The sequence below is a fragment of the Phacochoerus africanus genome, chromosome 2 (genome assembly GCF_016906955.1).
Source record: "Phacochoerus africanus isolate WHEZ1 chromosome 2, ROS_Pafr_v1, whole genome shotgun sequence".
In the NCBI taxonomy this organism is placed as follows: Eukaryota; Metazoa; Chordata; class Mammalia; order Artiodactyla; family Suidae; genus Phacochoerus; species Phacochoerus africanus.
The window spans coordinates 16,514,060-16,586,148 of record NC_062545.1 but is presented as its reverse complement, the minus strand read 5'-3'; the positions used below and the strand labels follow the sequence as shown (position 1 = coordinate 16,586,148).

Below are 72,089 nucleotides of genomic sequence, written 5' to 3'. Positions count from 1 at the left end.
TAATAAAAGAGTAAAATCAAGTGTGTCTGGGAGGAAAAAAGTACTATGGAGAAAATTAAAACAGAAAGGGGGCATTGAGAAACAAACATTGCATAATTGCTCTTTTAAAACCTGCATAATGTGTATTATCTTTGATTTCAAAACCAAAAATATTCTATACATAAATTTTACTTTAAGAACATACCATGTGAAAAAGAGTAGATACATATGTGTAGCTGAATCACTTTGCTGTACACCTGAAACTAACACAACATTGTAAATTAACTATATTTCAGTTTTTTAAAAAAGAATATACTTCATAACTTGGAACAACATTATGTTTGTACTTCAGACTTTCACTGAATAGTGATTTCCTATTAGTGCCTCAAAAAGCTGCTTTGTGGCTCAAGAAAAAATTTGGAGTCTGTTATCCTGGTTTGATGCCTGGTTTTGCCACTTACTGCTGGCTTTGTGTTTGGGGGCTAATTACAATTTCTCAGCATCTGTGAGCTTGTTTTCTTCTCTGTAAAATAAGTATGGTGTCTGTAAGGTTGCTGTGGTGGTAAATTACACATTTTGTAATTATCTGATACATAGAAGGGGCTCAGTAAATTACAACTTTTTTGTTGCTTATCTGAAGTTTTGTTGTAAAACAAATGTAGTGAAGTTGATGGTCTTTCCAAAAAGCTCTCCTAGCACTGTGTGGGACTTTGTTTAGTATACATTTTATTTGAACAGTTTAACATTCTTCTTTGATAGAATAATGTTAAGACTCAGTTGTAGTTTAGAGTCATTAGTACTTTCTGGGGCATTTGTACATGTTGTCTAATGGATTATACTATCAGGAGTAAACCTAGTCTTCTTATTGTGAAAAAGCATTGTGACATATCTTGTTGATGAGCTGGGGCATTTTGACAAGTAGATATAAATATCATATAAGATCGCAGCTCTTGGAAATATTTGTAAAACATTTAGTGCAGTATAAGTATTCAACAAATGTTCATTTTGTCATTAATTGTTATGCCTTTATTGTTTGAAGAGGGATAATGCAAAAATTTACAAAGTGTTAAAGAAGTCTTTTACAAAGATAAAATAATGCAAGTTGTGGATAAGATTTTTGAAGAAAAGAGTGGAATAGTCAATCAAATAGCAATATTTGTTTTTCATTTTTAGCCTGGGGAAGCACTAGACTGAGTTTCTCAAGATCAGACAATGTCTTATTTTCCTTTCAGTCTTGACTTTCCCATATCTTCAGTGTCTGGCCTGTCCTTCAGAGTTCAGGAAGTACTGTGTGTTCCATGCAGAATGATTTAGTGATAGTTTTCCTATGTATCACAGTGGCAGTAAGCACCTTCTGAGTTTGACAGTACTTGCACTGGACTTAAGTCTTTGAATCTCTAGTTTAAAGCCCAGACTAAGATATCCTGCATAGTTTTCTGAATGCCATTTTTTTTTAATTTAGCCAAAAGTTTGAAAAAAAATCCTAGAAATTGAAAGAAATCAATTGTTTGCAGCTGGATTAGTATTCAATAACCTATTCCTTTCATGAATGAACAATCATGAAGTCATTAATAGAAACCGCCCCCCAAAAAAACCTATTCCTATAGTAGGAAAATAATTCATACATAATTATATGCTTGTAACTAACCTTTAAAAGACAAGTTTCTGTCTTATCTCTTTAAGGCAATTTCAGTGAAACTACAGATTTATACTTACTTTATAAGTTAAATGGCTCAGTCACTTTCTTACATTCCTGTGATGTGGGGAATATTGGTGTTTCCACAGAAAACAGTAAACATCCCACCCCACCCTACTCTACTTTTAACAGTAACCATTTTTCAGGTGTTTAAAGCTGTTCTGTGGCAGGATAGTCCCTGCCTAATGAATAATAATGTTAATTCTCCTAAAACTGAAGACTTCCTTCAAGTTCTAAGATCTTTAGTCATTTGCTCAAAATATTTCTTGGCTTACATGACACAAATTGCTTAATATTCAAATTTGATGTGATACAGTACTGTTTTAGAAATGAGGTAGAAATACATCCAATTGAATTTTTTTATACTCTTGTGGGTTTTTGTTTGCTTGCTTGTTTTGAACTGTAACAGCCTGCAGTGTATCAGTTTGAGTGGCTTAAGAAAGAAAGTCTGATTTATCTACTAACAGGTACAATACAGACAAGGGCATTTTAAGAATTTGTAGTATTTTAATTACCTTGTTAAAGAAAATGGCATTCTTGTTTCATTTAAGGAGAAAAAGAAAAACAATCCTGGTATAAGCCTCAGAACCCAAATAATAAAGTAGAGATTGAAGTGGCCCTGCAGAGAGAGACAGGAAAAGCAAGGGTTAAAAAAAAAAAAAGTAGAATTTAAAAGACTGGTAGAAATGTATGAATGTTGATTGTTTTTAATAAAATGATTCAAAAGAATTAATCTGTTGAAAAAAATGTGTGATCCCTACAACCAGCCCCTGCCCAACCTTGCCACAATAGTCAAAAGCAATGCCACATTCCTAGTTGCATTGCAAAGACCTCAGAGTTTCTGGAGGGTGATTCTGACCGTTTAACTTGCCTGTTTGGTTAGTGCAGAAGACAGGTTCTGGGAGAATAACAGATGATAGTGAATTATTGAGGGAAAAAACACACAAAAGTAAATTTTAATTAGTAAATTCTACTTATTCTTTGGTATTAACTTTTGTCTGAATTATTAAATAGTACTCTTATTTTGAGTTTTAGCCTAAAGTTTTACTCTAACATATATATTAAAGACGACTTATTTTAATCTATAATGTCTAGGTGTTAACTTTTTTAGTGTTAGCAAAATTGACACATCATGAATTTGCTTCCTGTTAGTTTACCAGGCAGGCCAAAGATATATTATAGCTTGTTTCATTAGTATAGGGCCAATGGCAGTTCAATGGAATGACTTTTCCATTCCGTATCAATGAGAGAAAATACTTGTCAGTACAAATGAAAACCCCAAATCAGTGATTCCACCTTGCGGAACACAGTTCTCACATGAGGCAAGTTTTGTTTAGTAAGAGAAATCCATAAAAAATGATCATTCTGATATGAACTGGGAAGATGAGTAGAAGGGAATTTACCTAGTTTTTAAAATAAATTTTATTTTGGGAGTTCCCGTCGTGGCGCAGTGGTTAACAAATCCGATTAGGAACCATGAGGTTTCAGGTTCGATCCCTGCTCTTGCTCAGTGGGTTAATGATCCGGCATTGCCGTGAGCTGTGGTGTACGTCACAGACGGGGCTCGGATCCCGAGTTGCTGTGGCTCTGATGTAGGCTGGCAGCTACAGCTCCGATTAGACGCCTAGCCTGGGAACCTCCATATGCCGCAGGAGCGGCCCAAGAAATGGCCAAAAGAAAAAGACTAAAAATAAAAATAAATTTTATTTTGCTAAATTTCCTAAGGTTCATTACTTGATTACTTGGGGGGGGGGGGGTCCTAAATTTTTTAAATCTTTTTTAAGATAAAATAGCATATAGAGGTTCGAATCACAGCTGCAGCTGCAGCCTACGCTACAGCCATAGCACCTTCGGGGTCCAAGTCACGTCTGCAGCCTACACCACAGCTCACGGCAACCCTGTCTCCTTAACCCTCTGAGCAAGGCCAGGGATAGATCATGAATCCTCATAGATCCTAGTTGGATGCTGAGCCACAACAGGAACTACTTTGAAAGTTTCTTATGTTAATTCATTGAGTGACTGTTGTAGAATATTTTGCTCTCCTGAATAGTATTAATTACTGTTTGTATAAATATTTCAACATAATAATAATAGTTTTCTTTACTCATCATTCAGTAGACTTCAGAAATCTTCCTTGCCTTATGGTAGTACAGATAACTTATTACTGAAGTATAAATCCAATTGATCTAGTTACTGTTGAAAGTTTTTTTTAATTGCCTGCATTTTAATAAGTATGTTTAGAGCATTTTGTAGTGTATATGTGAATCTCTAATCCTAGAGGTAATAAATACTCTTTAAACAAGTGCATTTTTTGTTACAGTCTGTAAAATGAAGCCAGAAGCACAAAGAGTGATGGAAATTCAGCCCTTAGTCATCAAATAAATGACATACTATTGTTGCAAAAAGACTTGTGAGGTACATACATATTGGTCTTCTCAGTCTTGTGGTTATAGCTGAATAATTTTGCTGCTAACAAAGTCAGCATGTGTGTATGTAAATGTGTACACAGAAAAGTTTCATCTTTGTTTTCATCAAATCCTGTTTTTTGAAAACAACATATTTTCAAGTCCTTTTAGATGTATCACTTAATGATAGTAATAATCAGGTCAGCAAATTAATTTTCTCTTTTGTCGCAGCAGTTTGTCTTATGTAGCAAATAAACCAATGATTAGTTGTATGAAAAATTAAGAAATAAAAATAAAGAAGAAACCTCCCTTTATGGTATAAAGATAGGTACTTGGCCACTATACTATATTCCTGACATTCTATGGGACTATTCTGTCTTTTATTGTTTCCTTTTGTACAGACATTTTCTGATCATAGGTTTTTATTGATGCTAAGTTATCACTAGAAAATAGTTACAGAAAAGATAGCAATATAAGCAGGCAAATTTGCTTTTTAAAAGGAATCAGAGCAGAGAGTATGTTCCATTTTAATCCACTGAGCACAAATTGTGGTATAATTGCTTGGTTAATTTTTAAAAGGCTATTTATTAATTACCTGATAAACATGGGCATCTTTTCTTTGGAACTTGAGCAGATGTATGTAAGCACCACAGTTACATAATTAATAGAATTGAAGAGAAAAAGTACTCAAGAAGATACCTAAGGGATCACTGTCAAATAAAAGTTGGTGGAAATACAAATACTGTATATTCGCATCGAGAGTAACTTGCTGTTTGCCTTGTGACCAGCGTATGCCTGAACGGCACGTAAGTATTGTTTGCCACTTTATGATGATTTTCTAAGGAAAAGGAAAAATAAACATGTGGAAATGAGAGTTTCAAATTTTTTTTCCATTTCCTCATAGCCAATTCTGCTTTTTTAGTTATGAAAATGTATTGACATGTATTGGTTGGTCCTGCTTTTTCTTTTTTCCTTTTCTTTTTTTCCCCTCCTTTTCCTTTTTTGAGATTTTTCAGGTTGAGTGAGACATCCTCATTCTCTTCATGAGATTTTCCCCACAGGAACAACGGCATGAATATTATAGGATGACCGTTCAGAGCCATTGTTGTAACTCTGTGAGTGGAAGAAGTGCTCTTTTGAGGAAGGCAACTGGTTCATGGGAAAATTGAACTGGTGATCTTAGCCAGACCAAGCTACAGGATCATTACTTCAGCTTCTGTAGGATATCACATGATCAAAAGAATAGAAAAGAAACGCCATAGAATTTGTTTCATATGCCATCTGTGACACACCTGTGCAAAATAGCTGGCTAACACAAGAAATCTTGCCTTACTCATTCTTTCACTATGCCTCATGTCTACATTCTTTTTTAGTCATCCTAAGTTGCCTATCCACTAGTTTTGAATTAGTTTTGAGTTCCTGCTGTGTGCCAGGTACTTTGCTAGGTGATGGAATTGGAAAGATGAGTGAGATACTGCTCTTAACCCTCTAGGAACAGGTATACCGACTAGTATTCTACTCTGTAGCGAATGCAGTGACAGGCTTAGACATAAAACACTTTAGGAATCTACAGGAGCGAGTGTCTGACTCAGGGAAGAAGGGATATAAAAGGGAATTCTTCATAGGGAAGGTGACACAATCTGTGTGTCAGAAAGGCAAGGAAAAGAAGGACAAGTTGGGAGAAACGAGGCCATTTCAGTCAGAGAGGACAGCATGCATAAAGGAAAGAGCATATAGATATCTTGTACTCTCCGTAAAGATTTGACTTCATCCTGTAAATTATGAAATATTTAAATTAACATTCTAGAAAGACTTCTCTGGCTGCGGTGTAGAGAATACTTAGAAAAAAGCCAGGCTTGGCAGGAAGAGTGGCTAGCCTTATAACCATGTATTTGAAAATTGATAAAGACCTGAGTTAACGCTGTGATTAAGGAAGAGAGTAGGTGATGAATTGGAGAATACTGAGTGTGCAGTAGAATAAGGTAAGGATCACACATGCCCTGGCTTGAGGTCCAGGGTGCATGGTGTGGTGCCTGCCATTCACCAATACAGAAACATACCAGGGACAGTAAGTAGCAGGGGAAGAAGATGTTTGAGTTCCCTTTGTTGGTTTTAAGGTTCCTAAGGAGAGAGAAAGAGGTAGAAGATATCACTTTATATTGGGGGCAACATCTTCTTTGATTAAATGACATTTGAGCAGATATCTGAGTGAAGTAGTAAAGAGAAAGAGCTTTCCAAATGTAGAGGCCTTTAGGTGGGAGCATGCTTGCTGTGCTCCAAGCACAAGAAGACCAGACAAGAGACAGGGAGAAGATAGATGAGATCCGAGTGTGTGTCTGTGTGTGTGCGCATGCATGCATGTGCACGCTTTTCATGTAGTATTGCAGGGTGGTGGGGGTAGATGGAAGCTCCTGGGCCAGGGATTAAATCCAAGCTGCAGCTGGAACCTATGCTACAGCTGCAGCAACACCAGATCCGTAACCCACTGTGCCACAGCAGGAACTCCTCATGTAGCATCTTTTGATTGTAGTAAGGATTTTAATAGTCAGGATGAGATTAGACACCACTGAAGGGTTTTAAGATGCGAGCTATTTGCTTTTTTCCCCCCTCACTTCTTAGAATATGATTTAATTGTTAGTGATTATGTGTGTATAATTCTATATTATCTTCATGTGTCTAGATTTGTGTAACCATCACCATAAGGATATAGAATTAGTACTGTTTCATCACCACAGAGACACTCCTTTGTATCATCCAACCTTAAGCCCTGGCAGCCACTGATCTGTTCTGTATCACTGAAATTTTGTCCCTTAGAAATTTTTTTTTATATGAGTGGAATCGTACGCTATGCTATCTTTTGAAGTTGCTTTTTTCATTCAGCATTATGCCTCTGAGATCCCTCCAAGTTGTTTCATGGATTGGTAGTTTGTTACATTTTAATACTTAGAAGTATACCATTGTATGGATGTACCACAGTTTGTTCAGCCATTGACTGAAGGACTTTGTGTTTCTAGTTTGGGACTATAAAAATAAAGCTGCTCTGAACAGTTCTGCACAGGTTGTGATGTGAAACTATGTTTTCACCTTTCTAGGATAAATCCCCAGTAGTGCAGTTGCTGGATTTTATGATAACTATGTTTAACTTTATAAGAAACTGCCACTTTTCCCGAGTGGCTGAACCATTTTGTATTCCCACCAGCAATATGTGAGAGACCTAGTTTCTCTGCATCCTTGTCAGCATGTAGTATTATCAGTGTATTTTTATTTCAGCCATTCTAATAGGTATATGGTAACATCTCATTGTAGCATTAATTTGCGTTTCCCTAATGACTAATGATGTTGAGTATATTTTCATATCTATGTATTTGCTATCTATACATCCTCTGTGGTGAAGTTTTCAAGTCTTTTGTTCATGTGCTAATGGGATTGTTCATTTTCTTCTTGTTGAGTTTAATAAGTTCTTCGTATATTCTAGGTTTGAACCCTTTGTCAAGTTGTGTGCTTTGCAAATATTTCCCACTCGTCTGTGGCTTATCTTTTCACCCTTTTAATGAGGACTTTTACAGACCAAAAAAAAAATATATATATATATATGAAATCTAATTTTTCTATTTTTTCTTTTATGGATTGTGCCTTTTTGTGGTCAAGTCTAAATATTCTTTGCTTAACCTTAGGTCGCAAAGATTTTCTCCTGTTTTCTTCTACAGGTTTTCTAAAAAGCTTTATTTACATTTTGCCTGTGTAGTTCTGTGATCTGTTTTGACTTAATTTTCATTTAAAGGTGTGAAGTTTAGATTAAGGTTCATTTCTTATGTGTGGAATATCCAGCTGTTCCAGTACCACTTATTGGAAAAATTTATCTTTACTCCATTGAATTGCTTTTGCACCTTTGTCAAAAATCAGATGGCTCTGCTGTGAGGGCCTGTTTCTAGAGTCTGATCCATTGTGTTTATCCCTATACTGGTACCACACTGTCGTGATAACTGTAGCTATATAATCAGTCTTAAGACCAGGTAGTGAAATTTCCCCAAGTTAGTTCTTCTTTTTCATAATTGTTTTAACTATTCTGTTTCCTATAAAATTTAGAATCTATAAAAAAAATCATGCTGGGATTTTGGTAGGAAGTACCTTAAACCCATAGATCAACTTAGGGAAAATTAACGTTTTTATTTTAAGTTTCAATCCATGAACACAGTTTCTCTCTCTTTATATTTAGGTTGTCTTTGATTTCTTTCATCAGTATTTTGTAGCTTTTAACATAAAAATTCTGTACATGTTTTCTTAGATTTATACTTAGTTGCATTTTGGGTGGATCAGTTGTAAATGATGCTCTATGTTTTAAATTTTGGTTTCCAGTTCATTGCTAGTTTATAGCAGTATGGTTGATGTCTGTGAGTTGACCCTGTATCCTGAGACCCTGCTAAATTACTAAGTTGTAGTAGTTTTTTGGTGGATTCTCTGGGTTTTCTGATGGGTCTGTGAATAGAGACAGTTTTATTTCTTGCTTTCCAATCCGCATGCCTTTTATTTCCTTTTCTTGCCTTACTGCTCTAGTTAGTAGTTCATGTGGTGTGTAATAGGAGTGGTGAGATCAGGTTTTATTCCTGATCTTAGGGGAACGCATCAAGTCGGTCACTATTAAGTACATGTTAGCTCTAGGTTTTTTGTAGGTACTATTTATCAAATGGAGAAAGTTTCTTTTCTCTTCCTAGTTTAAGAGTTTTTATCATGACTGAGTATTGGATTTTGTCAGTTTTTTATGTCGATTGATATGATCATATGGCTTTTTTCTGTTAGCTGATAGTACAGCTGATAGTACCTTTCCTTTTTAAAGATTCACTGTGGCAGTTCTATGTGGAATAAACTATAAGAGCAGGGCAAAAATGTCACCAAGGAAGCCATATTGGAAATAGTTGCAGTTATCCAAATGAGAGATGATAGTGGCTTAGACCAGGGTAACAACAGGAAAGGGTGTGAAGAAGTCAGAATTTGAATATGTTACAAACCCTGGATAGGCAGGAATTTTTGATGAATTGGATATGAGGCATAAAAGAGAAGTCAAAGATGACTCTCTTGATTTTTGGTCCAAACTATTGAAAATATGGAGTCGCTGTTAACTGAGTTGCGGAAGACAGTGAAGTAACAAATTTGAGCTGAGCAATCAAGAGTTTGTTTTCTGGATGGAGTTCCCATTGTGGCTCAGCGGAAACAGATCTGACCAGTATCCATGAGGACGCAGGTTCGATACCTGACCTCACCCAGTGGATTAAGGATGTGGCATTGTTGTGAGCTGTGGTATAGGTCACAGACACAGCTTGGATCTGGCGTTGCTGTGGTTGTGGAGTAGGCCAGCGGCTGCAGCTCAGAGTCAATCCCTAGCCTAGGAACCTACATATGCCGCGGGTGCGGCCCTAAAAAAAAAGTTTGTTTTTTGGATGTATTAACTTCGTAAGGCCTACTAGACATTTAACACATTTAACATTTAACTGGACATGTCAGGTAAGTGATTTGATACACAAAATGGAACTTAAAGATTCAGGCTAGAAATAGAAACTAGAGAGCCATCAGTTGAGTTGAAGTATAAGAAATTAGTCATATTTATTGAAAATTATACCTGTAACATTTTCTTTTTAATACACTATTGTTTTAAGATTTATTAACAAAAAGCAAGATTCTCCTAATATGTGAAGTATTTTGTGAAAATTTGGATTAGTTCTGTTTGTGGACACTGTTGTTTATCACACATTAAGTGCACCAGAAATTATGTGATTGGGAGAAAATTTGGGGGATGTGTATTGTAATATATATTTAATCATACTTATTTGGTAGGTATGCCTATAATAGTAGTATAGACACACGGACAATTTTTCGAGCTTTATCCTAAACCTTTGTAAATGAAGTAGCTTTAATGCATATTGTGAAGAGGGCTTAATACTTGTTATTAAGTGCCTGAAAGGCTTTCTGTGACAACATTTCCTTGGTAGATAAATAGACAGCCAGAGAGATCAAAAACAAAAATTAAAAACGGGAATGCAAAATAGCTAGCAAGGAGAGACTTAGATTTTTGACTTAGAGGCGGAATTAAATTAGTGAAGGAAAAATGTGAACCTCAGTTTACAGACTTAGTAAAAAGACAGTTCTATTCAAATAAGTTTTCTTCATATTAAGGTATTCTGTTTTTTAAGTGGCATTTTCTGTTGTAACTGATTGACTCTAGTGATATTTTCTTATTTATAATTGGAACATCTCTAGCATTTTGTTTTACTTCCTTTATCGCAGGATTTACCATATTGTATTCTGTTTACTTTTCAGTTTCTCTCACTAAATGTAAAGTTTTTAATAGCATTAGTACAATGTCTTGGCACTCAAGCTCTGTAAATATTTGTGAATGAATGAGTGAAGACACACATACTACTAAAGTTTAAAGTTGGTAGACTTGCTTGCTTTTGAAAGTAAATGAGTTTAGATTCCAGAATATAGGTTATGGCCAAATATCTTGCTTTTGAAAGTAAATGAGTTTAGATTCCAGAGTGTAGGTTATGGCCAAATATCTTTTCTTTTTTTAATGGCCATATCCAAGGCATATGGAAGTTCCCAAGCCAGGGATTGAATCCAGGCCACAGCTGTGACCTACACCACAGCTCTGGCAACACCAGATACCTTTAACCCTCTGCACCAGGCCTGGGATCAAATCCACGGCAACCTGTGCCCCTGCAGTCAAATTCTTAGCCTCCTGCATCACAGTGGGAACTCCTCAGATATCTTTTCAGAGTAGTACCCTGATGCTTTCAAACAAATTTACACCCCTGAAGAATACACCTGTACATAGCAACATTACCAACTCAGGGTCACACATTTTGCCTTTTGTTATTTGTTGTTTTTCATAGTGGTAGTAGTGGCTATATGCAGAATCATCCAGTTCAGATTTAAGCACCAGGAGAAGCTATTTTAAAAGCCGTAGTATTTTCCTTCCAGATCTCTAGTATGTTTATGTGTCTGTTTATACCTGTATATGTTGTGTTTATCTGTGACATGTTAGTAAAAGTTTATAGGAAGAATAGCTTTCCTCTAGTATTTTCGACACCAACATAGAAAGAATGTAAATTGTTGAGTGCTTCATTTTAGGCATCGTGGGGAATAAGGCAGAGAGGACTATATAAAATAATCCTTGCAGTGTATAGTCTGCTGAGTCTGATACAGAGATACCTACCTCTGATTATTGGAAGCATTAAATGAATGAATACATTTTAAGTCATTTGGCCCACTGCTTAGCACATAAATAAATGCTTAATAAAAGTTATTTCTGGAAAACTTCCTGTTATGAAATTATTTTAAAAATAAGAAACCTAAAACTATATTGTTATACCTCTTTTCGTTTGGCTTTCTTGATCCCATTCTTTCCTGCATTTTATCTAACTTCTCTGACTCTGGGTCTTTAAGTCTCCTCTCTTCCTGCCCAACCTCTTTTCCATTATTCCCTAGGTCTGGGTCATCACTTTCTACTGAAACTCAGTGCACTATAATTCTACAAAACCTCTTACCTCTCCAGGGAAGAAAAATGACATGATCCAGCTATGTTTCAGGACCTAGAAAGCTTGTTACCACTGTGAAATATAGCCTAGGAAGGCCTAAGAGTGGAATGAGCCATCATGTAAGAGATTGTTGTGTTACTGGGATTATAGGTATATTAGGGTGAGAGGCAGTGAGTTGGTCTTGGATGAGATGACTTTAGGTTACTAGCATGGCACCATCAGGCTGTTAGTTTATCTGTTCCAGTCCCACCTACCCATCCTACCCACTCATTCCTCAGTCTCTGAATTCCGTTGCTATTAGTCTAAGAACTTTTCCTTAAGAAAAGTAATTTCGGTTTGGTCCTCATCAACACTAGAGATTGGAATGTGTGGGGAACAGTTCCTTGTCTTCTACCCACATTTCTGTTGTCCTTCTCTTTCGGACCCTTTCCTCCAATGAGAAAGACTGCTTAGAAAAACATTTGCCACCATTACTGCTACCACCCACCCCACCTCTGGGATATTTGTAGATAAATTTTTTAATTTTTTTATAAAGAGGGCAATTTGGCAGAGCTCTTTGAAGAAAAATAAAACTTTATGAAGCATTCATGATTAAAATATTAATGAGTAAACACTAATCAGTATTCTACATAAGACAGGGTTTTTTTGAAACTTAATCCTCAAATCTGTTTCTTTATAGATTTTGTAGAGGGTTTTAATGTTACTTATATATCCTCTGTAATTTTATTTTTTTCCATAGCGTCAGATCCATAGGTCTCTTTAATGGTTATATGATTTATAACCTTCTGAAATAGAGGACATTATCCTCATTCCAACTCTGCCTGTTCTGAAAGACAAACAGTGTTTTGTTTGAGAGCTTTAGAATGAGAATCAGAAGTCACAGGTTCTAGTCTATGGTAAATTCTTGTGTGAGATGTTTTGTGTTTTTTTACCATTGACTCTGTGGAATCTGAAATTGTGCCTGGCATGTAGTAGGTGCTTAGCAAATATTTTTTGAATGAATCATTGTTTATTCTACTTTAGCACTCCTTTCCTGATTCATTACTTGGACTTCGTTACTACCTAGTAAATAAGTTTCTGATATTTTTTGATATAATAGGAGTATCTAGGTTCTGATTGGGTGAGTTACTAATATTAAGCTTACTTTATAATGTGTGTTTTTGTTGCTTAGTGGAATTTTCAGCCTTATTTTCTGGTATTTACCAACAATGATCTTCTAACTCTTGTTTTTTTGAGTCTGTTTCTTTATTAAATACATTCTGTGTGCCTGTATATAGGCAGTGTCCTATATGGAGGCATGTCACCTGTGTCCCTAGGGATCTTATACCTTAGATGAAGAGACACAGAAGTGGAACCGTAAGATGTTGGATCATGATGCATTTACCCACCGGTACATTAGGAGTTCTAGGAATAGAGAGATCCATGTGGACTGAAGCAGTAGGAAAAGACTTCAGAAAGGAGAGAGAATTGGTTTTAAAGAGGTAGTTAAGATTTTGGTAAGCATGCAGGTGGGGAAATGATTCCTGATCTAGAGCAGTAGCATAGTCAGAACGAAAGCAGGGTTGGACACGTTCAGACAAAGCCTGACTGGATTTCTCTGAGTATGGGGACTTGTGGGAAGTAAAAGTAGGTGGATTTAGTAGAGTTTTACTCTAAGCTCCATTACCCTGAAGTGGGTCTAAGGATAGAATTTAGAGGAGACCCTGCATTTAGACGAGGAAAAAGAAAGCCCCACATCTTTATATTTTCGCTAACAATAACCTATAACTGAAATTAGGCATTTCCTTCCATTATGGATTTAAGCAGAAAAGCACAGCAGTGTTAGCAATACCTGTGACTTTATTACTAATAGAAAAAGCACAGATATTTTCATATTACTTTACAGCTGTAGCTCTGAAGGTAGTTTATGCAGATCAGCCCTGCTGGATTTTATTGTGTCAAGTGTTAATAAAGAAGCATGTATATAAATGTATCATAAATATGGGTTCTAAAAAACACTTGTTTGCTGTGTTTTTTCAGTATAATTGGTTTTCTTTGTAAGGTATTTTAATTCACTCATGTAAAACTATTCTTTTTTAAAAGTAGTTAACTATATTTCAGTAAAATTGGCTTTCTTTGTAATCCTATGTACTATGTTTTATATATTTAAAATCATTCTGAGAGGGAATATGGAGCTTTATCCAGACTGTCATGGATCCATGACACCAGTCCTAGTGGAACCAAAGTGGAGAAGGCCTTGAAAACCACACTGAGTTTTAGTTGAAGTGTTAAACAGGAGGAACCTAATAAGTTTTTCATTTGTTTGTGTTGTTTTGCTTATAGAATATATATGTTAATTGAGAAATTTTTAATTTTTTGTTAAGTTTAAGAAGAAGAGAACCTCTTAGGTTACAACTTATAAACTGAGGTTCAAAAGGTAACAAAAATCCATTGCAATCCCACAATCACTGTCTTTACCTTTTTATTATATATCTGTTCCAGTTTATTAAGCTCTTGTACAAAGGAATAAAATATTTAAAGTGGTTATATAGGAGCCTTTTTAAATCTACTGTACTATACATGATAGGTCAAGTGGGAAGACTTAAATGGCAGGGAGGTAAGCTATGTGTCTGGTCATTTGTAGTTGGATGATTGGGACAGTATAGTAGCCATAGGGGTGGAGTAGAATTGGCAGTTGTGGTATTTGGAAAGGAGAATCTGTGGGACTTGGTAGTAAACATGGAGGTTGAAATGCTTGGAGTGGCGTAAGAGAATAGGGTGCTTAAATTAGGATTCTCTCAGTAAAGTACCAGCCCACAATACCTTATCTGAAACCTTGGGGCCAGCTGTTTCAGAATTTAAAATTTTTTGAATTTTGGAAAGGTAACGTGTATATTGTATATTATATAACATCCCCAGCAAGGTTTGAGGCATCACCCCATAATTAAACACTGGTATTTTCCACAGTGAAAAAATAGAAATGTTTGCAGTGAGTAGGCTAACTAAAGCTTATAAGTAGCATCACATCAGTTCAAAGCAAATTTTTGCCGCTGCCAGGTGAGTTTTGACATGAAACTTCATGAAAAATCTTTTCAGAACTTTTTAAAAAGTTATTTTGGCCATGCCCATGGCATATGGAAGTTCCCAGGCCAGGGACCCAAGCCACTGCAGTGACAACACCACATCCTTAACCTACCGCAGCCACAAGACCTCATACCTTTTTAGATTTCAGAACTATGGAAGTGATTGTGGACTGAATGGACTATAAGATCCAGTAAGGAGAGTCTTAGGAGTTGTTTTTTGAGAAATGTTAAGTATTAAATAGGTGAAATTTGAAGGAATTGAGAAAGGTAAAGAAAGGCAGGAGAAGAGTTAAGGTAATTTCAGTTTTTAGGCTAAAGAGAAAATTGCTATTTCTGATAAAAATGGAAGTTGAAGCAGGGAAGCTCATTTGGAGAAGAGTTTTAGTTTAAACTTAAGCACAATTGAGAGGAAGAAGATCTTCAAGTGAGAGTCCCTTTTATTTTTCATGTGTTCCATATCATGCATAAATGAGCTTGTAAGTTTAGAAGTGTTGGCTTAGAAAATTTCCTTTTAAATGCACTCTTAATTTTCAGAGCCTCTGGGCTCTGATGTTGAGATATTAAAGTACTTCTGGGTTGGGAGTGGTTGGAAAGGTATTCTTAGATAACTAAGGGTTGTGGCCCTGCTTAGGTTGTGGAACAAAACCTGGCCATTAGACCGAAAGGAGTAGAGTGAGGTACGGGTCCTCTAAAGGATGCTTGTCTGTATGGTTGAGTCATTAATATGGCCATATTTATAATAACATGAATATAATCAGAAGTAGTAATTGTTGTAGCTGCAGTCCTAGCTGACATATTTTCCCTGCTTACCACGTGCCAGGCACTGATCTAAGTGGTTTTCAGCAGTCTAGTGGTATCTGTTCCTGCCTTGTAAAGTGGGTCATGATATCAACCTAGGTCAGAAGCATTAGGCTAGGTAGTGGTGTGATTTTGATTCCCAGTTTACTTAAGAAAAATCTGGAAGATAAATAATTAATGCCTGAATATAAAGAATTGACTAGGTTTAACTTTTTTGACATTCTGTGATTTTTTTAAACTACTTTGATAAATGGAATCATACATTATTGTTGTCATATTAGAAATACGCAACAACAAAAAAGACAAAAGACAAAAAAAAAAAGGAGTTCCCGTCGTGGCACAGTGGTTAACGAATCCGACTAGGAACCATGAGGTTGCGGGTTCGGTCCCTGCCCTTGCTCAGTGGGTTAACGATCCGGCGTTGCCGTGAGCTGTGGTGTAGGTTGCAGACGTGGCTCGGATCCCGCGTTGCTGTGGCTCTGGTGTAGGCCGGTGGCTACAGCTCCGATTCAACCCCTAGCCTGGGAACCTCCATATGCTGCGGGAGCGGCCCAAGAAATAGCAACAACAACAACAACAACAACAAAAAAGACAAAAGACAAAAAAAAAAAAGAAATACGGACAAGTGTCTAACAAGAATGTCCAATAATTACTCTTAAAATTCATTTGCTTCTACTTACTGTACATAAATATACTGTATATGTATTATTTATTTTATGATTCATAAGTTTAAAAAGGGGAATATCTTAAACGTTTATTCAGATTCTGCTACTGACTTCTATGCGTTGAAATTTGGACTACATAATCTCTAAGGCCCTTTCAGCATCAAATTCTATGATTCTGAATGTTAAAGTTTCATCAAGTAGAGCAGAAAGTTTAAATTACAATTTAAAGGAGCTTCTTCCTAGATTATGCTGTAAGTGTAGATGAGATGCCAGAGGAAGAAATGAGAGAATGAATGTCATAAGTTTGTTCCTACCTCCTTTTGACTAAGAAGCATGAAAATAAGGAACCTAGGAAACTAGAAGAATGTGCAGTGTTGACCAGAAAAGTTTTCAAGAAGAGAATGATCAGTAAGCATTCAAGTTAGTAATTAATCAATCAAGTTAATAAAATGTAGAGGAAAGAAACCTAGACCTGGAATTAGAAAGCCACAAATTACATTTCTAGCCCTAACTCTGCTGCTTATTGGAATTTCGATAATCAGTAAATTACTTAGTTTCCAAACCTTGCAAATGAGACTAATAAGTACCTGGTCCTTCTTGATGATTTTTCATGAGGATCAAATTATATAATGAGGGAGTTCCTATTGTGGCTCAATGATAATGAACCCGACTAATATCTATGAGGACAGAGGTTCAATCTGTGGCCTTACTCAGTGGGCTAAGGATCCGGCGTTGCCATGAGCTGTGGTGTAGGTCACAGACCTGACTTGGATACCCTGTTGCTGCAGTTGTGATGTAGGCTGGCAGTTGTATTTTCTATTTGACCCCTAGCCTGGGTGTGGCCCTAAAGGGGGGGGGGGGAGAGGATAGATGAATTAGAAAGTAGAAAGTACCTAATAAAACTTACTTTGTGAATGAAAATATTTTGTGACCTTCCTTTTAGAAAACAAAATTTAACTGAGTACATTTGAAGGTCTAATTGGATTTATTAAAAGGTTCATGACTCAAGTAGCAAAGTTATGGAAAAATGGTAGATGAGGATGCTGAAAAGTTGATTGGATTTGGTGATTTGAATAAAATTATTATCAAGGGAGGAAACTTGAAGGCAATTGAAAACAAAGTTGAGGCCATAGCATACACAGTAGAGAAGTTTGGCAAGGCACGCAGTAAGAGAGAGATGGCCTAGCATAGCCTGTTTATTCCTTGCATCGCTCTTGCAGTTTTTGTATATTTATTTGTGTTCCTTACTGGATTGGGGAATAGGTAGAGCACAGGAACTGCATTTCATTTGCAGTGCCTTGAATAAAGTAGCAATTTTAATACTTAAAATGTGTGAATAAATACTTACTGAAGACAACTGGTAAGGAAAAATTTTGTGGTACGAGTGTGTACATGGATGTATGTTTAGGATAGTTAAGACTTAAACATGTTCATAGGTTGAAGTGAGAGATTGAAAAGAAAGGGTGTTGGTTTCCTCAAGCAAATGTGAAAGAAAGGATCTGGAGCCACGAATAAAAATGCTGGTCTTACTGGTATGAGAATATACTGCAAAAAGCACCAGATAATTAATTTCAGAACTTAGAGGGGAAAAAAGGTAAGCTTCCTGGTTCTTTTTACAAAGCCAGCATAACATAGAATAGGTATGTAAAGAAATTACACACCAGTCTCACAAAAGTTGGTGCAAAGAATGCTTAGTAAAACTATCAATAGAATGTACATTACATTAACATAATAATACTATAACAGTAGGAATTACTCAGAATGTAATGTACTCTAAGAATGTAAAGATAGGAGTTCCCGTCGTGGCGCAGTGGTTAACGAATCCAACTAGGAACCATGAGGTTGCGGGTTCGGTCCCTGCCCTTGCTCAGTGGGTTAACAATCCGGCGTTGCCATGAGCTGTGGTGTAGGTTGCAGACGAGGCTCGGATCCCGCGTTGCTGTGGCTCTGGCGTAGGCCGGTGGCTACAGCTCCGATTCAACCCCTAGCCTGGGAACCTCCATATGCTGCGGGAGCGGCCCAAGAAATAGCAACAACAACAACAACAACAATAACAACAACAACAAAAGACAAAAAAAAAAAAAAGAATGTAAAGATAAATCAAATTAACTCATTAGTAGGTGGGGGCGTATGACTATCCTGAGGGATATCAAAGAGGGGGAATCAACATTTCTTTTCTTTTTTTTTAATAGGGCTACGTCTGGGGCATATGGAAGTTCCCAGGCTAGGGTCAAATCGGAGCCACATCTCCAACCTACACCACAGCTCAGAGCAACACCAGATCCATAACCCACTGAGCGGGTCCAGGGTTCAAACCCACATCCTCATGGATACTAGTCAGGTTCTTTACCCCTGAGCTAACAACAGGAACTCCAACATTTATTTCTAATAAGAGTCCTTAGTAAAATAAGAATGAGTTAACTTAGCTAAGGTTTATATATCTCAGACCAGAAGCCAGCATTTTGTTACTAGAAATGGTAAAATACTAGAATTTCTATTTTAGTATTCAGTGAAATACTAAATTCCTTTTAAAAAGTCATGAATCAGAAAAGGTCTGGCTAGCATTACTGTTACATAACATTGTCTTGGGAATGCTGACCACTATAATTGGACGAAAAAACAAAAAAGGAGGTATAATTATTGAAAGGGAAGAGGCATATTTATTATTTGTAGATGACATTTTATATCTGGAAAAGTCAAAAGAATCAAACATTACTTTGAGTAATGAGATTTTAATATGACAACTAGTTATAAAATGTAAAAACAAAAATGCATGGTTTATCTAAAATATTTTTCTTGAAGGTCTTTTTTTTTTTTTTTTGTCTTTTCTAGGGCTGTACCCAGGGCATATGGAGGTTCCCAGGCTAGGGGTCTAATCTGAGCTGTAGCCGCCGGCCTATGCCAGGGCCACAACAGTGTGGGATCTGATCTGAGATCTATACCACAGCTCACGGCAACACCAGATCCTTAATCCACTGAGCGAGGCCAAAACCTCATGGTTCCTAGTCGGGTTCATTAACGGGAACTCCTTTTGATGGTATTTTTGTTAATTAATGAGAATCCTCATTCTTAAGTACCCTTTTTTTTTTTAATCTGGCGAAACTTATTTACTCTTATCTCTAAGTTAATTGCAATCTATTTTAAGTAAGAAGCTTTCCATATTAACTTCTAAAAACTATTGCAAGGAGTTCCTGTCGTGGCTTAGTGAACCTGACTAGTATCCATGAGGACCCAGGTTTGATCCCTGGCCTCACTGAGGTTTAAAGATCTGGCGTGGCTGTGACTGTGGCATAGGCTGGTGACTACAGCTCTGATTTGACCCTTAGCATGGGAACTTCCATATGCTGCAGGTGTGGCCCCCAAAAAAAGGCGAAATAAATTTTTTTAAAAATCTATTTCAAAATAAAGTGATAGCAATGATTGTATTTCAAAGTAACTTTAAGAATTTTTTTTTCTTTTCTAAAATTCCTTGTGGCTTCTGATACTTGCTCTATTACTTGGTAATGCCAGGAAGGTGTAATCTGATCTTTGAACCATATTTGGTAAATAATAATTTTGTGTGGAACCCACTGTTCTATCAGTAAGAGGAAAATTATTACCCAAACGTAAGGCTTTTCTTTGCCCTTAAAATATTTCCTGACTTAAAGACCAAATTATATATTGATTCCTTTTGTTTTTTAAAGTCACTGTATTCCAGATCTATAACCTTTTAGCAAGAAGTGTGTTGGCAAAAGTATTTTCTGCTCCGAGTTCCTGTCGTGGCTCAGCAGAATGAATCTGACTAGCATCCATGAGGATGCAGGTTCAATCCCTGGTCTCTTTCACTGGGTTAAAGGATCCAGAGTTGCTGTGACTGTGGCGTAGGCCAGCAGCTACAGCTCCAAGTTGGCCCCTAGCCTGAGAATCCCCATGTGCCAAGGGTTTGGCCCTAAAAAGATTTTTTTAAAAAAGTATTTTTTGGAGTTCCCGCTGAGGCTCAGTGGTTAATGAATCCGACTAGGAAACATGAGGTTGCGGGTTCGATCTCTGGCCTCGCTCAGTGGGTTAAAGATCTGGCATTACCAGGAGCTGTGGTGTAGGTCACAGACATGGCTCGGATCCCGCGTTGGGGTGGCTGTGGTGTAGGCCGTCGGCGGCTATGGCTCCGATTAGACCCCTAGCCTGGGAATCTCCATATGACACGGGAGCAGCCCTAGAAAAGACAAAAAAAAAAAATTTTTTCTGCTTAACTTGGAGGAGGAAGAATTACATGTCTGCTTGTTTACCATTAATTCTCTTATACCCTAATATATCCTAAATGTAAATTGTTATATTTTTATTTATCAGCAGTTGTCAGAATTGAGCTCTCTCACATATGCTTTGTTCTGAAATCAAATGTTGACAAATAGGTTATTTCTCTTAGAGTGTGATGTGGTTGGGTACTTAAACCAAAAGCTATTACATAGCCGTGGTTTTAGCATTTATGGGAATGAAAACTTAAGTATACATATATGTTTAGAATAAGAAAATTATGTTCCCTTATGCAGGAAATTTATGGAATACCTACTGTGTACCAGGTTGTTAGGTGAAGTAGGAGGTGGTATCCTACTTAATAGAATGGAAACTTATGCAGAGTTTTAGTCCATACTGAAGCCAGATTTGAACCTGGATCTTTCTCTCCCAGAATATTTTCACCTACAGCATGCCATCACAAAAGGTGGAAAACTGACATTTTTCTTAAAAACTACTTTTATTCTATTTTGCTTTGTCGGGTTTCTAGTTACTAGAAATGCAGGGAGTTAAGTTTCTTTGAATCCTTGTCTTCACTATTTTCTTGTCCTGTTACATTTCTCAGAGTCTGCCATCATTTGACAGCAGCAGAGGATTCAGTTTAACTGCCACGGTACTAACTAGTTTTCTTAGATACTTTGAGAGTGTTTCACTCACCAAGCATAAGGACATCATTTCCCAGGCCTTAGTAATCTAATTAGTACAGTAGCCTAACATTTTAACATCTCTATAACCTTTGTAGCTGCAAGTTTTGTGCTGTTGTTTTCCTCCAATATTGTGGACCTTAAACCTCCCTCTTCCCCCCCCCCCAAGTCATTGAATCTATTTTGGTAATGGAAAAAAGAACTTCCAGTGTGGTTAAGAACCACTAGCCATTCTTTGCCTACCTCTTTAAGAATTACCAAGTATTTTTAAAAACTGGAACTTGAAATTCATTCATTGTCTTAAGAAACCTCTGAGAATTGATTGTAGGAGTTAGGGGAACAATTAGAAGATGACCAGAAATAAGATAGCAAAAGAGAAAAGTAACCTGAAAATAAGGACCTTAAATTCCAACTTTACCAGTAAAATGAATTGATTTTTTTTTTTCCCTCACTGTTAAGATCTAGTCCCACATTGGGGCAATTTGTTGCTAAAAGCCAGTAGAAATTTCATTAGGGCTGCTGTTTTCAGTTTCTATGATTGGGAGTTTAGAGTGGTGTTGGGTAGATTAAGACAGTGACTTACCTAATGCAAATAGCATCTTCTAGTAACTTGTAATATAAGAGATTCTTTCCACCTAAGAATATTTATGTGAGAGACCCTGGGGAGCACTGCTATTAGATCTCAGTGTTATCTGGTCCACCTTTCTTGTTCTGCCTACCTCTAGTTTACTCTAGTTTTTCTTCTGCTTTCAAGGCTCCAGACCCAGTTCCTGGACCTGCCCTGGAAAAGAAGTATCCAGTAGAGATGAGCTCACTGCAGTTACTTAATTAAAAATTTGTAAGCTGCAAAAATGGCAATGGGCCAACCAAGAACAGCTACCATTTGAATTTTTCTATTTCCAGGTATGCTAAAGTCCATGGCACCAGTCAAGTTTAGCCTCTGTAATTGCCTTACTATGAAACCTATAATAACCAGAACTTTACTTTTAAAACTTGTCATCTTGCTTTAAAGTTTGGTAACATCCCTAACATCTAGGTAACATGCAGCTAGTATTGACTTTAACATACCTTTTGCCTGAATATTTCTGATTTAACTGGTTTGCTAGTAGTAGCAAACTAATGCAAAAAATATATATAGGAAAAATAAATTTGAAATGCTATTGAGTTAAACCCTGTAAATGTACAAAAAATATTCTAGTCTTCATTGAAAAGTAAACAGTAACAACAACAAAAAAACCTGTTCTCCTTTAAGAGGTTCACATGGTACAAAGTAGTAGAATTAAATAAATGAAACTAGTTCTCTGTCCTGAGGTCCTCAAGTCTTCTGTACTACAATGCCTTCACATAAAGAGTTAATATATTCTTCATTAATTGGAAGAAGTAAAATTCCTGGCTGGAATCAAATAACATATTATGAGTACTGTTACCTGAAAATTTAATTATATCTTAAGTGTAAGTATATATCTAGTATTTGCTATATTTTTACTGGATTCCTCAAAAAAACATAGATAAGAAAGTTGTAACTGGTTGGAACTAGTTTTGTCATGGAATGTGATGACAAAACTAAAAACTAAGATTTCCTGCTACCTTAGTTTTTAACCAAGAGAAACTACTTATGAATGGTTAGAGAGCTAAGGTCAGTTGGCTTTTAAGGACATTTATTGTATTTACCAGTTTGTACAGGTATAGAAACAAATATTCCATAAAAGATGGCTTTATTTATTAAATGGGTAGATGACCATACATACCTTTTTATTTAAAAGTTCAGTTCAGATAGATTAGAGATTATCCAAAATTGAACAGAGGAATTTTACATCCAATTGTGATTTTTAAAGATGACTCTAATATTCTAGTCTGTGCTTTGAATTCCATCCTTCTATATTAGTGCATAATGAAGTTAATGTCAGCCAGTCTTGTCAGCATTAGGTCACTGATTATGCGCCATCTCATTTGTTTGATATTGAAATAATTATATCTCACTGAGTGCTGAATTGGGACTGGAAATGGAGCTACAGTCAAGTTATTATAGGGTCATTACCACTGTTAGGTGAATTGAAGGGGGAATTAACGAGAAAATTACTTCTGCATTTCAAGTCTTAGTAGTTATCACTCGGGCTATGAGTAATGGTGAAAGTTTTCTATATTATTGAATACAAATTGTGTGTAAAACACTGTAATAGGCACAGTAGGAATATAAAAGTGAATAAACTTGCTTTCAGTGAGCTTACAGACGATACAAAAAGTATCATAATATAGGTACAAGCAATGTTCTTGAGAGTACCAGTGACAGGTGACTTTGTAGAGAAAGTAATATTTCTCCTGAGCCTTGAATGGTAGATAGAATTCTTTAGCAAGAGCAGCAAGAGTATTTCTAAGTTATGGAAGTATATAATATGTTCTAAAAATTGTGAGCCAATCCAGCATGCCTAGAGAATAGTAGGGTACAGAAGGATATGGTGGGTGATGGAGCTGTGTCACACTTCTCAGATGCCAGGTCTCCATGAGTTTGGGTTCAGTTCAGCAGGTAATGAGAATCCATTGTATATTTCTTCTTCTTCTTCTTCTTCTTTTGTCTTTTTAGAGCTGCACCAGTGGCATATGGAGGTTCCCAGGCTACGAGTCAAATTTGGATCTGTAGCCACAGCAACGTCAGATCTGAGCCTGCGACCTACACCGGATTACGGCATCACCGGATCTTAACCTGCTGAGTGAGGCCAGGGATCAAATCTGCATCCTTATGGATGCTAGTCAGATTCGTTTCTGCTGAGCCATGACAGGAACTCCCCATTGCAGACTTCTTAACCATTGGTGCACTAACCCAGTGAATCTTTTGAAAAGCTGGTTGTGGAGAGTGAGGTGGACCTAATAAAGTTAGAGATAAGGCAGTAGTAATGCCTATTAAGGACAGTACTTACTGTTATATGCATTAGGGATTATGTGTGAAGAATTTTACCTGCAGTTTCTCACTTCTTCATAGGAATGTTGTGAGAAGTAGCTGAGGAAACAATACAGGTTAAAAAGTGTTCAGCACAGGACTCAGCCCATAGTAAGTGCTGAACCAAAGTAATTATGCTGTAAGCTCACAGAAGAGTGTTCTTGTCCACCTTTATGTATGGACATTTAAATCTTCTCTGTCAAGATTCCTGATAATTGAGCATTGTTGCAGTTGTTAACTGTATTGGTGAGAGTTTCAGCATAGATAAGGTAGGCTTTGAATTATTTGAAAATGCACTGAGTTGGCTCACTACAGTTACTTTCAAATAGTTCATTCTGTTCTCCTCTTACTTTCCTATCCACATACCAGAATAGAAGTAGTGTTATGGAGAAATATATAGGAGATAATTTTATAGGGAAAATATTCTGCTCTAATCTCAATTGTTTATACTTTATTATACAAGTAATACATGAATATATAGTCTTATAAAAATTTAAAACACAGCAGACTAAATCTTAGCCCATCTTCAATCTAGCCCCCCCCCAAGTAATTAGTGTGTGTCCCTTCAGAACTTTTCCTGTGCATTCATATAAAAATATCTGTTTAATAATTTTCGTATCCTTTTTTTTTAACACAAAGGCTATCATTATACATGGGGTTTGCATCTCTTTTCATTCAGTAATGCCTTATAGGTCTTTGCATATAATTATTTGGATATCTTACTGCACTTTAAAAAAAAAGTTGTGGAGTTCCCATCATGGCACATCGGAAACGAATCTGACTGGGAACCATAGGTTGTGGCTTCAATCCCTGGCCTCATTCAGTAGGTTAAGGATCCACCATTGCCGTGAGCTGTGGTGTAGGTCACAGATGCAACTCAAATCCTGTGTTGCTGTGGCTGTGGTATAGGCAGGGAACTGTAGCTCCAATTCCACCCCTAGCCTGGGAACCTCCATATGCCACGAATGCAGCCCTAAAAAGCTAAAAAATAAATAAAAAGTTGCTTAGTAGTCTTTAGTATGGTTATACATTAACTTACATATCCCTTCATGATCATTCAGGTTGTTCTTTTAGTAATATGCACTGAAGTGACATCCTTAGATGGTCCTCTTCGTCTATAGGTTAGCTACTTTATGAACTTACAGAGAGTGCTCTGGTACTTAATGATCAACAATAGATTTCATTTGGGAGTTCTGTCGTGGTTCAGCGGGTTACAAACTCAACTAGTATCCATGAGGATGTGGGTTTGATCCCTGGCCTCGCTCAGTGGGTTAAGGATCCAGCGTTACCCTGAGCTATGGCTCACAGACTTGACTTGTCGAAGACTTGGCTTGGATCTGGCATGACTGTGGCTATGGCGTAGGCCAGCAGCTGCAGCTCCAGTTAGACCCACTGGCTTGGGAACTTCCATATGCTGTAGGTGAGGCCTTAAAAAGCAAAACAACAACAACAGATTTCATTAAACCCACCCCATAACTGATTGCAGTAGCACTGGATAGTGACCCCGCAGCTGACAACTGCTGGCCTAGAGTACTTAGAACTGCTGCTGATTTAGTTGAAACTGAGGATGTATCTCTTAGTATGTCTTTCCATGATTTCTTCAGTTAAAAAGAAAAAAAAAATGGTGTAGCAGTTGTCCTTTCTGCTTCACAGTGGAGAGGATAAAGTGAGATAACCAATATATGCTATAAGAAGTCCAGTATGAATCTGAATTCTTCTAGTTTATAATCTCAAAAGCAGAGAGGCTGTATCTTATTCATCGTTGCATACCTAGGGCATGTTACCTGGCTTATAGTGGGCAGTGTTTGTGGAATGCATCCAAGATATTAACGTGATCCAGAAAGTAGATCGTATTTATGAAAAAGTTCAGGCCAGTAGAGTTTTCTTTGATCTTTTACATTACCTGGTATCTGTACATTTTTCACTGAGAGCTTCCCATCACTTTAGCCTTATCTCACTTCCGTACTGCACCACAGCAATAATTCTTCAAATTTATCATATTCTTCCATGGCCTTTCCCCCAACACAAACAGTTGTCAGTGATATCCTGTAAGACTTGATTCATCTGTAATGGCTAAGTTTAGGCACTACATTCTTTGTGAAGTTTTTCCTGACATTCCTTAATTCCTAAGTTTTAGGCACTTCTTCCGCTTGATCTCCCCTGCAGCTTTACCCCTCTGAATGGCCCGGAGTGAATGTTGCTGAATGAATGCATGGCTGCCTCTGGCACTTTGTGGAATGTCACAGAACCAGGCAGGGCTTGGAACTTCAGAGATAAATTATCATATCTGTAAAGTGAGGTGCACGTTGTTCTTGCTGACTTGTGGGATTCAGCACATGTGGTGCAGGGGAGAGCAATTAAGATCATCCATGCCTGCCCTCATTCTTCATTGCACTTTCTCCCTGTTAGTCTCACTCCCTGCACTTCACCATTAACCAGCAACGTAACAGTTTCCCAAACTTGCCATGCTGTCTTACTCCTTTAAAATCTTTTTCCAAGCAGCCACTTATGTTTGAAGTATTCTTAGGTGTTGCCTTCTTTAATTCATCTTTCGATTAAATCCTCTCCTTCCCTCAGAATTGACTGGTCCCTCCTTTGTTTCTCCTGAGTACTTCAGCACAACTCAGATATTACATTTGTTGATGTGTTTGTCTTCCTGTACTAAAATGCAAATTTCTTAAGCATAGGCAGCTGTGCTTTTATTATAACATTTTCAGCACCCATTATGGTATAGAGTAAGAAGTAGATGCTCAACAGATGTTTATTGAGTAAGCAGAATATGTATACTATGTATGTATATTATAGTACATATGAAAATACATAAAAATAATATATTAGAAAATGCGTCATTTCATAAATCAAAATGTTGAGACTCACTTTCATATATAGTTACAGTCATATTTCTTATTATGAAAGTCTTTCTACATTTATGGATCAGTATTGAATAATGGATTTCTGATTCTTTATTCAGTTATACAATTAAAATATTATTAAATTGAATATTCACTAAGGGTATCTATAATTGGAGAACTGCGAAATAGATTTGTATATAATAAATCTGCTGAGATAGAAGTTTCTGTACAGTTCTGAGGTTATTCTTGACCATCTGATATAAAGTTAATTCATAACTGTAGCAAGATTAGTAGCCAACTATTCAACAATTTCACCATGTTAGATTTGAAAGACTGGCACATACTGAACAAATTTATTTTAGAGATTTGATTGAGTTTAATATTATTTCACCAGTTTTGACTGCTCATTTTGAATGCTCTATTATTTCTTCTGAAAATTCTGAATATTATGATAATGATAAGATCTTAGGTTTAAGTGTTTTCCTCTGCACATAGATTTTATGTATTTTTTCTGTTGGCAGGTTTAGCAGTTTCATGATTCACCACAGTTGTCAATTACCAATCAAGTGTATGTATACATAATTTTAAAATTGCTGATTTAACTTTTTGTTAGGTATTGAAGGTTTTAGAGAGCAGTAATAACTGCCCATTTACACTATGTCTAACTCGTGAAGTTAATCATCACTCTCTCAATGCCGTAACATACGCATAACTAGTGGCTGGCCAGCAGTCTCCTGTGGGGGAAAGTCAGCTGAGGGCCGTGATAGTAGAAAAAAGATGAGAAAGGTTGGATGAACAACAACAAAAAAATAGAGGTCAAGTTGAAACTGCATGGGGATCAGATGGTGAAATTTTACAACTTTCTCTGAATCTTCATCTTAAAATACCATTTAGATTAATAATTTACCCAAATTATTATAATGTCCACATGTCACTGAGTTTGTGTAAGATGAGTAGTTCTTTCAAATGCTTTCATTTTCTTTTCTCCTCTTTTTTCCCCTTTTACCTACAAATAGGAGCTTATTATCATATCACATATATATGTTTTTTTTAAAAGATTATATTTATGTGCAGGATGGATTATCCCAAAATTACATTAAAGGAGGGCACCGAGAGGCAACTTTGTTTCCATCTTAAAGCCCTAGTGTATTAGAAAACAGTAATGAGGTATGAATTGGAAAATATATACAAGGTAGTTATAGAATATGTTTTGATGAATTTTAACCATTCTGCCTTAGATTTATTGCACGTTTCTTGATCCTTAGAAAATGGTAGCACGTACCACAAAACCACAATACGTAAATTGCCAAGCGTGGCTGACTTGCACATTCCTTTTAGAGGAACTTATAACTAGTAAGCCTTTTAAATGTAAGAATGGTCAACATTTGTGACCTTGAAGTAGTGTATTAAATGAGAAAATTGGAAAGTTTTCTTTGTATGAAGATGTAGAATGGCTCATTGTGTTACTTCAGCTATTAATATTTATTGTCTTTAGAAAGACAATAAATATTACAAATTACTGTAGGCTCATCAGGTGGAGAAATACATTTTATAATATTTTGTTCCCTCTAAGCTTTTAAGTAACACTAAATCTGAACACAGAAGGTAACTTTTAAGTGGCATTCACGTGACTGATTTGGTTTGTTAATGTTATTTTATTTTTGCAGATATCTGTGTAAAGTGATTCAATATTACAGCTGTTTTATGCTAAAGTTTATGCTGAAGGTGGATTATACTTCCCCTGTTTTAGTCACAAATGATGATAGTATTTGAATTTTAGATTTTTAATTACCATAGCAACAATTCTTACATTTTAACTCTTAGGAAAATAATTTGACACTGTAGAATTTGAAGAGGAAGTTTGCTTTGCTTTAATAAAGATGTAACATCATGCTCCAGGAAATACAATTCTAATAATTTGCTGTTAACAAGTAATTTTGAAATTTTTAACATTCAGTTAATGACATTTGTAAATTAAATTAATCAAATGTGAGGTACATCACCCATTACCTACCTGGCATTTGATGAGATACTCACATACTATGTCAATAATGAAAAAGGTATTTAAAGTAATGTATATAATTAGGAAGGTGATAATTTTTTGTTTAACTCTGAAATATCTTCATTGAGGCCAAAAAGTTTCAAAACTTGCTTTTAACTTTTAAAAAATTACAGCTAACTCCTGCAAGGTCTGATCATGTCAGCCAGTGCACAGAAGAGGCACAAGGTAAAATTAGTAATAGAAACCATTGGAGTTCCCTCTGTAGCACAGTGGGTTACGAATCTGCAGTGGCTCAGGTCACTGGGGAGGCATGGGTTTGATCTCCTGCCTGACACAGTGGGTTGAGGGATCCAGCGTTGGTGCAGCTGCAGTGTGGATTCCAGCTTTGCTGGGATTCGATCCCTGGCCCAGGAACTTCCATGTGCTCATGTGTGACCATAAAATTTAAAAAAAAATAAACTGTTAACAGCATATTGACAACCAAATAGAGAAGTTGAAACATTCTACCTTCCCATTTGGCATCCTGGGGACCTTAGTAACAGGTGTTGAGGTCAGAGGGACTTTGAAGTATAAATAGTTCTGTTAAAACTTGCCATAAAGAGTTTCCATCATGGTTCAGTGGTTAATGAACCCAGCTAATATCCATGAGGACTTGGGTTCAATTCCTGACCTCACTAAGTGGGTTAAGGATCTGGCGTTGCTGTGAGCTGTGGTGTAGGTCACAGATGCAGCTCGGATCTCTCATTGCTGTGGCTGTGGCATAGGCCAGCAGCCAGAGCTCCAGTTTGACCCCTAGCCTGGGAACCTCCATATGCCTCGGGTTTGGCCCTAAAAAGACAAAAAAAAAAAAAAGCAACATATGTGTTCCTAAAAAGCACCATGCTATGCAAATCTTGTCAAAAAAATAAAACCCTACAGGACTTAACAGGGAAATAATTCATTTGGAGTGCAACACTCAAAATGCCATCAGTGAGCATTTAAAAAGATAGGAACCTTTAAAAATATGATAGTATGATTATTATGTATAGTAAATGGCGAAGAAATATATAAATACTTAATACAGTATTTATGCAAGTAAATACTGTATTTTGCTTTTAAACACACCTGAAGTTTGCTTATGGAAGTGAGTATAGATATGGAAGCTTGTTATTGTGAAGTATTTGAAGAAGCATATTCTGAAATCAGAAGGAAATTTGTAACACAGGGTGTAGGTGTGTGTGACTGATCCCGCAAAGATGCAGTCCAGTGAGTTGAGGTAGCCGGCAGGTGCTTGAGGTGTGTGTTCATATTTAACTCTTTGTATGTTCACATGCAGCTTCTTTCAGCTGAGTATGGCTTTGTGCATTCACCTAGTGTTTCTCACAGATGAAATCAAAGCAAAATTCATTTAGTGCTCAAATTGTTCCTTAATATATCAATTGCATTAGAACAAATCTGCAATTTCCAGAACAAGTATTACAGTAGCACTGCTATATAGCCGAGGGTGAGGGAAACAGTTCAGTTTGGAAGGATAGCTACCACTTTTTATAGTAGTTTTTAATCCAGATGTATTCTGATGTAACAAATATTAGTAAAAATAGCATCTACTACTTGTCTTGCTCTTTCTAAGGCTATAGGATACAGCAGTGAACAAGGTAGTCCTTTCCACTTTGAAACTAACATTACTTGTGTAAAAAACTTTGTTGTCAAAGGTTGGTTTTAAGTGGTAAAATTGGATAGATGAGTGGAAGGGGAAGTAGTAAAAAGAGTCTACCAGGCAACAAGGCTTTTTCTCTAACCTCTTAGATTATATTCTCTTACAAGATAATTTTTTAGAGTTCTGTCCAACTCAGGATTCCATTGTTTGTAGGAAAAAACTGTCATCTTTGGAGGTCACTCTGGAAATCAGAGTTAAATTTTAGAATGGTATATATGTTAAAACAGAAAGACCTTCCTACCTTCTTGACCATGAGCTTTTGCTAATGCAGTTGAGAAGTGAATTTTAGTTTCATATTATTTCATCCTATTTCTGTGTTATATTCAAGAACTATATTCTTTGCTGTAATAATTAAATTTGTTCTAGTAAAACTCAACCACGTACATGTACGGCAAAGATGAAATGATAAGCATATAGGTTTACACAATAATATTAAAATGTTAGTAGTAGTGTATCTCAAGACCCTCTATACACTTGCACTCAGTGTTAATAAAATGTTAAATAAATGTTAATGAAATGTTAATATTGGTGTATCTCAAGACCACTATACACTTGCAGCCTCACTGGCTTTTCTTGTCTTCACTTCTAGATACTCACCACCCCAGACTCCTCCTAATCCCTTTTCTCCTAACCCTTCTTCTAGCCAGACAGGTGACTAACGTATTATCTCCAGAACCTGCCTAGTATTTGGCTTCCTTGCTCCATACTCTAACCTGCTTATTTAAGTACCTATGATTCAAGGCCCTCCCACACCCTCCCGTAGCCTAGAGAGCCTTTTAAGCACCTATAGCACAGTGTATACCACGTATCTGCCACTTCTATACAACCTAGTACTAGGTTTTCAGGTAGCTTTGTCTGAGTTCCCCTAATATACAAGTTATTTGTCTATGTACATAGAAAAGGAAGGCCTCAAAGGCTCAATCAACTCCTTCAATATTCTGCAGCCAGGGCAGCACACAGCTCTTGTTTGCTAAGGTTTTGTTCCTTTGTACTTTGCAGCAATTCATGATATTTAAAATAATTATTACTACCAGTGTTTGTAGTTTTTGCTACAGGCCAGGTGAGTGCAATACCATTAATTTTCACCATGCTGTCACTAATCCTTTAAATTCTTGGAGTGTTAATGTTACGTGTATTACTCATTTAATTCTCAAAATCGTATGAGGTAGCTACTCCCTCATCCCCATTTTATAAATAAAGAAACAAGCATAGAGAGAAGTTTAATGAATTGCCCAAGAAGACACTGCCAGTGGCAGATTAAATTTCATAAATAAATGAGCACAAATTATAAAATCCCAGAATTTATAGACTCAACCAGCCATTTGTCTCATCTTATTAAATGAAACAATACCCATTAATATAAAATTGAGATGAAATATTTAGCAATGTTAGGTTATTTGTTTTTATTAACATTCTTTGACCAGAAAGTTTTAGAAACAAATGGTTAAACACTGGTTTTTAAATTCTCCTGCTTAAGAAAGTTTAAAGCTTATCTGAGAGTAACATCTAATTTTTTCATTGATTTTTTTTATATGACTTTAATAGTAAAGGCCAACACTATCAAGTTTAAAGTATGTAAATCTAAGTAGTTTAATTCAAGATACATTACCAGTTACTCCTATTTTAAAAGTGGAATCTTTGGGAATTTCAGTTTCGCTCCATCATTTACTTTGTATGATACTTCCTCATCAGGAGCAGTTGACTTTAATCTTTCATTGTTTTGAGATTTTATTTGTTTTTTAATCTCTTAGCAAGATTTGCTAAAAAGTATTATGTCTCATCTAAATCTGTAACTTGAGTAGAACAGTGGTGTTTCCCGCCTAGTCCTCCTCCCTCTCTTTGCTCCCCATTTCTCCTGGGGATAGAATTTCAAGAGCTTCGCTGTTATATTTTTTGATGAAAGGTTAGCTTTTGGTCACACAGGATTGATATTTACAGTTTTTTCCTTAACAACACACATACTTTTCCAAAATGCCAGTAGAGAAAGGACCTTGGAATTATAATCCACTGTGCATAATGGGTTAAGTGGCTAGGCTAACAATAATGATAAAACATAAATTATAAAATAAGTAATTGGGCAGATGGACATAAGAGTGATGAAGCATGGTTATATTATGGGATAGGAACTAAGTTATAAAGCTAATTCTTCATTTTCCGCTGTAGGAAATCTGTGGAAAATGTGTAAAATTGAAAAATCAAGAAATCATCTTGTGTAGGAATGTGGAGAAACAGCTTAGAGTTGACAATGGTTACCTCCATGGAATAGGGTAGAAGTAGAGAGGCATGCATGAGGCAGGGAAATTGCTGGTTTTCCTGATAAACTTTGTAGTAGTATTTGTCTTTGTAAAAGCTGTATACGTGCTCTCTTCTTTAAAATTTCATTTAAGTTTTTTATTATAGGATATATCATATTAAAATATTTCCTAAACAAAAAATTTTTTTTAATTTAATCGATTTTTTTATATAATGTTTAGTATTTGGGCTAGAAGGAATGTTGGTCTTTAGGAAAAAATTTTAATAATGACTGTATAATGTTTCACACATAATAAATATAACCAAGAATATTTTTCTTTGGGTGTTCTTAAATTGTATGGTAGGATTATCTCATCTACACTGAAAGGTCTTAATTAATACCAGCACCAAAGACACCTCTAAAATGTTTTATCTGCAGCCCAGAGCTCACCTCTGAGCTCCAGATCCATATATCCCAGCTCCCTCTGTGATATTACTGTTTTGAGATTTTAAAGGTACCCTAGACTTAGCATGTTCAAAACTAAACTTAGAATCCAGCCCTTTGTTTTCTTGGACCTTTTCCACTTTTCCCTAGTTTACATTTGGGACCGCCATCAAATTGAGCAAATAAGAAATCAGCCTTTACACCTCCTTTTTTACCCCATTATCTAATCCATCTCCAAGTTCTGTTAAATTTCACTTCTTAAGTGTCCCTCAAGTTTCTACTTGTACTCAGATTCCGTTGCTATCACTGCAATTTTAAGCTTTTAACCATTTCTTGGCTGGACTCCAGCAGTTTTCCAGCTGGTCTTCTCATGTATCCTTTTGCCCTTTTCTCTATACTATAGACATTCATCAGCATACATGATATCTTGATCATGTTACTTTTTCCTGCCTCTGATCTTAAATCTTTCAGTGGCTTCCCATTACCCTGAGGATAAAACCTCCAAATCGTAATGGCCTATTGGGCACTAAATGGTTTGGCCCTTACTTTTTCCTGCTCTCTACTCTCTAAAGTTTTTCCTCATATACTCCCTTCCAGTCTGATTTTGAATGATGTGAAAGGGATGAAAAAAATTACTGTTAGCAACAAGATAGGCTGGGATAGCAGGCAGCAGATCTGGTAGCAGGAAGCAGACAAGATAAAATAGTGAGCAAGTTGAAATAGTTATCTAACTTATGAGCTTATTTTGATATGCCTTTAATCGAGGAATTTCTGTGACCTGGAGAGCAAGAGTATTGACTCTCATACTTGTATATCCAACATAGTATCTGCTGCATACTGGACACTTCTTAGATTGGGTTATATGGGTGGATGATGATAGTCCAGTTTTAAATATCCAGTTGCCTCATAAATGCTCAAATTTTTATCAGACCTCTAAGTCCTATTGCTTTTCTTTGTTATTATTGTTTTTTAATCTGGAAACTATGGTCTTTTCCTGTGAGGACAGTTAAACAGTGATTTGCATTATACTCTTTTAGAGTCCTGGAAGAATTTACCATGATGAACAACAATAAAAATGAAGACTTGATAATTATCATAGCATGAAGTCTGAGTGAGCCATTAACCAATACTTAGTAATCTGCACTGTCATAATATTGAAAGGTCAGAAGTAAATTGTTTACATACTCTAAGAAAGGAAAGAACATGGCACATTTTATAAATCTTTCCAATTTATTTACAGTTGGGTTTTGTAGTACTGTAAAAACTTGCTGTTGTGTAGAATCCTTAAGAAATTATTCTTCCCAGATCATTTGAGCTGGCAACAGGTTAGTTGCCGGTTTTGCACCCACTGCTATAAATGTACTTATTATTAGTAATAATTTTCCAGATTAGGTTGTAAGGTATTTCTTGGTTTTCCTTTTGGAGTTAATAAATGCCTGTCTGTTCCCATAATATATTTAGTTATAAAATTTATTTCCTCACCCACAAAGGCTACATTTAAAAATAGTTATCTTGCCTTATCCTTAAAGTTTACTTTTGCTGGATGCAGAATGTGGGTTATTTTCCCTTTCAGCACTTACATTTTGTCATTTTAGTATCTTCTGACCACCATTATTTCTGATAAGAAGTCAGCATTCATTCGAATTGTTGTTCCCCTCTATTTCACTTTTTGGCTGTTTTCAAGATGTTCTTTTTCTCTGGTTTTCAGCACTTCAAATGTTATGCCGATGTGTGGTTTTCTTTGGCTTTTCCTGTGTAGGGTTTGCTGATCTTGATCAAGATCTTTTTGTTTGTTTTGTTTTGTTTAATTTTTGGGGTTTTTTTTGTTTGGTTGGTTGGTTTTTTTTGTCTTTTGTCTTTTTTTTTAGGGCTGCACCTGTGGCATATGGAGGTTCTCAGGCTAGGGGTCTAATCAATCGGAGCTGCTGCTGCCAGCATATGCCAGAGCGACAGCAACGCCAGGTCCAAGCGACGTCTGCAACCTACACCACAGCTCATGGCAACACCAGATCCTTAACCCACTGAGCAAGGCCAGGGGTCAAACCTGCAACCTCATGGTTCCTAGTCGGAATTCATTTCCACTGCACCACGGCAGGAACTCCTGTTTTGTTTTTAAAATAGTCTTTGACCAGTTTTTTTTTGTTTGTTTGTTTGTTTTTTGTTGTTGTTGTTGTTATTGTTGTTGCTGTTTCTTGGGCCGCTCCCGTGGCATATGGAGGTTCCAGGCTAGGGGTCTAATCAGAGCTGTAGCCACCGGCCTACGCCAGAGCCACAGCAACGCGGGATCCGAGCCGTGTCTGCAACCTACACCACAGCTCACGGCAACGCCGGATCGTTAACCCACAGAGCAAGGGCAGGGACCGAACCCGCAACCTCATGGTTCCTAGTCGGATTCGTTAACCACTGCGCCACGACGGGAACTCCTGACCAGTTTTATTAAAGAAAAATTTTGCAGGATTTATTTTTCACCAGTCTGTTTCAGCATACATCTAATGATATCAGAATCACCTGGATCAGTGATAGCCAGTTTGCATATTCTGTGGTATTTCCTATATGCTATGCCCAATTCAGCATTATTGCTGCTGTGGATAGATACTGGATTTGGCCAACATGGCATAATACTCTCTTTCAGATTTCCTCAAGGCTGAGCAGTTGTTGGTGAGGAAGACCAGTTTCACTTTGCCTTATCTCATCATTTTTAGAACCTGCATGTGCCTCAGCATGTGCTTTCCAGTTTTTCATAAGGAGTTGGAATCTAGAATTGATCTGGAGTCTAGAGTTGATTGACTTTGGCAACTTTGTCTTGTTTGTGACCACCACCTTCCTGCCTTCGTTGTGGGATGGGTCCCAACCAAGAGCAACCACCAAGATGGCCAGGGAGCTGCTCGAGATCTTGATGTGTAAATTTACATCCTTATTAACTTGGGGAAATGTTTAGCCACTATTTCATTGAATACTTTTTTCTACCCAATTTTCTCTCCCTTTTCCTTCTGGATTTCCAATTATAGGTATGTTAGAGTTTTTGATACTTTCCCACAGGTCCCCAAGGTTCTGTTCACCCCCTCCACATCTAAATCATTTTATTTCCCTCCATGATTTAGGATAGAATAATTTCTCTTGCTTTGTCTTCAAGTTCACAGACTCTTTCTTTTGTCATTTCCAATCTGTGGTTAAATCTAGCTAGGGACTATTTTAATTTCAGTCATTTTATTTTTCACTTCTTGAATTTGAGGTTTTTTAATAGGTGGATTTTTTTTTTTCCTGCTGAGAAATCAAGCATGTTTGCTCTTGCATTCTTGAACATAGTTAAAATAGCTGCTTTAAAAATCCTCATGTGCAATTTCTAGCATCTGGTTCATCTCTTGGGCCTGGTTTCCCCTTATTTGCCTTCCTCTTGAGAATGGGTCAGTTTTTCCTGTTTCTTCTGTGTAATAATTTTAGATTATAACTTGGACATTATGAATGATGTGTTGTGGAGACTCCAGAGTCTATTGTGTTCCTCTAGTGAATATTGATGTTTGGTTGGTTGGTTTAATTGCTTACTTGTTTGTTTTATTAGGCAGTTAACTTGGCTGAACTCAAACTACAAACTGAAATCTCAGTTTGGTTATTTTAGCCTTGGAATCTCTCAAATATGTGTAGTTTGGGGATCAGAGATGTGTGCAGAATTTATACGTAGAATTTGGTGCTTCTCTCCTTACTTTGATTTACTCAGTAGGTGTTCAGCTGTTGTGGCCAAGCCAAAGTCTGTTAATTGGTTCATTAAGTGAGTAAAACTGCAGCTTTACTGTCTGGGTTTTAGCTCCATAAACCAACTGGGGCCTGCTCTCTGGCTAAGAGCCATTTAAAAAATGGAAAGTCGCCCTATGCTGTCCCCTTCTTCTAAGTACTGACTCCCTTCTTCTCCTCCCTAACCCTAGCACCACCATTCCTCCTTTTCTGTTTTCTGCCTTGAAGCAGTTGATTTTTATATTTTGTCTAGTTGTAGAAGTTGTCTGTGTAAGTTAGTCCAGTAGGAGCTACTTAGCCATTACAGGAAGTGAATCCCAAAAATGCAATTGTACATCTGGACAGTTTTCTTGTTAGTGCACTTATTAATAGTCTTTTTAGAAAAACAAGCGTGATAAGAGTTTTTCATAGAACTTTAGATATTTCTGTATGTTTTAATAATGAAATAAGTTGAAATTTAATTTTTCATCATTCATTCTTTTTTTTAAATAAGAAAGAAGGTTGTCCTGAATTAGCTGAGAATTTATTTGCCTCTCCCTCAAATTTTATGTATAAATCTCCAAATCTAGATTATTTGAAATGTGTTTTGGAAGCCAGAAATATGAAGAAATCATACAGTAAAATCTTTATTTATCCAACAAGTATTGCATGTTTGACCTAGATCCTGGGGATATAGCAGTGAACTTCAGAATTCTTTATCCTGTGGAGCTAATGTTTGGGTAGGTAGATATGTAGATAGTAAAAATATATCAGGTATTGATAAATGCTATGAAGAAAAAGTAGGTTATGAAGATGTGGTAGGGAGTGAGGAGAGACAAGCATGGCATTATTTTAGATAGAGAGGTTGGTTGGTCACGGAAGCAGTCTCTGAGGAAGTGATATTTGATTGGAGATCTTAATGAAGTAAGAGAGAGAGCCATGCACATGAGGGGAAATATTCCAGGCACAGAAGCAGCAAGGCTGAAATCTCTAAGGGAGGAATGAGATTGGCTTCTCTTTGAGAAATAAGCAGAACTAAGAGGACTCAGTTTGGAACTAAGGAAACAGAGAGAGAGGTAGGAATGAAGTCCAAGGGGTGGTAATTAGCCAGGGCCCTTGTGTGTAGGGTTTTGCACCGGGGAGATGATTGTTCTGATTTGCTTTTCACAAAGATCACTCTGCTGAATATAGTGGAAAGTGGAGGTGGAGCAAAGGGTGAAGGCAGGTTAGAGGCCTTTGCAGTAGTAGTCTAAGTGAACTAGATGGTGACTGGGACAAGTGCATTAACAGGTGGGGGGAAGTAGTCAAATTCAGAATATTTCTTGCAAGTAACAGCCAGCAAAACCTGATGAATTAGATCTGGGATGTGAAAAGGACCAACTGAATGACCGGTAGTAGTACACTATACTGAGACAAAAGAGCTGAGAAAGGTTTAGTGTGGATGAGCAGAAACTAATTTTGGACATGCTAACTTGAAAGTGAATTTTAGACATCCAAGAGGAGATGTAAGCAGGCTATATTAGTCTGAAACTCAAGGGAGAGAGAGCGCTCCATTAGAGTTGAAGAATAGAGATTTGCAAAGCCTCTGTTTAAAACCATGTTGTGTTTGGATGAGGTTACCTTGAAGAGGAACATAGACATAATTGAGAAGAAACCCTAGGTCTGAACTCTGTAGCTCACCAGTATTTAGACCAGAAAAGGAAGAGGGTCTGACAAAGAAAACTGAGAAGGAGCTGTCAATGAGTAGGAGGAAATCTAGAAGAGTATACATCTCAGAAACCAAGTGAAGAAATTGTGTAAAAGAATGAGGGAGTGGTTGACTGGTTCATAGGCTGCAGAGTGGTCTGGTGAGATGAGCCTGAGGAGTGACCTTTAACTTTTACAACCTGAAGGTCCAGGACAGCTTGATAAGTGTAGCTTACATAGAGAAAAACTGTGTAAGCCCGACTGGGGGTGGGTTTAAAACTGATTAAGAGGGAGGAAACGAGGACACTTAAGTATAAACAACCCTTTCAAGGAGTTTAGCTCAAAAGAGGGAAGAGGCAGATGAGTGAGCTGATAGGCCTGGTGAAGTCAGGGAGGCTTTCTCAAGATGAGCAGTCTGTCCCATATTTATATTATGTTTAAATATCAGTTAAAGTAAAAATTAGCCAAATGATAATAAAAACCTGAAAAGCTTTACCAACATGATACTAAATGAACTTTTATTCTGTTGAGGATTCAGGAGTTCTATCACAATTACATTTACTCAAAAGTATTTTAATATCTACTCTTATGCTAAAATCTGTCTGCAAAGTGCTAGGTACACAGTAATGGACAAAAGAGACCTAATTCCTTTATTCATGGAGTTTACAGACTTATATTTAAGCCTATGGAAAAGAGAAATACTATGGTTAAGAAATTTGTGGCATTCCTGTCGTGGCGCAGCAGAAAACGAATCCAACTAGGAACCATGAGGTTGGGGGTTCCATCCCTGGCCTCGCTCAGTGGGTTAGGGATCCGGCGTTGCCGTGAGCTGTGGTGTAGGTCGCAAATGCAGCTCGGATCTGGCGTTGCTGTGGCTGTGGCGTAGGCCGGCAGCTGTAGCTCTGATTAGACCCCTAGCCTGGGAACCTCCATATGCTGTGGGTGTGGCCCTAAAAAGACAAGACAAAAAAAAGGAAAAGAAAAGAAATTTGTTTGTAAGAGATTATATCTTATTGTTAAATTTATACTGAAATGAAATGTATTCTGATACTTTGCAAATGGCATGATTTTAAATATTTTGATGTTATTTATGTTTAACTTAATTATATACTGTTTATATCCCCAAGAGGCAGAATTAGTCATGGTTTACTTTAGGAATGTTATGAATAAATAAAAATAAGTTGGGTGACTTTCAGCTTGGGCCACAGGTTAGAATAACTTTTAAAAATCCTTTTCCACACTGCTTCCAACCAATCAAATGAGAACATCCAGGGTTGGGGCCCAAGTATTAGTTTTGTTTGTTTGTTCTGTTTTGCTTTGTTTTTTTGGCCACACCCGTGGCGTGCAGAAATTCCTAGGCCAGGGATCGAACCCACGCCATAGCTATAACCAGAGCTGCCACAGCAGTGGCAGCACTGGATCCTTAACCCACTGAGCCACCAGAGAACTCCAGCCTTAGTATTTTTTAAATACTGATTTAGGAGTTCCCGTCGTGGCGCAGTGGTTAATGAATCCGACTAGGAACCATGAGGTTGCGGGTTCGGTCCCTGCCCTTGCTCAGTGGGTTAACGATCCGGCGTTGCCGTGAGCTGTGGTGTAGGTTGCAGACGAGGCTCGGATCCCGAGTTGCTGTGGCTCTGGCGTAGGCCGGTGGCTACAGCTCCGATTCAACCCCTAGCCTGGAACCTCCATATGCCGCGGGAGTGGCCCAAGAAATAGCAACAACAACAACAAAACAACAACAAAAAAGACAAAAGACAAAAAAATACTGATTTAATAGAATCAGAGGGTTTTAATAAAGTGCTACTAAGCCCCTGAGAATGAATTGACTACATGTTTAAGCATTAAGTACATTTGAAAATTAACACAAAATAGCAAAATGTTTTGAGTTATAGATCATTTTTAGACAAAGCTATTTGTAGAACTAAACTTTTTCAGGATCCAGACTTTAAGAATTTTAAGTAAACAAGTTCACTCACTTCAGGCTGTCCTCTGATCTTTAAGAAAAAAAAATCAGTAAAGTTACTTCTTTTCCCCCTTAAAACAGCTTTGACAATAATTTCTTATTTGAATGCCTTTTGGCACAGCCATTATAAAGCACTAAAATGAGTAGGGATTCGACAATTTAAAAGTTTGCCTTCAGTAGTTATAAACTGAGAAGAAAGCATTATTGGAATAAATAATATTTTATAGTTTATGTTAAATGTTAGGTACTAAAGCACATACCCTTTTGTATTGAAAATTTAAATCCACAACTATTCATTCTATAATCAGTTCTCATTAAAATTTTTTTTCTTTCTTTCACAGAAAATGCTTGGACAGAAGAGATGAGTATTATTTCCACTAAGGCCTAGAATTGCCTACTGTACATATAGTCCTGATCAGGCAATATACGAATGGCCCAAGGAAGCCACCAAATTGATTTTCAGGTTTTACATGACCTGCGACAAAAATTCCCTGAAGTACCTGAAGTTGTTGTATCCAGGTGCATGTTACAGGTCAGTGTTTAATGGTTTCTGAATTTATTAATACAAACTTGGTACTTTTTTAAACATTGGAAGAAAACCCTTTTATCTTCTTTGGCATTAGTGTGCTATGATGGAAAGAGATGAGCTTTGGTGTCTGATAGTCATGTGGCCTTTAGCAAGTTATTAGGCTCTGTACCTCATCTGTCATGTGGATAATACTTACCTTGTAAAGTAGATGTGAGGGTTAAATGAGATCTCAGTATAAAGCAATGATACATGGTCCACACCTACTATGAGCTTGCTTCATTCCCCTTGTCCTCCATTTTGCCAGGAGAACTTTTCAAAATTCAAGATCTTCATGTGAAAGTGAGAAAATCATAAAATAAGGAAGCAGGAAACTTGGGAGCTAATCCTAAATGGGCACCCTAAGTATATTTGACAAAGAATATGCCTTCTTTTGTACTTTAGACAATGCCTGAGGTCCCAGGTCTTGAGAAAGAAGTTTCTTTTTATATTTTTTTAATTTAATCTGTAAGTCTTACAGTTAATAACACTAATAAATTTTTACATTTTTCTTAATATAATTTCAGAAATCCATAATTCTAAATATATAGTGGCAGTTCCTGTTGTTGCTTAGTGGGTTAAGAACCTGACTAGTATCTGTGAGGATGCAAGTTCCATCCCTGGCCTTGCTCACTGGATTAAGGATCTGGCATTGTTGCAAACTACGGAATAGGTCACAGATGCAGCTTGAATCCCACACTGCTAAGGCTGTGGCCTAGGCCAGCAGCTCCAATTCGACCCCTAGCCCAGGAATTTCCATATGCCTCAGGTGCAACCATAAATAAATAAATACATATGTACGTACATACATATTTAGTGATACTGTGCCTTCTTATCTGATTAAACTACTCTATCAAGAACTATTTTTCAGCTTGTTAAGCCTATAGCACAGCTCACAACAACACCGGATCCTTTAATCCACTGAGCAAGCTGGGATCGAACCCAAATCCTCATGGTTACTGCATCCTCATCGATAACTAGTCAGGTTTGTTACTGCTGAGCCACAATGGGACCTCCAGACATAATATATTCTTGGTGGATGATTTTTTAAATTTGAAATTATAGGAAACTTTAAAAGGCTCAATATCTGTACTTGATATCAAATGACTACATTTTGTTCAGACCCTATCACCTTTTCTCTGCACATTTAATTGGTCTACCTGCCTTTAGTCTAACCCAGTTTTGGTCTCTCCAACCTATCCTAAAAATGTCGTTCTAAATGGCAGATTTTACCATATGTTTACCTGCTTAAAAATCTTATTTTTGTTCCCCAGACCCTTCAGAATAAAGTTCACATATATATATATATATATGACTAGGGTGTAGTAGGGCTGTGATCTAAAATCCTGCCTTCTTCTGCAGCCTGATTTCCTGCCCAGTCCTTCCTCCCTTACACCCAGTGCTTAGTCATCCTCGATTGGAATTCTCCAAACATGTCTAGTTCTCTCTATGGTATATGGCTTAAGAGCATATGTTCTAATTAATGTATGTTAAGAATTCTGTATTGGCTACCCTAAAAAGAAAAAAAAAAGAGTACTATATTGTGTATTTTGAAATTTGCTAGAAGAGTAAGTGTTCTTAAGTATTCTTACCTTCTCCCCCGCCAAAGAAAAAGAAAAGTTACAGGAGTTCCCATCGTGGCTCAGCGGTAACGAACCCAACTGATATTCATAAGGACGCAGGTTTGATGCCTGGCCTCGCTCAGTGGGTTAAGGATCTGGTGTTGCTGTGGCTATGGTATAGGCCTGGGAACTTCCATATGCCACAGGTGCAGCCCTAAAAAGACCAAAAAAAAGAAAAGTTGACTATGTAAAGTGGCGAATATGTTGTGGTCATCATTCACAATGTACATGTATATTAAATCATCACATTTTGTATACTTAAAAAATAATCATGTTGTACAACCTAAATTTATACAGCTTTTATTTATCAGTCATACCTCAGTTAAAGCTGGGAGGAAATGAATAAATTAACATTTTTAAATCATAGCAAATAAATAGCATGTTTTAGTGATAAAGAGATTTGAGTTCAAGTTTCGGCAGTTATTAGCAGCAGTTGAATTAGCCTCTCTGACCCTCATTTCCTCAGCTGTACCATGGAAATAAAAAAACTTCAGAGAATTGTGATAATGCAGGAAAGCAGTTACTATGATGCCTGATTTATCAGTAAAGGTAGCAGCCAATACAGATAACAGTAATAATAGTGTAAGGCCCATAATATTTGGCAAATGAATTGGTAGTCCCCATTTGATATCAGATGTGCAATAGTATGAAAGGAAAGGTGGAAAAAAATAATAAAAGTGAAGACAGAAGCTGAAGTATGGGAAGCAGAGAGGGGGAAAGTTCTTTTCGTAGAACTAAGGACATCTTCCCTAATTTTTCAGATAGAATTTTCTGATAAGACTATGCTGAGAGCATACAGTGAATCATTTAAAAAAAAAAATAGAAAAATGCTATAGGTTCTTCAAAAAAAATTTATAAGATTTGCTGTTGAAAAAACTATCCAGAACATTGTCCTGATAGCCCAGCTCTAGAGATTTTTTTTTTTTTTTTAAATAGGGTTGCACCTGTGACATACGAAAGTTCCCAGGCTGGGGTCGAATCAAAGCTATAGCTGCCAGACTACGCCACAGCCACAAGCAACATGGGATCCGAGCCACGTCTGTGACCTACACCACAGCTCATGGCAATGCCGGATCCTTAACTCACTGAGCAAGGCCAGGGGTTGAACCTGTGTCCTCATGGATACTAGTTGGATTCATTTCACCTGAGCCACAACGGGAACTCCAGGCTTGATCTTGCTTGGAGGAAGTAGCTGGGGCATAATACATACTGGGTGGAAAAAGATTTGCCATATATTAATTACATGTTTAGAATTTTCTAAAATAAAAGGTTTAATAAAAAGTACATTTCCTTTTATCCTGTTGTAGCCTTATAAAAATCCCTATAAGTTCTTTTATGTTTTGCTGATAAGACACTAATGTCTGTAGAGAGTAAATAAGCTAAGGGCATGTGAATTATGGCACAGCTGGGACAAGGATGTATTAAATAACGAGAGATTCACAAAGAATGGAAGGGATTTTTGAGAGCTCAAGAGAAGGCTTTGTAAGTATGAGTATCAGCTTTTAAGAGAGAAGTGTGGGATTGGATTTGGTAGGAAATATACATTTTAATTTGGAAATGTTGGCAGAGAGGAGATGAGAAGATGAGGCCTTTGTGAGCTTTCACTTAGAAAAGAATTTACTGAGAACAGCAATGAAGTTTGCTTGAAGCGAAAAAAACACCAGTTAGGTTTGGCAAAACGTAAGGTATAGCTCTGATAAGGAGTCATCAGTTGATAAAGATTGTGATGAACTTTTAAATTGTTACTTGAAAAACTAACATATATCCATTCAGAGTTATGTGTAGGATAAAAGGATGTTTATGGCATAAAAGATTTGAACTCTCGTTTTGGGAAGGGAAAAAGTCAAACCTTGCGCACTAACCTTTTCTTTTGTATTACCTGTTCAAACTGTGGACTGTCGTTTCCTAACAAGACTTTAAGATGCCCTTTAGTTCAGTTTTGTCTAATAAGATTTTATCTCATATCAAACCATCTATAGACATTTTAACTTGATTATTCATTCTTTTTGTGTCTAAAACTATCCCCTTTCTGTCAGGCTCTTAATCTTCCAGTTCTCTTTGAATTCTCTTTCTCTCTTATAGCCAGATTGTATTGACTATTTGTAGTCTTTCATAATTTGTTTCTGCTACCAAACAGTCTTTATTTCATGTCTTCTAACTGATCTTGTCAAAAAGTTTTTCCTTTCCTGTTTATCTTAAGTATCAGTGGACTTGTCTTCCCCAAACTCCCTTTGTGTCTTCTCTTCTCTGTTAATTTATATGTTCAGTGGCTCTCCCCATTGCCTTTATCAAAATCCAGAAGCTAAAATGTGACTCGTTTTTCAAAACCTCCAATTATTTAATCCCAATGTGTCTTTCCAACAATTTTTTCCACAAAATTTCTAGGGCCACACCTGCAGCACACGGAAGTTCTCAGGCCCGGGGTCAAATTGGAGCTGCAGCTGCCAGCCACAGCCACAGCCATGCCAGATCCGAGCTGCATCTGCGACTTATGCTGCAGCTTGCAGCAATGCCTGATCCGTAACCCACTGAGTCAGGCCAAGGATTGAACCCTATATCCCCATGAATGCTAGTTGGGTTCTTAACCTGCTGAGCCGCAATGGGAACTCACCACAAAATTTCTAATATAAGCCTTTAACTCCAGCCAGATGTGTTTCAGTCACCCAGTTTAGAACATAGTTTTACTCTCACGTTTATGTCTGTCTGTACTCATGCTCTTCCCTTCACTAGGAATGCTTTTTCCCTGTCGTGGTATTTCTGGACCTTCCTCATTAACACAATCCTTTCTACAGTAGTCTACAATAGTAACCCTGTTGAACTGCAGTACCACTTATTTGGCGTATATTCATGTTAACCTTTTTGTAAATCTCCCTATTTGCGTTGCAAACTCTTCTAGGGAGAAGTTTGTTTTTATACATCATTGAGCTTTCCACAGACTCAAACAGAATGCTGTATATATTGTGCATGTTTAGTAAATTTTTTTATGGATGACTTATGAGTAGTGATTAGTGAGTCTCTTTTCAGAATCCTTTAGAAACACTCTGACTTTTTGTTGCTGCTGTTGTTTTCATTTTTCTGGAGTAATATTAGTGCTATCTAAAGACAGAGATGTGAACTCAGTTATTCTGGAAACTACCTCGAGCATATATTACATATGTCTATATATGCGGGTTTTTTTTTTTTTCTTTTTATGGCCTCACCTGCGGCGTATAGAAATTCTCATGCTAGAGGTCGAATCAGAGTGGCATCTGCAGGCCTGCGCCACAGTCCCAGCAACACAGTATCCGAGGCACATCTGTGACGTAAGCTGCAACTCGTGGCAACACTGGATCCTTAACCCACTGAGGGAGGCTAGCGATCAAACTCTCATCCTCACAGAGACTATGTAGGATTCTCAACCTGCTGAGCCACATCGGGAACTCTGGGTTGTTTTGTTTTTTTTCAAACACAAGAATAAGCACATAAGGAATTGAGATGCCTTTGTTAAAATTTGAGAACTTTTAAATACTACAATATAGTTTTTTAAAGGTCATTGATACAAGAGAAATACATAGTACTTAAATCTGTAAAATATTAATTATACAGTATTATGTACTTAAGTGGAATACTTATATTTTGTTCAGCATTCAAATCGCATTTTTAATTAAGCTGTAATTTTCCTGTATTTGCATGAATACATTTTACTATAAAAATAGCTCCTAAAACAGAGCAATGACTTGGTTCACTTTTAGCTATTGCTAGTTAGAGAACCTTTGCCTTACATTAGTAGTGAGGATTTTTAATTCAACAATTTGCATAAATAGTAGTTATTCTTAAGTAAAAGGGCTCAGGTATATCTGTTACAATTACATTAACTAATCACTTGTTGATCGTGTAGTATTGTAATAGGGATGAGAGTGTATGCATTGGCTTCTGATTGTTAACACAAGATGTTTTTGTTTTGTTTTTATAGAATAATAATAACCTGGATGCCTGCTGTGCAGTTCTTTCTCAGGAGAGTACAAGGTATCTTTATGGTGAAGGAGACTTGAATTTTTCAGATGAGTCTGGAATTTCTGGTCTACGCAATCACATGACTTCTCTCAACTTGGACTTGCAGTCACAGAATGTTTACCACCATGGAAGAGAAGGAAATAGAATGAATGGAAGTAGAACTCTAACGCACAGCATTAGTGATGGACAGCTTCAAGGTGGTCAGTCCAATAATGAACTATTTCAGCAGGAGCCACAGACAGCACCAGCTCAAGTTCCTCAAGGCTTTAATGTTTTTGGAATGTCTAGTACATCAGGTGCTTCAAATTCAGCACCACATCTTGGATTTCACTTAGGCAGCAAAGGAACATCTAACCTTTCTCAACAAACTCCCAGGTTTAATCCCATTATGGTAACTTTAGCCCCAAATATCCAGACTGGTCGTAATACTCCCACATCTTTGCACATACATGGTGTACCTCCACCTGTACTTAACAGTCCACAGGGAAACTCTATCTATATTAGGCCCTACATTACAACTCCTAGTGGTACGGCTCGACAGACACAACAGCATTCTGGCTGGGTATCTCAGTTTAATCCCATGAACCCTCAACAAGTTTATCAACCTTCACAACCTGGTCCCTGGACTACATATCCTGCATCTAATCCTCTGCCACATACCTCAGCCCAGCAGCCAAATCAGCAAGGCCACCAGACCTCTCATGTCTACATGCCCATCAGTTCACCTACTACTCCACAACCACCAACAATTCATTCGTCTGGTAGCTCACAGTCTTCTGCCCATAGCCAATATAACATTCAGAATATTTCAACAGGACCTCGAAAAACCAGATTGAAATTAAACTTGAACCCCCACAAAGAAACAGTTCTTCAAAATTGCGTTCTTCTGGACCTCGAACCTCCAGCAGTTCTTCGGTCAACAGCCAGACCTTAAATAGAAATCAGCCCACTGTTTACATAGCTGCCAGTCCCCCAAATACTGATGAGGTGATGTCCCGTAGTCAACCTAAGGTCTATATTTCTGCTAATGCCACCACAGGAGATGAGCAGGTCATACGGAATCAGCCCACTCTCTTCATATCCACAAACTCTGGAGCATCTGCTGCTGCCAGGAATATGTCTGGGCAAGTGAGCATGGGTCCTGCCTTTATTCATCACCACCCTCCCAAAAGTCGAGCAATAGGCAGTAACTCTGCAACTTCTCCTCGAGTGGTGGTCACTCAACCCAATACAAAATATACTTTCAAAATTACAGTTTCTCCCAATAAACCCCCTGCAGTTTCACCAGGGGTAGTGTCCCCTACCTTTGAACTTACAAATCTTCTAAACCATCCTGATCATTATGTAGAAACAGAAAATATTCAGCACCTCACGGACCCTACTTTAGCACATGTGGATAGAATAAGTGAAGCACGGAAGTTGAGTATGGGATCTGATGATGCTGCCTACACACAAGGTAATAATAATATTGGAGGTGGGATCATTTTCCGTTCTGGGCTTAATTGGTGTGCATTTGATTTCACTGAAGAAATGAGTATCAGTTTTATTATTTTATCTTTTAAATGTTACCTCCCAAAAATAGTGTCTTAACCTTGGAGAATATTCATATACATTTTAAATATCAATTTCATTATTACTTGAAGCTTGAATGATAGTGTTATCAGATTTTCAGAGTAATCAACTGTTATTTGTTAATGTTTATAAAACTCTCTTTGCAGTAGCTCATCCATGGTGATGTTAACTTTCCCTTTAAATTTTCTGCAAATAAAAATTCATAAAAACACAGATTTTAATAAGAAATTAGTGGACTAATATAGTAATTCTTCTTTGACCAGAAGAATCCTCTAGTCTTCATTTTTCTAATACAGTGTTTTCTGTCTTATTTTATATCAAAGTTTAAAACGCTATGATTTCTTGAATAACTCTGAAGGAGATATCTGAATCCTTTTCCTGATATTTGTTTCTTTCTGCCTCCCTTAAAAATCAGTTAATGTGGGAGTTCCCATTGTGGCTCAGTGGGAACAAACCTGACTAGTATCTGTGAGGATACAGGTTTGATCCCTGACCTCACTCACTGGGTTAAGGATCTGGCGTGGCTGTGGCTGTGGTGTAGGCCAGCAGCTGTAGCTCCGATTTGACCCCTAGCCTGGGGACTTCTGTATGCCACACCTGTGGCCCAAAAAAGAAAAAAAAAAAACAAAAAAAATCAGTTAATGCAACCTTTCTTTTTATTTGGAATCGTGAATAAATACTTTAGTTTTAAATCTGTCTCACTTGGTTATCCTTTTCTGAAATAAACTAATTAACATTGGCATAATATTAAATTATATCTATATTCAATGAGGATTTCTATCATATATTTTATCTGACCCTTTAAATTATTTAATCTTCAGTAGGAAACTGTTAAACTCATTCAGATTAAAAAAAAGTGAAGTGTTTGTTTTCTTGAATATTGATGTAGGTTAACATAAATTAGCTGGAGTCCTTTAGAGTTAGAATGTATCTTAATCATCTTTGTATCCTCAGTGAATTGTGCCAGGTGTTATAGGTTGGAAAATACTCCATCATCAACCCCCCCCCCCCCCCCGTTGTAGCATGTGGCCTCCTGCTACCACTAGTACCACTTATCCTTTATTTAAGAGTAGTAATTTTACTGCTGAGTATCTTAACAGAGCCTGATTGTTTTGGTTTATTTTATGTTTTAAACAGTTCTAGTGATTCTCAACCTAAGGTGGACTGTGGTGATTTCAAAGTCTATAATCACCTATGAAGCTTTCAAAAAACAAAAATGTCTAATGCCAGCCCAGACTTACTCAATTAGATTTCCTGAATGGTAAAATCTAGCTGCACATGTGCAGGTGTACACATGTGTGTTTTAGAAATTGTGCTGAAACTTTTCTGATTTTTCCATATATCTGTGACTAACTGGAACCATTTTTGTTTAATTTCAGCAGTAAATGGTTTTTAATAATACTCTGATTTTTTTTTTCCACTGATAGGTAATTCTCCTATTTTTCCCCCAAAATCCTTTCTTCTACTCTCCTTCCATCAAAGATTTCCTATGTTTGGATAATTGCTGATTCTTAAATGGAGAATAATTTTTTTTCTTCCAGTTTTACTGAAATATAATTGACACACAGCCCTTTTTAAGTTTAAGGTGTACAGCATAATGTTTGGCTTACATACATCATGAAATGATTACCTCAGTAGATTTAGTGAACAACCATCATCTCGTAGATACAACACTCTATTGTTAATAGATTTTTAAAATGTATTTTCCTTCTGATGAGAACTCTTAGGATTTACTCTTAACAGCCTTTGTTTACAACATACAGCAGTGTTAATTATCTTTACCATGCTGTGCATTTTACATCCCTAGTATTTATCTTTTTTTTTTTTTTTTTTTGGTCTTTTTGCCATTTCTTGGGCCGCTCCCGCGGCATATGGAGGTTCCCAGACTAAGGGTCTAATCGGAACTGTAGCTGCCAGCCTACATCAGAGCCACGGCAACGCAGGATCCGAGATGTGTCTGCGACCTACACCACAGCCCACGGCAACACCGGATCGTTAACCCACTGAGCAAGTGCAGGGACCGAACCCGCGACCTCATGGTTCCTAGTCGGATTTGTTAACCACTGCGCCACCACGGGAACTCCCTAGTATTTATCTTCTAACTGGAAGTTGGTGCCTTTTGACTGCCTTTGTCTAACCCCCCTCCACCCCTGCTTCTGATAGCCACAAATCTGATCTCTTTTTCTGAGTTTGTTTTTGAAGTATAATTGACCTACAACACTGTTAGTTCCTAGTGCAGATCGTGATGATTTTATATTTCTGTACCTTTCAAATATTACGTAATTATTGACTATATTCCCCAGACTATACATTTCATACTTACGACTCAAAATTTTGTAACTGAAGTCTGTACCTCTTTTTTTCTCATTTTTGGCCACTCCACCACACATGGAGTTCCCCGGCCAGGGATCAGATCCAAGCCACAGTCACAGCTTAAGCTGCAGCTTCGGCAATGCTGGATCCTTAACCCACTGTGCCAGGGATCTAACCTCCAACCCAGGATTCCCAAGATGCCACCTATCCAGTTATGCCACAGCAGGAACTCCAAAAGTCTGTGCCTCTTAATCTCCCTCACCTATTTCTCTCCTCCTCCCATCTCCCACCCCAGAGAGTAAATTTTTCTATGAAAATAGTTTGATAGGAAGTTTCCATTGAAGTAGACATAAGATATTCCTATTTAACTAGAGTGCGAAAATATGGAGTTGCGTAAAAATTGCTATTTCCCCATTCTCTCTTGCATCTATACTGGTCAGGACTTTTCCCACTGCAGTCCACCGTAGCTCCTTCTGTCAGGGCCATGACAGCATTGTTGCTAAACCCAGGGGTCTTTCAGCCCTTGGCTTCCTTGATCTGGAGCAGTGTTGGCCTCGGTCAGGCACCCTCTTCCCTAGGAAACGTTTTGCTCATTTGACTTACAAAGTAGGATACTAGACCAGGATTCCACCTCTCCTTTCATTCTCTGGTGGCTCTCCCTCAGATTCTCTGACCTTTCACCTCCTGGTTCTTCCACTCTTCTAAGAGGTGAAAGCAGAATGCCATCAGTTGGGCTTCCTCTCTCTTATGTCTTGACCATCCCCTAGATGGTCCCAGCCTCATAACTAAATATTCTATGCTAATGGCTCTAGATTTGTAACTTTAACCTGAAATTCCCTGAATTTCAAGCAGTTCATTTAACTACCTACGTAACAACTCCATTTGAATGTTTACCAGGCATCTCAAGTTTATTGTGTCTGAAACAACTTCTGACATTGTCCCCAACTTTACTCTTCCCATCTCAGTTAATGGCAGCTTAATCAGGCCAGAATCTTCAGAAACACCGTTGACTCCTTCTTTCTTTCACATTTCAGAGTAGAAAAGTAAGTTGAGCCAGGTGCCCGAATCATAGGAAAATATTTATCCCATGTTGAGGAGAGAACACACATAATTAATTTGGTAACCAAAATGCATTATTTTTCATATAATATTTAAAATCTAAGTATATTACAGTAAAAACTTCAAAAATGAGCATTTGTTTGTAAAAGATATATTGTTTGATATGCCCTCTGGTGCAGAATGAGAAAAAGAGGAAAATTAATGCAAATTCTACTGGGACCCTGTTCGTCTCAATGATGCCAGTTCTATCACCACCACCTCCTCCATAAAGGCAATAAATTATACTCAAGTCCTTAAAGCGTTATAAGACTCAGAGACAAAAATGAGTCCCAAATAAACAAATTCATTATATAGAGAGATTTAAAGTCTATCAATATGAAGGAGATTCTTGTTTTACCTGCTAAAGAGAACAAATATTGAAGTGAAGATTATTTACCAATAGTAAGGTTACTGGCCAGATAACATTTCCTCCCTTGAGCCAGGCCACCTGACTCTATATAACTTCTGAACAGTATTAATAAATATTTTCATCATTCACTGTATTCTGAGATTTTCTAGTGTCCTCTCCCATTTGTAAAAGTGTACTTTTTGTAATACTGACAACTTCTGTAGGTAGGTAGAACAAACTTGACTCATTCAAATCAGTTTTCATCCCAGGGAGGTGGGAGGCGGGGATGACCCATGGTCTGTATTTTGTTATAGTTACCTGAGCCTCTTAATAATTCATATCACTGCCAAAAATGATTTCTCCTTCTCTGTCTACAGAGGGGCATCTATGGTATTGATGTAGCTAAAGTCATAAGCTTTTTTTTTTTTTTTGTCTTTTTTGCCATTTCTTGGGCCACTCCCATGGCATATGGAGTTCCCAGGCTAGGGGTCCAATCGGAGATGTAGCCACCAACCTACACCAGAGCCACAGCAGCGTGGGATCTGAGCGTCTGCAACCTACACCACAGCTCACGGCAACACCGGATCCTTAACCCACTGAGCAAGGCCAGGGATTGAACCCTCAACCTCATGGTTCCTAGTCGGATTCGTTAACCACTGCGCCACGATGGGAACTCCAGTCATAAGCGTTTTTAATGATACTTTAATACTTTTTCCCAGGTATATTTGTGGTCCTATCAAAGCGGTAGCTTTGACCTTGAACCTAAAATAGAAATAGAAATACAAATGAAGTGAAAATTAGCTTCTTGGACTTTGTATCTCTCATTCCTTGCCCCCTTTTTTTTTTTTTTTTAAATCAGTACTTCCCTCTAAATCACAATACCTTTCTGTTTAACAAGATTTAATAAAAATGCTAGTCATGGGGAGTTCCCGTCGTGGCTCAGTGGTTAACGAATCCGACTAGGAACCATGAGGTTGCGGGTTCGGTCCCTGCCCTTGCTCAGTGGGTTAACGATCCGGCGTTGCCGTGAGCTGTGGTGTAGGTTGCAGACGAGGCTCGGATCCCGAGTTGCTGTGGCTCTGGCGTAGGCCGGTGGCTACAGCTCCGATTCAACCCCTAGCCTGGGAACCTCCATGTGCCGCGGGAGCGGCCCAAGAAATAGCAACAACAACAACAACAGAAAGACAAAAAGACAAAAAAAAAAAATGCTAGTCATGGCAAAAATTGAGGGGACTACATACTCTTTTAAAAAGTAGATATCAATTTATATTTTTTAATTTTAATTTACACTTTGACTTCTGTTCATCTGCTGATTGGAAATGCCATTTTTCGGATGTTGACTCACAGTGTTGACATTGAGATTACATTAAATTAACTCAATAATTAAGCTTAACTGACATCAAGCCACTTAAAGAATTTTTTTTTTTTTCACATCTGCCGTATTTCTCACAAGTTTTTCCCAGTCTTAAGACCTTTTCAATTTGGAATAAATCTCAGGGTTGGAAGAGTCTAGAGACTTGAAAGTTCACCTAGAACTCTGCAACAGAAGTTACCTAGTCCACTTACCCATCTGGCAGTTGGTCCTGCAGGATTTCTTTCAATTAGAATGGGTTTATACACTTGAATACCTGTGAGAAACAAACTGCCTTCTAAGGTAGCACATTCAGGTTATTTCCTTTGTCAATCTTTTTGTACAAGTATTTTAAAAATAACATCCATATGGTAAGAGAAATTTAACCCCCCAAAATGAAGATACAATAAAAACAGGTCTCTCTTTGATCCCTGACTTGTCCCTTCCCACAACCATCTCAGCATTTAATCATCAGAGGTAGTCTCCATTAGCAGTTCTTTATCCTCCTTCTCTTGATAATTACACACACGCGCACACTTTCTCTCTCTCACATTCCCACTTTTTTTAATGGGAATGCAATATGCATGTATGGGTATGCATGAGTACATATAAGTGGGATTATATAATATATATGTTCTCCGCAGTTTGTAACAGAAACATACCCTATGGGAACATTAATATACACTTTTTGCTTAATATAGCTTAAGATCATTTTACTTCAGCATGTACAAATATTTCATCATTTTAGTTTACTTTTTAAACCTTTTTAGTCATTATTTTAACATTTATTGAGGTAATGTTTATCACATGCAATTAACTCATTTCCAGTGTACAAGTCAGTGAGTCACAGTATAGTCACATGTGTGCAACCATCACAACTAATGTTAGGACATTTTCATCACCTCCCTGTCCCATCACCCCCACCCTCGGCCCTAAGTAGGCACTAATCTACTTCCCGTCTCTGCAGATTTGCATATTCTGGACACTTCATATAAATGGAATTACATAATAAGTTGTCTTTTGTCACTAACTTTTTTTACTTAGCATAATGTTTTAAAACCTCATCCATGTTGTAACATGTATTAGTACTTCATTCCTTTTTATGGCCCATTTTGCATTGTATAGATAGAGATTTTGTTTATTCATTCAGCAGTTAATGGACATTTAGGTTGTTTGCAACTTGTGGATATTATGATGTCGCTGTGAACACCTGTGCACAAGTTTTTGTGTGAATGTATGTTTTCATTTCTCTTGGGTAGAATTGCTGCGTCCTGTGGTAGGTAATTTTATGTTTAACCATTTGAGGAACTGCCAGACTGTTTTCCAAAGTTGGTTGTACTGTTTTGCATTCCTGCCAGCAGTGTGTGAAGGTTTTGATTTCTCCATGTCCTCCACCACAGTCACTATTTTCTTTGATTCTTGCCATCCTAGTGGCTATAAAGTGGTATCTCACTGTGGTTTTGATTTATCTTTCTCTGTTGGCTAATGTTGTCAAGGATCACTTCATGTACTTACAGACCACTTGTATATTTTCTTCACAGAAATGCATATTCATAGTTTTTGCCTTTTTTAAAATTGGGTTGTTTTTGTTACTGACTTGTATGAGTTCTTTGTATATTCTAGATGTAAGTTCCTTTTATGACTTGCAATTATATTCTCCAGCACTGTGAGTTATCCTTTCACTTTCTTGACAGTGTCATTTGAAGCACAGGTTTTTAATTTTGCTCAAGTCCAATTTATCTGTTTTTCCTTTCACAGTTCATATTTTTGGTGTCATATATATCAATTGCCAAATCCAAGGTCTTGAGGATTTACCCCTCTTATTTTCTCCAGAGTTTTATAGTTTTAGAGCTTAAATTTTGGACTTTCATCTATTTTGAGTTAATTTTGTTGTAATCATATGAGATAAGGGTCCAGTTTCATTTTATTGCATGTGGCAATCCAGATGTCCTAGCACCATTGTTGAAAAGACGTTCCTTTCCCTATTGAATGGTCTTGGGGAACCTTTGTAGAAAATCAGTTGACCATGAACACATGGGTTTATTTGTAGACTCTCAGTTCTTTTTTCATTATCTATATGTCTATCCTTATGCTATTATTATACTATCTTGTTTATTGTTACTTTGTAGTAAGTTTTTTAATTGGTTCATATAAGTTCTACTTTGTTCTTTTTAAAATTGACTGAGGTTTCCTGCCATTCTATAGATATACGAACAGTGTGTGTGTGTGTGTTACAGTCAGTTTGTCATTTTTTTTCTTTTTTTCTTTTTCGACCTCACCCATAGCATATGGAAGTTCCAGGGCCAGGAATCAAATCTGAGCTGCATCTGTGGCAATAGCCAGATCCTTAATCCACTGTGCTGGGCTGGGGATCGAATGGGCAATGCCAGAGAGATAAGTCAGATCATTAACCCACTGTGCCGCAGTGGGAACTCCCAGCTTGTCAATTTCTATAAAGAAGCAGGTGGGATTTTACAGGGATTACATTAAAATATTTTTCTAAATATACTTTATTTTTTTAAAAGATGCAAACAGAGCAAGAGGGTTTATGATGGAAAGTTCCCCTCACCATAGACAACCAATAGCTAATCACAAACAGTTCATTGTAGTATTCTTCTAGAAATTCAAGAATATGTATTATTTAAGCCTTTTTTTTAATACAAATGGAAGTAGAATTTTATTTTTTGACTTTATAAGTTTTGTTTTGTTTTTATCTTTCTGAGAGTATTCCATGTCAAGAATTGCAGATCTGCTTCTTTTAAAAATGACTGTATTTTGTACCACAATCTCTAATCAGTCCTTTCTTGATAGGCCTTAAATTCTTGCTTTTACAAACTACTGCAATAAAAATCTTGTGCACACAAATTTTGCCCACACCCAAGTATGTTGGCAGAAGAGATCACCAGGAGTAGAAAACTGTTGTATCAAAGGAAATGTGTCTTTCTAATTTTAGTAGATGTATCATTTAGGCTTGTGTATGCTGCTGTAACAAACTAACTGTGTCTTTAAACAACAAAGGTTTATTTCTAGCTCACTTGCCAAATAGATTAATTGATGGACTCTGTTCTACATCATACTTAGGCAGGTACCCAGGCTGAAGGAGGCTCCATCTCCTTCTCCTTGCTTCTATGATTGTTCAGGCAAAACAAAGGAAACACAGCACATCAGCACTGACTTCCTAAGTTTCTGCCCGTCACATGTTAATCTTTAGAAAAAACAAGTCCATGTAGCCACTCCTGATTCAGAGAGAATGGGGAGGCACAATTCCACCATATACCTGGAAGATAGTGAGCCAGAAATATTTGGTGAAAGACTGATGACTGCCTCAGTACATGTTGCCAACTTTGAGATTCTCTCTAAAGAGATTCTACTAATGTATATATTCTAACATATTTATAAATGGGGAACATTTTTGGTAACATTTGTAAAAATGTTCTTTTCCTCTTTCCCATCAGTAGGTAGGTGATTGGGGGAAAAAATACATCTTTGGTAGGCAAAAATACATTGTTGCAGTGTTTTTAATTTGTAGGAGTTCCCTGGTGGCCTTGCAGTTAAGAGTTCAGCATTGTCACTGCTGTTGGCTTGGGTCACTCCTATGGCTCAGCTTCAGTCCCTGGCCCAGGAACTTCCACGTGCTGCGGGGATAGCCAAATGAATCAATGAATGATGTGATGTTGAGCATCTTTTAATGTATTATTTTTTTTTTCTTTTTGCCATTTCTTGGGCCGCTCTCGCAGCATATGGAGGTTTCCAGTCTAGGGGTCCAATCAGAGCTGTAGCCACTGGCCTGCGCCAGAGCCACAGCAATGCAGGATCCGAGCCGCATCTGCGACCTACACCACAGCTCACGGCAACTCCGGATCCTTAACCCACTGAACAAGGCCAGGGATCAAACCTGCAACCTCATGGTTCCTAGTTGGATTCGTTAACCATTGAGCCATGATGGGAACTCCATAATGTATTAATTTTTTAGTCATCTATATTTCTTACTTTGTGAACTTGCTTGTTTTGTGCCTACCTATTTTTCCTAATATGTTATTACTTTTAATTTGGTCAATAAATTTTTTGTTTTATAATTTGTTTTTTACTTTTATATATTCAGACTTAATAATCATTTTTCCTTCTGGCTTCTGTTTATGTCTTATTTAGAAAGCCCTTCTCCATGCCAAGATTTTGAAAAAGGAACAAATCTTGTTTGTATATTCTCTCTCTCTTTTTTTTTTTTTGTCTTTTTGCCATTTCTTGGGCCGTTCCCGCAACATATGGAGGTTCCCAGGCTAGGGGTCGAATCAGAGCTGTAGCCACCCAGCCTACACCACAGCCACAGCAACGCAGGATCCAAGCCACGTCTAAGACCTACACCACAGCTCATGGCAACTCTGGATCCCTAACCCACTGAGCGAGGCCAGGGATCGAACCCGCAACCTCATGGTTCCTAGTTGGATTCGTTAACCACTGAGCCACGATGGGAACTCCCTGTGTATTCTCTTTAGTTCTAGTGATACACCTTGAAACCACATTGAACTGGCCACATTTCTCTTTCATATGGCATCCCCTTAAAAACGTGAAAATAATTCATACCCCTCCTTTTAAAGTATAAACCTTTCTAAGCTATAAACATCCCCAGTTCCTATTATGGTTCACCCAGTTTTATTTCTTTGAGGCTCTTTTGGTGTCTCTAGGCCCCAGTTTTTTCCTCTAAAATGAAGCTTTTAGACAGTATCTAAAATCTTAATTATGTACAAATAAATGCCAGCATCATTGTCTAGCTGGGACCCACATTCATCTCTTATTAATAGTAGTATATAAATTTTTTTTTTTGTCTTTTTGCTATTTCTTGGGCCGCTCCCACAGCATGTGGAGGTTCCCAGGCTAGGGGTCTAATCGGAGCTGTAGCTGCCGGCCTACGCCAGAGCTACAGCAATACGGGATCCAAGCCGCATCTGCAACCTACACCACAGCTCACGGCAACGCCGGATCGTTAACCCACTGAGCAAGTGCAGGGACCGAACCCGCGACCTCATGGTTCCTAGTCGGATTCATTAACCACTGCGCCACGACGGGAACTCCTAAATTTATTTAAAATAGTCACAAAGGTTAAGCATCATTCCTCATGGTTCTCTTGTGAAAATGTGTTGCCCAAATTTTAGGCCCATTTGCAGCACTGTTGAAGGATCTGATTTCACACTGTCTTTAAAAGTGGAGAAATTGATTAAAACATCAGCATGCTTTATTTTTAAAGAGTAATTGCCATCTCTGAATCATTTGTGACTCAATCACCAAATAAGTGACTGTAATTACAGTGGTATATAAAACATCTAGATATCCCTGCTGTCAATAGTTAAAATCTAGGAGTTCCCATTGTGGCTCAGTGAATTAAGAACCTGACTAGTATCCATGGGGATGCAGGTTCAATCCCTGGCCTTGTTCAGTGGATTGATGATCTGGCGTTGATGCAAGCTGCAGTATAGGACACAGATGAGGCTCATATCTGGTGTTGCTGTGGCTGTGGTGGAGGCCAGCAGCTGCAGCTCCAATTCAACCCCTCGCCTGGGAACTTCCATTTGCCACAGGTGCAGCCCTAAAAAATAAAGTTACAATCTAGAAAAATCTTAATTTATTTTAGGGTGACATTGTGCCTTGTTAGGCGCAGTGACTTAGACATCTAAAATGCCCTGACAGACAAAATTTAGACTCTAGAAATAAGTGTCTTATGTTTCCAGTGGCAAAATTCATCTTTCTCTTAAAAAAAAAAAATTAAGCCTAAGATCTTTGCATCCGTAAATGCCTGGTACTTTTTCCAGTGGCAAAGGCATTTTTTTAAAAATACATACATTGTTCTCGCTCTCTCTTTTTTTTTTTTAAACTTCTGGCGAAATCAGATGTCATTTACACTTACAGAATGCCTAGAATTAGTAAAGCTAACACTCTGGAGCTTCAGGTGTGTTTTTCCATTTACAAATAAAAATGCATAACTGAGAAATTATCTCAATAGTTTATTGGAAGCTGGTAAAAGTTGAGTAAAAACTGAGTTTTCTGTAATTGCTTTATGAAATAACTAGTTTGCCCATAAGGAGTGATTTAAGAGCCCCAGTATGTGTTTGAAGTAACTAATTGACGGTTAGTTTAACAACCACCAGAGGGAGTTGCATGCTTAAATTGCCTTTTATCCATTAAAATTTAATTTTGACTGGAAGATTTAAAAGATACTAAGTATTTTTTCTCTGTTATTCCTACTCCTTGCTTGTCTGTATAAAAAGACAAAGTAGATAGTTAAGTTTGGAAAACTAAAAAGTCATTGTATGATTGAAATATTAAATAGATCCCTTATTTCCTTGGCAGAACTAGCTTATAAAAGAGCCACCTTTCTGCAGTATCAGCAACATAAAAGTCTTGCCATGTTTCAAAATCTATTAAAATTTTGCTAAGTAAAACATATTAATAACATTCAAGGAAACTTTAAAATCTCAATTTTCTGCTTTATCGATATTCTTGAACACTTCTATTTCATTTTACCATCCATTAAAAGTCAAATTATTGTTATTATTTTATATTTAATAGGTATTGATCAAGGAATGCCTACAATTTTCAGGGTTGGAACTAGATACGTGGTAATACAAAAATGTTTATCTGCAGGGAGATTGCAGTTTAATTTTGAGAAATGTTCTTGATGAAAAATCTAAAAATCCCAAATTTTTCAAAGTGAATAATGAAATGAACTCATCTAACAAAAAAATTCCCCTTTAGTGTGATTAAGATTTACAATACCAACTAATAATATGTAAGCTCTTGAAGTAGTCTGTTCTCTTAACTTTGTGGCCTTCTTTCACACGTCATTCATGGTGTGTATTTACTTAATGCCCTTTGAACTAGTACAAAAATTAGCTTCATTACTATTCAAATTATTTTGGATTCTAGAATAGCAAAAATTTAATTAGTATGGTTTTGGCTGAATAAAATCATGACATATCATGACAATGCAAATATCACAAATGAAGCTGCAGCACAGTCACACAGTCTTTACCTATACCTTACCATGTTTTAACTACTAGTACATAATTGGGTATTATTTTAGTTTTGTCAAGATGTGTATATTTGTGTGTATATATCTATTCCATATGTAACTACTATATAGAGAGCATAGTGATGTGTCTGGTGTGGTTCTTTCTTTGTTTTAATCACCCTTGTTCTACATTCACTGGACCCCTTCAGTTTAAAGGCTTTCCCATCAGACTTGGAAATCTTCTAATTCTCAGTTTCTCATTGTCTCTTTCTAGAGCTTTATAGCTGTCTAACATCCTGGACCAATTTTCTATTTGTTTCTCATTGTCTAATTCTCATTGTCTTTCTATTCTGTAGTTCAGGAGATTTCCTTAAATGTTTTTCAACCCATGTATGAAATTTTCATTTCAGCAGTGATGCTTTCAATTTCTAAGAGCTAGTTCTCTGATTCCTTTTTCATAGTAGACTGTTGTTTTATGGATGCTTGTTGTCTGAAATCTCTTAATGATGTTGAGAAAACTCAACTTCTCTCAGTTATATCCACTTAATCTGGATTTGGTCTTTCTCTTTTTTGCTTTTTTTTTTTTTGCTTTTTAGGGCCACAGGTGAGGCATATGAAAGTTCCCAGGCTAGGGGTCAAATTAGAGCTACAGCTGCCAGCCTCCACCACAGCCACAGCAACACCAGATCCAAGCCAAGTCCATGACCTACACCACAGCTCACGGCAACGCCAGATCCCTAACCCACTGAGCAAGGCCAGGGATCGAAACCACATCCTCATGGATACTAGATAGGTTCATTACCGCTGAGCCACAACGGGAATGCCTGCCCTGGTCTTTCTCTTTTTTTTACCTAGATCTTTCACATGTCAGATGTTCCTCAAATGTGTGGTGATGCTTGGCTATTGCTTCATGTTTAAGAGTGAAGGATGATGAAGGCTAACTAAAAGCCATGTGTAAGAAAATGAAATTGGCTCTTGGTGGACTGCTTTGTGATGAATAAACAAGGAAAACATTCCATCAACCACCTGGCATTCTTTGTATACGGGACCAACTTGAGAAGTGTGTGGTTGGGGGAGCCTTAAGAATAAGCATACTCCTACCTGCCTTCTGCAGGATGAGGCGAGGTTGATTATTTCAGGAACAGATGTCCAATTAGGCCCCTCTTCTGGCCCACTCCTCACTTCTGCCTCCTGTTGTAACCTGCATTCTCCAGTATCTGGAGTCTCTCTGTAAGTTTCTACAGGGCAGGTTAGCTGCCTCTTTGCAGTACCCTCTATGAGACTGTAGCTTTCTCCACCCTCTGTCATTAGTCTGTGCCATTTCATCTGCTTTCGTTCTTCCAGAAACTTTTTGAAATCTCTTGTCCACGAATTACCATTTCCTGTTGTTTCTTGTTGTTGAGTTCTGTCAGTTTTATTCCTCTGTCATTTGCATGGGGTTTCAGGAGACAAAAGATTGTATTAATACAGCGCTCAGTCGTCATTAAATAGAAATCCTGTCTAATATAATTGATTCTTCGTATTTGGCTATTAAAGTCCATATATGTCTGTATGTAAATAAATGACAGGAGTAGAATTTTTCCTTTACCTTGCCCACTGGTAGCCTATAACAAATAGACTAAGTACATATTCCCGGATTGTGAATGAACCTAATTCGTCTGTATGTGTGGTTATTATTTTGTTTATAATATTTTATTTCTATGCCAAAACAAAGAAAGAAAACTCAAAAAAGCCAGTCTAAGGGATTTCTTGAAAACTTTCTGTTAACAGTCATTTCCCAAGAGGTGAAATTTTCAAGCCTTACCCCAACTGCAGCCTTTCTGACTCTTTCCAAGCTGTTCTCTTCTTTTGGACCCTTGAAGCATAATTGTCATATTTCTTTCTCCCCAACTCTTTTAGTGGAGATTTATCAGAGCAAAAATGTCTGTAAATAAACACTAATTATTTGTTATTATGAGTCTAATAAGGTTTCTTAATGGATATGTATTGTATGTTGTTTTGAACAGTGAAGGTTAAAATTGCAAATAAAACCACAACTGGAGAAAAAGTTTAGCTGAATTTTCCTAGTGATTTTTGGAAATTCACGTTGACACTCCCTTGTAATTCATCTTTCCCAGATTCCTATCTAAAAATCCCAAACCTCAAGTGAAAAATAAACTAGACACATAAAAATCCAGGTACTGACTAGAGAAATTGAGATGACATCTCTCTTCTACTATATTCAGAGCATTTTTTAGTTTGTTTGTAATTAACAGACATATTTAAGAGATCCGGAATAGTCTACCGATTACTGTGTCCTTTCTAATACGGTCATAACTCTGCTTCAAGATCCTGTTTTCACTGGAAAGAAATATCTCTTAAATAAGCTCTTTTTTTTTTTTTTTTTTTTCCCTGTCTTTTTAGGGCTGTACCCACGGCATATGGAGGTTCCCAGCTCAGGGCCTTATTGGAGCTGTAGCCACTGGCCTACACCACTGGCCTACACCACAGCCACAGCAACCCCAGATCCCAGCTGCGTCAGCAACCTTAGCCCACTGAGTTTTCTACCAGGAACATGTGTACCTCCAAAAACACTTTCCCATATTCATAAAATATGTATTAAAATGGGAGAGAGGATACCAAGATATTAGTTTATCGGAATCAAGAGTTTCCCGTCATGGCTCAGTGGTTAACACGAATCCAATTAGGAACCATGAGGTTTCAGGTTTGATCCCTGGCCTTGCTCAGTGGGTTAAAGACCTGGCATCGCCGTGAGCTGTGGTGTGTAGGTCACAGACACAGCTCAGATCCCCATGTTCCTGTGGCTCTGGCGTAGGCCTTCAGCTACAGCTCTGATTAGACTCCTAGCCTGGGAACCTCCATATGCCGCAAGTGTGGCCCTAGGAAAAAAAAAGACAAGAAAAGAAAAGAATCAGTGATAGTTTTTAAGACTTGAAACACTATGCCCTAATATTCTTTTCTTCCAATAAGTAAGAAAGGAGACTTACAGGGGGAAATACCTATGGATTTTATTAGTGTCAGATTTTTCTTGGGAAAAATTATCGACTGTTGATCATTAATTTTGAAGTACTTGAGCCAAACTTGACTCCCTGCATCGGTACCCCCAATTCTGATTCTAGAATACTACTGGATTGACTGGTCTGAATATATGCAGCTTTTTCCTTATTTTTTAGGTTCATGGAAATTTGAGTTTGACTATTTAGCATTAATCTAATCTGTTTAATCTACTTGACTTTTAATTACTGTTTTTCACTTTTAGAGGGTATTCCAGATCTGCCTGTTTTCTCTTGGTAGAATCATCCCAAGCTGACTTTTAATAGAAGTGGATTCAATTATCTTTATTACCATCCAGTATTCTAAAAAGTGAGCCTCACATTATCCAGAGATGAAAGAACATATACCAGTTAATAAGTTTTCCCAAGCAGTTCATCATTCATATGACAATATTGATTGCTTATTTTCTTTCTTTGAAAATCTTAGGAAAATAGGGAGTTCCCATTGTGACTCAGCGGCTTAAGAACCCAACTAGTATCCTTGAGGATACAGGTTCGATCCCTGGCCTCACTCAGTGGGTTAAGGATCTGGTATTGCCACAAGCTGCCTTTAAGTTAAAATTTTTCAAATTTTAAATGTTTAAACTCAAAATATTTTGTTTTACTGTTAATTTGGGATTCTTGGCAGCCTGTTGTTTGTCACAGCAATAGTCATTTGTTTTGTTTTCCCAAGGCTGTTTTAAGGTTAATTGACTACAAACTGGGCGGGTCTTGATGTTTACTAATATATATTGCAGCTCTTTTGGTACATCAGAAGGCCAGAATGGAACGACTTCAAAGAGAACTTGAGATTCAAAAGAAAAAGCTGGATAAACTAAAATCTGAGGTCAATGAAATGGAAAATAATTTAACTCGAAGGCGTCTGAAAAGATCAAATTCCATATCCCAAATACCTTCAGTAAGTCTTTCTATAACTGTTGTGACTGCTATGCTTGAACATGAGAATAGGCAGTCTGTCATAAGTGTAAAATCTTGATCTAGTTTTTTAGAAATGCTCTTGATTCATACTTGGTTTTATGTCCTTATCTCCTCCCTGCAAAATGCCACTCTTTCTAACTAATAACACAAGAATTCAATGTAAATCCTTCTCACATGGAATTATTTTTCAGCTCGAAGAAATGCAGCAGTTGAGAAGTTGTAATAGACAACTCCAGATTGACATTGACTGCTTAACCAAAGAAATTGATCTTTTTCAAGCCCGAGGTAAAGTTCAGTGCATTCTCAACTGAAATTCATTGTATTAATTTACCATCTCACTTCCTGTAGCTGAAAACAGACTTAGCAATTGTAATCTTACTGTTTCAGATTTGACTTTGGAGCCAGATAGTGTTAAATAACTCTTGGATTTTTATTTTCTTTTACCCTCCCCCCAAAAGTTACCTATTTGGCTGAGGATTAAGCTGATAAATTTTATATCCTATAGTTACCCTTTGGTCTTGTGTTAGGAAAGACAACAATTAGTATATGTCTGGCTGTATTGCCAAAAGTATTGCTGTTATGTATGTGTTAATAATCCGTTACATTATTTATTAAGGTTAAAATGTATGTATTCATATACCTTTTTCCTTTTACCTTTCAAGAATTACCCTTTTAAGAACATAATTAAAAAGGCACCCCCACCCTAATGGCACTATCTTAATTCATCAGAGAAAAAAATTAAAATATGGCTTATATGTATTTTGGGACAGTGATAGTGTATTATGCTTGAGCCATTATTGACAAGCAGTAACTGCTTATTATAGAGTAAAGTATATTTACAATTCAGTTTCATAAACAACTAAAAGGAAATTTTATAACCGAAACCTGATTCTTAAGTTTGAGAAATAATAGAAACTATAAAATGGAAAAAAAACAGGAAACGGAAGGAAGCCAAAAAATAAGAAGTCCTTAATCACATTTTTGAGTATGTGCCCAAATCCATTAAACTGAAAGATGATTTGTTTTATTTTCTTTTCGTAAGTAAGCTGTGTATATTGAAACATTCATAGAAAATGCCATAATTTACATTTGGAGAGAAAAAGAAAGTGCTGGTCTACAAACTTGTAGCTCTTGAACTTGTTCCTTTTGTTTAAAATCTGAAACGTTATATTACATTAGTACAAGGTTTTTATACTTACTTGAGGCCAAGCTATTTAGTTGCTTAAGACCATGTTTCACCACTTAAAATTATATTTTAAATTGTTAAATTTTGGCAGTTCCCTGGTGGCCTAGCGGGTTAAGGATCTGGCATTGCCGCTGCTGTGGCTTGGGTCACTGTTGTGGTACCAGTCCTGGGCCTAGGAATCTCTGTATGCCACAGGCAGAACCAAAAAAAAAAAAAGAAATTGTTAAGTTTTATGTGAACTTGTCATCGGGAACAAGGGCCTAGTCTAATTCTGCTACTGTCTTACAGCATTAATTTGACCTCCCCAGTTGACCTCTGTCACGGGTACTGTGTTATACTTACCTCAGCTGTTGTGAAATTCTTACATGTAATTTGAGATTAGAGGTGCAAAATAAATGAAAAGCATTTCTTCTACTTATACCCTGATGTTAAAATATTTGTTTTTTTTTAATTAAATATTTTTGAGCTATAAACATTGATATACTTACTTTTTATATATTTCAGGACCACATTTTAATCCCAGCGCTATTCATAACTTTTATGACAATATTGGATTTGTAGGTCCTGTGCCACCAAAACCCAAAGGTTAGTGTATCCAGTAAGTGTGAAAACTGTTGCATTTTCAAAAGCAAGATTTTAGAAAATTTTATTTTTAGAGCAACCTTTCACTTTAGAAGGGTTCAAATGTTAGCTTCCCTGGATAGATTCATTAGGAAGATATTTATTTTCACTTACATGCTGGAAATTGGGGCGGGTGCAAAAATGTCATGTACTTAGCTCTTTAAAAGTAATACATGTGTCCTTAGGATTCATTATATACTCCCAAAATTCAGGTCTTGGGGAAAAGAATCACCAAGTACAAAAACACATTGTTTGAAATTTAGACAAATGGGAAGGAAGACGTCTTAGGGAAGTTTATTTTTCATGAGTATCCTGTTTTATTTAGTTTATACATAATTCTGTATAATCAAATATTCTGATTTCCAACCAGATGGTTTTTGAAAATTACCTACTGTCATTTTTATATCATCGATATTTGCAGACTACATACACCAAACTGAGAAATGTCAAAACATTTGTGTAGGTTTTTCTTCCAGGCATTAAAAAATATAGAGAAAAGGAAACAAAAAATAACAAGTATGTTACTAGTTCTTTGGTTTTTTACAAGAATTTTTCACATTCTCATTCAGTATCCTGTTCTCCCCACTCCCTTGTTTTTGTTCAAGTGTAATTTAATTAAGCATCACTGTATTTTCATGTTTTTATTTAAATGTTTTAAACATAGCTGAACTGTTATTACAGAGGAACAAAAGTGAGATTAGGGTATTTGGCACACCTACATAGCATCCAATGTTCAGACATTGGATGCTATGTAGGTGTTAATTGAACAAAGGAATAAAGAAATGAGTAGTAGCCTAGCTTCTTAAAGTAAGCAAAGTGAGTTTTTAAACTCTGAATGAGTTGCCTTCATGTAATCTTTTTACTCTCTTTCAAAAACTAAAATTTTTCATATAAAAAGGCCCTGTTTGTTTCACCATGGAGTACTTACCTGTTGAGAGAAGGAGGGAGGTGGAATATAGAAGATTTTGGTCTCAACAGTTGTTGAGTGAGGGTTTATTTTACTATTCTCCCTACGTCCATATGTGTCTGAAATTTTCCACGATAGAAAGAAAGAAAAGGTCCATTACTTTAAAAACTTTTCACAAAAGATAGAAGCTTGTGTGCTGGCTATCTTTGGAGAAATTAAAGAATCAGTCATGTTTGCCTTAAAGCTAAAAAAAGGGGAGTTACTAGTTTCACTTAACAATTTTCCTTAGTTCTTAAAATCAGTTCTGCTTTACAGTGCAGGGTTTTTAACTGCTAAAATGAGGTGTGGAAATCACAAGTTCTCCTTTGCAATCTGACTTCCTCTTTTTTTAATTCCGATGGTTACTTAGTTTCCAAATACCTCTAATAAAGAGAGTCATAATTCTAAGTACTATAGGAGATTGTCCAGAGGTAAGAAAACCATTGGAGATTTTCACGTTAAAAAAAGTTTAGGTCCTGGAGTTCCCGCCTCAATAGGTTGAAGTGTTAATATAGATTGAATTTGAATGGCCTTCCTAAAAATCTTTGTTTTGTAGTTAAACAAAAAGGGTGGACAAAACTTTACTAAAAATGTGCCAGATAGGAAAGTTTTCTATCCTGAGTGAGATCAAAATTCTAGTAAGTAGAATGGATTATCCCCAGATTAAAACAATTATTCTGTAAAATGTTTCCCAAGTATGGGGTGTGAAACAATTTTAGATGGTATAAGTCAAACTTTTAAAACTGCATTTATTTTAATGTGTTGTAGTTGATACTAGTACCAACTTGTGCTGTCAGATCCTTATTTTTCAAATATTTTTTCTTAAACCTTAGGTATTTGTTTAAATTATTCAGTTTAAATAAAATTACTATATAAGCAGCACTCTCAAGTTGCTCATGCATATGCCAAAAATTGTGATGATGCCTAAAAATTCTGACAATGCCTGAAGTGGGAATTTTGCAATAAAATACTTAAGACTGATCAGTAAATAAAGTGCTGCTAAAGGGGTGCAAAGTGCCAGACATCACTTAATCATTTTAAATTTTTATATTTTCATGTATTGTATATAATAGTTTGTTGAAATAGCAGAAAAGGCATCATGTAGTTACTAGTTCAGGGGAATAGGTGGAATTTGCAAATTAATATCCATTATTTTAACATAGTTTAGAACTACAAACAATATACCTTGACAGAAGAAGTCCAACAATGCATGCTCCATTTACTTTAAATCTCCCCAAAATAATTTGTAGGAATACTATTATAAATTATAATGAGACCTCCCTCCCCCCAAAAAAAGTTGTTTTGTAAATTTAACTTCGTCTTAGACACAGTCATTGAGGAATGTAATTATTCTTAGATTTAAGATACTTCTGACCATTCAAACATTCTAGAACATTGGCCTCTTAAAGCTGCAGTGGCTTTATTTTTCCTAATTTATTTCATTTTATTTTTTTTAATTTTTTTTCCTTATAGTTGATTTAAAGCTGCAGTGACTTATAAGTAAGAAAGATTATACCTAGAGGATTCATGATTTATCTAAGATCACAGAGCAAAGAAATCAAGAGTTAGTAGGGAGTTCCCATCCTGGCTCAGTGGAAATGAATCTGACTAGTATCCATGATGACACAGGTTCAATCCCTGCCCTCGCTCAATGGATTAAGGATCCAGCGTTGCCGTGAGCTGTGGTATAGGTCAGAGAAGCAGCTCGGATCCCACATTCTGTGGCTATGGTATAGGCCAGTGGCTAGAGCTCCACTTTGAGGGGACCTCCATATGCCACGCGGCCCTAAAAAGACCAAAAAAAAGGAAAGAGAGAATTAGTAGCAAAGGCACAATTCTCACAATTCTCAACCTCGTATTCTTTCTACCGTTCCATAATAAATACAATTTTAAAATAAAATGAGAAATAGAGTATGGTAAAATTTTACACTGATTAACTTCTCCAGTGTTTATCGCTGATATTTAGTTAAATAGTAAAAAGATTTTAGAAATTAGTTCATCTTTATATCTTACTGGTGTTCAAGCTTAGATTTTTAGCAGATAGAGAACATTTAATAAAAACTTCCATTCCTGGTAGAAAACAGAACTACAAATACTACTTCGGTGGAAAATGAGACACAATAAATGCACTTACGAGTATTGCATTGTAGTTGGACACCGTTTTGAGGTCTTAGGTGATTTTGTGGGAATCTTAGCTATTTGTTAATTGATTTCCCTTTTCTCCTGCTGCAAGTTGGGAGAGATGATGCTCTTTTCCCCTTTGAGGTGATTCTGAGCTGATTATGTCATGTCTGTGTTGCGATTTCCCAGCTAAGAAGTGCCAGCCTGATAGAGGCTGCTGAGGATCAAGCATGTGTATCCGTTTCAGCTAGAAGCTTCATTTGGTTAACAAGCTCCTTCATGCTGGGCAGTACAAAGATTGTTTCAAGTTGTCAGTAATTTATGGCTTTGTGATTTTTGCTTCTAAAATAATTCTTTTGCTTCCTTACAGATCAAAGGTCCTCCATCAAAACCCCAAAGTCTCAAGACACAGAAGATGACGAGGGGGCTCAGTGGAATTGTACTGCCTGTACTTTTTTGAACCATCCAGCCTTAATCCGTTGTGAACAGTGTGAGATGCCAAGGCATTTCTGAGCCAAGAGGCCCTGTGTCTTCTCTAAAACCACATCTGAAGTTCAAGAAACCAGTCTGTCATCAGGGGGAGAGTTTCACTGCTTAGGATTTTGTCAAATTGAAGGTGTAGCAAGATGGTGTAGTGCTAGTGTTAAACGTCAGCCCACAGAGCTAATAATACCTCAGTCTAATGTCACAGGCAGTTGAAAGTCATCACATGAAAGGGGATCTGCTGAAAGACTTGGTTGCCCGCTGCCTAACCATGTACAGTGTTACCCGTAGCCCATTGTGGATAATTCTCAGTATATTAATGCCTGAGTGTTCCCGGTGCCTTTTCCCCTCATGTCACTACTGAATTTTGACAGGAGGAAGGAATAGACAGTAGCTTTTTTTCCTTAAAGCTTTGGTGAAACACTACAAACATGAAGAAAAGGAACAAGGTTTAACTATTTAAAAACTGTGTGCTGCCGCTTAGTGCCAATGGATAGGGGAAGAAGTTCACAAATCTGTGGTACTCTTGGCCTTTGTCTTTGTCTTCCCTGAAAATGTCTCCACTCTGTGAAGCCAGCATCTAGGGTCTAAAGATGAACAGGAAAGCAGCATGCATTGTCTGTACAAACATGGAGTGAAATATCCCCAGAGCTTTTCCTACTGTACAGATCTCTTGAGTCTGCTTTAAGTGATTTCTTTTCTTCCTTATTATTTTCTTATATTTCTATATGTATAGTGTAATAGTCTTTTGTTAACTAATTTTCTTTTTTCCTTTTAGTGATTAAGCACGATCATGTCCCTTTTTAAGCCTTACCTGAGCGAAGCAATGCCTTAAAATAAAAAAGCATTAATGAAATGAAACCATGCACAAAATAACTTTCCTCTACTTCCTCTGTACTTTGCCCTCATAAGTGCCGATGTTCTGTGAAGACATACGATGCTGCACAGTGAACTGCAAACAATATTACAAGACTTATGTCTGTAGGTCACACTATATACTGACCTTCTCAGTGGGTAGCACAATTCAGTATTTTATCTTCCACAAGGAAGCCTAAAACAAAAGATATTTTTAACCCACTGACAGCAACAAGGTTAAGCTTGCTTTACCTGCCGGTGTCCCACAGAACTTTCACCAGAGATTACTGTTGGGAAAGTACAGTTTCAAAACCAGCAACAGTAGCAGTACCTACAGCCCTTTTTTTGGAGAGAAATTTATATGCTTTACTGTTGGGGCAGTCCATTTCTAAACCTGACTTGGTGGCAGTATCTTCTGTATTTATAAACAAGGCTAGTCATATTTAGGACAACTGAAGAAAAGCTGGAAAAAAGAAAAACAAGCAGACTTGAACACTGAAGCAACCTCAAGCATCTCTTTATTTTGATGATATATTTTTATAAGGAAAATAAGTATTCAGATGATCAGGAATGTATATAACTAAATGAAATCAAGAAAAAGAAATAACAGTATGCATTTAAACAAACAGAATTAAGAAATTATATATCAATGCTTAGAACGGGGCTAAAGGAAGTGCTGTAATGTAGCAAAAGATAGATAATGTAGACTGTCACCCACTGTAAATGTTTGCAAATGAATATTTTTTAAATAAACGAAATTATTACAGGTGATTCTATATGAATGTCAAAGCCTTACTTCTAGGCTTTACATCTTGTATATGGGAAGAACTATGACAATCCTAGTTAATTAGACAATAAGCCCAAAGCCCTTACATTTGATGCATTTTGTTTTAAAAATAGGCCTTGTTTTTCAGCTTCATCTGCAGTTCTATGTGAAGATTGATAAATCAGTTTTTACTTGTTTTATTAATAAAACGTAATTTGGATATCTTGAGTTGATGGTTTTGTGATTTAGCTGGGTAAACTATCTTTGTAACAGATAAGTTATTTATAAAAATTAAAAAACTTATATTCTAATGTGGATTTTGTGACTTGTTTTAAAGTTTGTGGGACAGGAGATAATTTATCCCCTGGCAGAATATTTGTTTATTAATTGAAGTCAGAGAAAACTCATTTTCTAGTCATTTCATTTCTTTTGGGTTTTTTTAAGTTTACCCCATTGTTGAAAACGTGATTTCCTGGGCCATTTAGCCTGAGTAGTCACTTAGTTAATATTGGCTCCATCAGACTGGGTATCAGTGCTGAGGCTAGTAGTGCTTCTCTTGAAAAGAACCTTTCCGTTAAGGGTTCTCAGAAAATTATAACTCAGGTTTTCTGAGCTTGAGAAGAGCAAAGCAACACTTACTGATCTTGTTATGACATTACTTATAGAAAGCCCTGCCTTGATTGGTCTTTTAAACTTAGTAGG

The 72,089-nt window shown here is 37.0% G+C and overlaps 1 protein-coding gene across 1 annotated transcript; it reads left to right on the top strand.

Moving 5' to 3' along the window:
* The first annotated feature begins 21,804 nt into the window (after positions 1 to 21,804).
* Positions 21,805 to 71,607, top strand: TAB2 (TGF-beta activated kinase 1 (MAP3K7) binding protein 2). The gene is given in 8 exon segments (XM_047769977.1): positions 21,805 to 21,953; positions 40,914 to 41,104; positions 46,712 to 47,570; positions 47,573 to 48,208; positions 64,229 to 64,389; positions 64,601 to 64,694; positions 66,100 to 66,180; positions 69,654 to 71,607. Coding segments are annotated over 7 exon segments (2,076 nt in total). The 5' UTR covers positions 21,805 to 21,953; positions 40,914 to 41,002; the 3' UTR covers positions 69,797 to 71,607.
* Positions 71,608 to 72,089: the final 482 nt, after the last annotated feature.